Source organism: Neofelis nebulosa, chromosome 7 (assembly GCF_028018385.1).
Source record: "Neofelis nebulosa isolate mNeoNeb1 chromosome 7, mNeoNeb1.pri, whole genome shotgun sequence".
Taxonomy (NCBI): Eukaryota; Metazoa; Chordata; class Mammalia; order Carnivora; family Felidae; genus Neofelis; species Neofelis nebulosa.
Window position 1 is genome coordinate 35786102 of NC_080788.1, and position 70177 is coordinate 35856278.

The 70177-nt window shown below is 55.3% G+C and overlaps 2 long non-coding RNA genes across 2 annotated transcripts; one reads left to right on the top strand and one right to left on the bottom strand.

The window, feature by feature from the left end:
- Positions 1–47161: 47161 nt before the first annotated feature.
- LOC131516328 (uncharacterized) lies at positions 47162–50328 on the bottom strand. The gene is made up of 2 exons (XR_009263987.1): positions 49286–50328; positions 47162–47537 (listed from the first exon to the last, which is right to left on the bottom strand). It is a non-coding gene; the product is annotated as an uncharacterized LOC131516328 (long non-coding RNA).
- Positions 50329–50500: 172 nt separating this feature from the next.
- LOC131516327 (uncharacterized) lies at positions 50501–56110 on the top strand. Its single transcript, XR_009263986.1, has 3 exons — positions 50501–51548; positions 54706–55497; positions 55830–56110. It is a non-coding gene; the product is annotated as an uncharacterized LOC131516327 (long non-coding RNA).
- The last annotated feature ends 14067 nt before the right edge of the window (positions 56111–70177 follow it).

Sequence of the window (70177 nt, forward strand, 5' to 3'; positions counted from 1 at the left end):
GGTACCGGTGCGCGCGCCTCTGGCTGAGCCCTGTCTCTGCTACACTTCCTTTTCCCTGTTGCTTCTCTGTTGGCAGAGGTAGAGAACCGCTTGCCTCCCAAGGCCGGGTTGGGCAGGCCAGTCCCTCCGTGCTCTCTGGAGTTTCTCCGGGGCCTCTTTGGACATTTCCAGTAGGAGACCTTTGGACGACGCTCTGGGCTCTGGCCATCAGCGTTACTCTGCTCCCCGGAATTTTCTCAGCAGGTGACTGCACCGTGCGAATGCCCCTGTGCGAGTTCGTCTGCCTTCATTTGCATACCACTCGGGCCCAGCTGGCCTGCAAGGTCCTTCGGACTCTGCTGGGACTGTGAGTCTATGATTAATCTCCTGAATGCATAATGGACCGTGGAGGCCCTTTTCCCAGGCAGGGATGTCAGGGAACTCCCTGACAACCCCCCCCCCCCCCCCCCCCGGCTCTTCTCTTTAACTGCCGTTGGGTCTGGTTTCATGGGCTGGACAGCTGTCTGAGATTTCCCTCTGTTTGGGGTTGGCAAGACACCCGAGAAGTAATCCCCACCACCTCTCCCCACTCCCCTCAATAGTGCTATTAGTCAGCCACACCTGAGTGTGAATTAGTTTAATCAGATTGCTTTCCCCATTAACATCCCCAAGGGAAGGGGCTTTTGATGGAAGTACAGCGGGTGGCCTAAATTACTCAGGCAGCCTGGGCAGGCTCTGCCTTTCAGAATTTCCCAGCTTTGTATCCTTCCGCACAAGCAGCCCAGTATAATGGGTGAGAAGAGAGCTGCCATTGGCAAGCAGAAGGCCTTGTTTGCGCAGACGAAAGGGAGGGCAACTCTGGGGAGGGCAGGTCTGGGCAACTCCAGGAGGGCCCCGGAAGGCTGGGAACTAAGGGTTCCCCCTCTGGGTCTTTGCTATCTGGGCGAGGCATAGATGGTCATTCCGTTCCTTCTGGTCTGTGCCTACTGCCCAGCTTGCTCTCCAAGCTGCCTTAAGACATCAGGGTCAGAGCCTGGTGATGCAAACACCTGGCCACCAGCAGGGGTCACTGTTTTGGCATTCAAGGCCAAACTAGAGGGTTGCTTTTGGGTTTTAGGGGGAAGCTAGCAGCTAGAAAGTGAAGGGGCTGACCCTTTGTTAGGGTTGGAGGCGTTTGCCTCTGGCCAAGAACTCTTTGGCAGCCAAGCCTGAATTTGGCTTCCAAATCTGAGCCTTCCTAACCGAGGCAAGGGATCCCCTGAGCTCCCCTAGGGTGGAGGGTGCCTGGCCAAGCTCTGCAGCTCCCCAGATGCCCCCGTGCTACAGGCAGATGAACCCAGGGGTGCTGCTCACCTCTGCCACCGTCACATCCCGCAGCACGATGGCCCAGCCGGTGAGCACCTTGAGAAGGCAGCATGAGTGCAGTCAGAAGAGTGGGGGGGCCTGGGGCTGGCTCACTGGGTAACACTGGGCAGCTCCTGGACCTTCTTGAGGTCCTGTCTGTGCAGTGAGGGGTGGATAAGAGGTGCCCTCTCCTTCCCCAAAGCGCAGCCCCACCCAGCTTCCGGGAGTGGCATTTGGGGAGAAGCTTCCAGGGGTCCCAAGGGATGTTTGGGCCCAGGGAGCAGGTTGAATGGGCATCTGCTTGTCCTGCCAGCTTCCTTCATTCCTGGCCGGAATCTTGCCCGGGAGAGAGCCTGTATTTGGCTTTCAGAGGACCCCTGTCCTCTGAAAGAAGAAGTAATACTTAAGTTGCCATCATTAGCACTAGGATTGCTTAAAAGGAAGGACCCCAGGACACACACAGGACATTATGGGAGCCAGAGGGGGCCGGGGAGGGAGGGACAGCTAGAAGACAAATCTCTCCATCCTAATGTCTTTGCAGGTAGCACTTCATGGATATACAGGTTCTTACACAAACCGGATTCTACTGGAGCTCCCAGCAACTTCGTGGTGGGGGACTAGGGAGGGGTTCAAAGCCCCTCTGTGGCGTCACAGATGGTAACCCCGAAGCTCACAGTGACTTGTCCCGATGCACGGAGCCAAGATTTGGCAGATTCAGGCCTCGTGGCTGTAAGACACAGCGGGGCCCAGAGGCCCCAAGTGGACCTGGGGCGAGGTAGGAGAAGTCACGCGCACACACACACACACACACACACTTCTGCAGCCGCCTGGCCGCATCAGGGTCGGCCCTGCCCTGCCAGGGCTTCAGGGCTCTGGGGCCCGGGGCTTTTGGTCAACCCCACTCCCTAGCAAGTCAGGGCCCCTACAAGGTCACCAGCAAGTTGGGACCATGGTAGACACTGACCCTGGTGTCCTGACTGTTCTTTCCATGTGACCCTGGGTTCATCTCTCTCCAGAAAGCTCTGCTAAAGATAACAGCTGCTGCTTTTCTGCTTTTCCCCACCCACACATGCGGAAACTTTCTTTTATACTCCCTCTTGGGCTTGTGCTTGCACTCCCCTCTCTCTGTTCTCTGACTTCCCACTTAACTGCTTGCTTCACCACGTGGACAGGCGTCTGTCCACCCATCCATCCATCTGGGCACTCCTTCACAGGACAGGCGTTGGTGGGCTTCTCCAAGCACCAGGCTCCGTCCAGGACCAGGCATGCCCGGTCCCCGCCCTGTAGAAAAGGGACGGAGGCTTCAGATGGATAATTCCGCCCACATATGATGAGGGTTAGGATCCGTACCATGAGGGCAAAGCACAGGGCACCAGGAGAGAGTAGAGCGAAGTCATAGCCCGGGCTGGGCAAATCAGGGAATCTTCCCGCGGGAGGCGACCCCCTCCTTAAGGCTACCAGCAACTCGAGGTCAGGAACCTCAAGATCTACCCCCTCCCCTGCCCCGGTGTCCTCTTAGCAGAGAGCGCAGCAGAGTCCCCAGGGGTGCTCTGTGAATCCCCGGGAGGCCGAGCGGGGTTGTGGAATGAGCACATCTGTTAGCCGCTGCCGGGGCCGCTGCAACGGACTTGAAACTTACTCTCCTGAGCCTCAGCCTCCTCATCTGTAAACTGACGATGTAAACGGCCCGCCCCAAAGGGTAGAAAGTGGTGACAACTAAACGACGCTGAGAATCGGTATCCCAAGCCTTCCAGCTTTTTCCTTGCTCTGGCTTCTTTCTTTTTCACCGTGTGAGCACCGTGTGTAGACAGACACTGACACGACATGCCCGGTAAGAGGGGGCCGTTGCTGCCGGAAGGAGCCCTGGTTTGGGCCTCAGAAGACCAGGGCTCCAGCAGCTGCGTGGACGGGGACCAGTTCCTTGCTTTGGACTTTATTTTCCTCATCTGTAACACGGGCCTGCCTCGCTCCCACATGGTGGAGGTGCCAGGTGCCAGCGCCTGTCCTGACTGAGCATTGAGACCTCTCCTCCGGTTCTTCTGCCCAGAGAAGAGCGCTGGGCGGCCTCGGTAGGAGGCTGAGGGTCCGGCAGGTGCGCGGGCGGGACGAAGGCCGGGCCAGCCCTCTGTAGGCATCCGGCCTGGCCCCCCAGCCCAGGCCGTTGGCCGCGTGAGGCCCGAGGCTCCTGTGGTGCGGGCTTCAATTGGAATCAGCAAGCAGCGCTTGGATGGAGGGGGTGCTGCCGAGGAGGGAGGGCCCAGCTGGTTTCCAGATGCAGGCATGACTGCCGCACGGGGGGACCCAGGGGGGCTCATTACTGGCTCTGCCTCCACCGCTCCCTGCTCCCGACCCGGGAAGCGCTATCCTTCCTGCGGGGCCATCAAATATTCAGAGCAGAAGATGGGGCACCTGCCAGGCAAGGGGAAGCGGCCCCTCCCGGCCTCCCGGTGAGCCAGCCCTTCAGGAGGCCGATGTGCGTGCCAGCGGGCGGGGGCCCCGGAAACCTATACCCGCCGCCTTTTATCCTGCCCCTGCCCCTCGCTTACCGGGTTCTCTTCTTTTCCCTTCCCATCTCCCTGGCTCTCTCTTTCCCTTCCTTCACTCAGCAGCTTAACGGACCGCCTCCCCCTTACTCTGCCTGGGGTTTAAGGCGCACGCCCAGGGTGGTAGGTCGCGAGAGCCGGTTCTGCTCAAGCGACAATACCCCTGGGGCCCCGGCATAGAAAACAAACCAGAGAGAGCTGCACCATTGCAGCCTTGCCCTCCCGGGCCCGTAGATGGGGGTGGAGGGGCCCCCAGACCATGCGGTTTGAAATCCACAGTTCTGGTCCCTCCCCCTTGTATCATACAAAGGCCTCCACCAGGCCCAGAGTGGAGAGGGGTTCGCCCAAGGTGACTCAGTGGGCTGATGGCAGGGTGGGGACTGGATGTCCAAGCTCTTCTCTTCCTGGATGACTTGAGTCCCTTCCAGGGTGGCCGTAACTTCTCATGGAGAGCCCCCCACCCCCCGGGATTCCGCACAGAGGCTGGAGTCTTTCCCCCTCCATGCTACGCTTGTGCTGGGGCATCTCGTGTGCTCTCCGAAGGTGAGGCGAGGCCAAGGGGATGACAGAGGGTGCAGGTGGCATCCAGGTGAAGTGGCTACTGGGGACAGAGCAGCTGCGACCGGGGAGAAGTCCCTGGAAGGTACGCTGACAGCAAGCAGGGATCTTGGGGGAGGAAGGGGAGGGGCAGGCCAACCTCTTCTCCTTGACCAGAAGGGTTAACAATCGCTTCTCCACCTTTTGGCTAAGATCAAGTGCGGAAGGGCTAACACAAACAATAAAAGATCCCACACAGTGATTTCAAACAATATCTCGGGCACACTCATTATTATCCACTCCATCCCACCACAACTAAGGAGGCAGTTTTATTGTCCTTATTTGCCTGAAAAGGAAACTGAGGTTCGGAGAGGTTAAGTGACGCGCTCGAGGTCATACAGCCAGTGGCAGAGCTGGGATCTAAAACCAGGCTGGCTCCAGAGGCAGGCCCAACTGCCCCCCCCAGAAGAGGCAGGCCCAACTGCCCCCCAGTGGTGACACGGGGCTGTGTGAGATCCCAGAGCAGATGATGTCCCCTCCCCCTGCCCACACCCCCAACCCTAGACATGCGGAGTCCTCATCCTGGTGACTCCAACTGGCCAGTCCAGGGGAGGGGAGGGGATCTTGGCAAAGGGGGTCTGCCTGACATGTAGCACCTGGGCATGCTTTCCGTTGAAGACATCATTGCCCCCCTTCATCTGCTCTCCCCCCCCCACCCCCCAAAACAAGGAATCATTTCTCGCAAGTTCCTGCAAAAAGCTGTTTGTTCGGACCTCAGAAGCCACCCCTGCACAGGCAGAGTGTGTGAAATCCCAGACTCTGATGCACCTTGTCAAGACGTTCGGCCTGATGACTGGTCACAACGGTGTTTAAAGCGGGCTGTGGGTGCCTCCGACGTGCGGGGGATCTCCAAGCATTTATACGCACGCTCCTGGCTTCTCTTCCTTGTACTGGGGGCTGGGACCTCCCTGTCTCCTGACAGAATTGCCCTCTGTGTTTCACTTTTCAAATCCTGGATGTTGCTGGAGCCCAGAGGTACGTTCTGGTGTGAGCCCGAGTGCAAGAGAATTCAAGATATTTTCACCTCTTACTCCTGGCATTGGGGAGGAAAAGGGAGCCCTCTTCTCCCGCAGGCCTGGAAGGGGTGGGCACCAGGTTTTTCCCGCCCGTGTGCCCACCAGAGAGGAGCAGTGAGTCTTTTCCTCCAGACTAGGTTCATTAACCCCAGGACCTTAGCGGTGGGAGAGAGAATTTCCTCATTTCATAAAAATTTAAATGAGGGTGCACAGGCATCCGGGTCCTACCTAGTTAGTTCCTCTCTCCTGCCCGGAGATAGTTAGTTATCTCTCTTCCTGGCAAGAGATAAGGCGCTGGAAGAAAACAGAAGCAGCTTATGTAGGAGGGGGAGCTGATTCGTCATGTTGAGGGACGTGTTACCTTACGGGGACCTCATGTGATTAACCAGCGTTGACTGAACACTGCCCATGTGCCATGGGCTGCATATGGTCCCCTAGAGATGCTGAACAGAGGACACCCTCCTCCCGAGGCCCGTTGGGTGGGTCCATCACTGGGAAGGTGACCAGGCTACAGAGGTGTCGCTGAGCCCAGTGCAAGCCTAGGACCTCAGGACCTCTCGGGGGAGGGGGGGGGGTCACAACTCAGAAAAGGCATGTTTCAGCCTTGAGGAAATTATGAGTCACCTAAGCACTGTGGACAGAAAAATCTCTGCTCTCTCCGGGGCCCGGCAGTGGCAGATTGGCCTAACCGAGGAAGATGCTGCTGGGAGGGGACATTCAGGCCGGCGGATGGCCAGTATTGGGAAGCTCTCAGGGCGAGAGGTGGGACACAGTCATGGAGGGGAAGGGAAGGAGACGTCGCGGGCCTTCTGCTGTATCACTGATTTCTCCCCACAGCCTCGTGAGGCACAGCTGTAGTTACTTCCGTCTTACAGGTGGGAGAAATAAAGCCCAGAGAGGCACGCTGTGCATCCAAAGTCACACAGCCAGTAACGAGACCCGACGCTTGTTGCTGGGCATGGCTGGTCGTACTGGATGTGCTTGCTAATGAAGCCACCAGTTAGCATCATCTCTTAGGGATCAGCATGGGAGAGCCGAGTCACGAGGCAACAATCTCTGGGTGGGCGAAAGCAGCCCCCACTTGGAGCTCCTAGGGAGAAGACCTTGCTGCCGACTTCCGGAGGTCCCTTAAGGCCTTGGCAGTTCAGAATCTCTGAGGCAGAATTTGGGGCTGCATTTCAGACCATAGCACGTCCAACTGTCCCACCTGAGGGGCCCTGCCAGCCTTCCCCCTCCGCACCCTTGGGGGAGCTGGTGCCCGGTGCTTCCCCACCTCTGCTCTGGCCCCAACCCGGACCCGCACGCCCCTGGAGCCCGGATAGATAGACAGCCCCCCATGCCTTCAAGCCAGCCTGTACTGGGCAGGTTAAAATGTTTCCTTTAAATCCACAAAAATGTACGATGAGCTAGACAGAGTATATCAGTTCGTAAGAGGCTTCTCCCCTCATGGAGCTCACAGTCTAGGGTAAGGGTGAGACAAATAACCAGGCAATCACAGTGGGACGAGTTGATGGATGGCAAAGTGAGGGTGCATTGATCCCAGCCTGAGGAATCGGAGAGGGCCTCCCCAGGGAAGAGGTATTTAAATTGAGTCCGAAGGAGGAACAGCCAGAATTACGACCCCCAGTGCCCTGTGGGCAGCAGGGGAACCAGGGCACCCAATGACACTGAGCCACCAGAAGAGCTAGCGGCTGGGATGCCAGCCTGGGGATTTCTATAGCCATTGATGGCTTTGTATCACAAATGTCACATTAAAGCTGGGCAATCCAGAGCTCCGCCCTGGTCTTCTGGAATTGGAGCCTGGAGGGTTGGGGGAGTCCAGGAAGCTGTGTTTTGAAGCAGTGGCTTGTTAGAGGCATCTGGGTGGCTCAGTCGGTTAAGTCCAACTTCAGCTCAGGTGGTGATCTCGCGGTTCGTGGGTTCGAGCCCCGCATCGGGCTCTGTGCTGACAGCTCAGAGCCTGGAGCCTGCTGCTTCCGATTCTGTGTCTCCCTCTCTCTCTGCCCCTCCCCCGCTCATGCTCTGTCTCTCTCTGTCTCTCACAAATGAATAAATGTTAAAAAAGATTTTAAAGCAGTGGATTGTCCACAGTGCCCACTTTGATAACACTGGGTTAGAAGGGGGACATGTTCCCCCTGGACCCAGCCCATGCCTGATACAATGGAAGCACTCAGTCGATAAGAGGCAAAGGAAAGAAAAAATAAAACCAAATAATAAAATAAAATAAATAATAGAATTTAATTAAAACAGAAAATGCATACTTTGTCTTCTTTCACTGTGAGTTTACAACCTCTCTGGAAAGATGAACCCCTCACCCAGCCTGGGAGGCCACAGGGACTCTGTCCCCACGAGGCCCTGTTAAACACGGACTGCCCGGATCAGACAGGCAGGGCTGGGGGAAGTCCTGGGAGGAGGACTGGGACAGAAGTGAGGCAGGGGGACAGGGACAAGTGAGCTCTCCATCACCCCATCAACCCCAGTTCAGCTACCATTTATTGAGTGCCTCCTGCGTGCCAGGCCGTGGGCTAGCTGCTGAGGACAGGAGAGAGAAATTCCTTCCGTGGCCACCTGGGAAGCAACTTCTCCGGAGGGAAGACAGAGACGTTCATAAGGGCCTCCACCTTGGTGTGTTACCGCGAGAGCAGGCATCAGGATGGAGATGTGGAATTAGACAAGCCGGCCTCCGATCTCGGTTCTGTCACGGCCCAGCTGGGGGACCTGGGGTAAGTAGTTACCATCGCTCAGTGTCGGGTCCTCATCTGTAAAACGGGATCATCTTGGAACATGATGTAGAGTTAGTCTAAGGAGGTGGGGAGATGATGCATGTAATGCACTTGGCCCACTTGGAGGGGTCTGGGAATCCCTCCGCAACACTACTTGTATTGATTCTAATGAGCGGAAGAGAAAGTGAGGAACCGGCCAAGGCAGGGATCTGGGGCAGCGCTGCGTAGATGAGTGTTGGGGGATGAAAACGAGTTCACCAGGCGGGTGAGGCTGGAGGGGCTTTGGAGACAGTGGGAACACGATGAGGTACGAAGGCTGCCTGAAGCCCAGGCTAGAGCATCGTCTTCCGGAATGTGGCCAGAGAACCTTGACCTCGGGGGCCGTGGCTCCAGGTGAGCAGAATGGGAAGGGAGTGGGTGATGAAGCCCTGTTGTGTGTGTGTGTGTGTATGTGGGGGGGGGGTAATGTGATATGATGGAGCTGACGGGGATGGCTCCGGGTTCTGATCATGCTCCCACTTCCGATGCTGCCCCTGCTTCAGACATGGCTGATCGATCACAGAACTCTTCCTTGCTGAGCCAGGCTGTGACTCTGGCATCATCAGTGAATGTTCCGGGCAGCCACTACCAGCCGATTGGCTCTCACCTGTAACTTGAAGGCTATTTGCCATCCCCGAGAGAGGACTAGATCCCGGCCGGGCCAGAACCCGCTCACACATCCCTGCCCCTGGCTGGGAGCCTTATGAAGCCTTTCCTGTCTCTGCCACACTGTGGTTTGGGCTGCAGCAGACTGGGAAGCCGTGGCCTTCCCTTCTCTCAGGCCAGCCTCTTCTGGTGCCAGGTCCTGACCGCAGGTCTGGGAGGCAGCTGGGACAGCCCTGCCATTCGAGGTTTGGCTGGCCCCGGCTGTATGCACCCCACCCTCCCCACAGCGAGGGCCGCAGCATCCCTGGCCAGCGTTTGACCGCGTGGGTGGGCAGGTCTCTGTGCTGGACCCCGCTTGCTCTCCACCTGTATGCAGCAGCAGCTGAAGCCCAGGGCCGCCACCCTGGGCCCAGCGACAACGTTCAAAGCTTGCCCGAGATGCCTCCAGTTTGTGCAGAGCCTCACGACGCGTGTGTGAGTGAGGGATGCGGGCAGGGCGGGACTCGGTCCGAGACGGGCCGCCGCAGCAGGGGCCAGGAATAGCCCAGACGACACCACAGGGTACAGGCGTGCTTCACTTACGAAGCCCTGCGTTTGGAGAGGCAGGAGCGAGGAGCACAGGCTTGGTGGCCGGTTGGCCTGGAATCAAAGCCTGGTTCCGCTGCTTACCAGCTCTACCGCGTATCGTCTCTGTGGCTCCATTTTCTCATCTGTAAAGTGGGGATAATAATAGAAATTCTTCATGGGTTGTAAGCATGGACCGAATGACTCGAAGGAGCGCGCCAGCCCTTAGTAACCACGATGTGAAGATTACATAGGGTATATTATGTATTTATAATACATGTGTGTGTGTATATATATATATATATATGTATTATAAATTATAAATATATGTATATATATGTATTATAAATTATAAATATATGTATTATATGTATATATACACACACACACGTATATATAATCCATTATAAGGAAAGAAGGACAGAATGGGTACACAAAGGGCATGTGAATAAGATGGAAGGAACCTGGACATACCTTTACAGGACGGAGAAGCGACAGAAAGGAGTCACGACCATAGTGAAAATGAGTGCCTCCCTCCCAGCTACCAGGGGCTGGGACCTTCCTGCCTGTCCTGCCCCGCCACATTACCCCTGGACAATCCTTGCTTCTCCTCCACTGAAACGGGCCCCCCCTGCACCCCAAAGGCATGGAACCCCTGTGAATTCCCTCCAGGCTACTCCCTCCAGCCCAGTGAGATGGGAAATTAATCTCCCATAATCCTATATTTAATGTACAGGATTCCACTCCCTGGTGAGACAGTGAAATTAATCTGCCACTGATTTTTTGTTTGCCAACCTGGATTTCAGCATTTTCTTTTTTTTTTTTTTAATGTTTATTTATTTTTGAGAGAGTGAGAGAGAGAGCATGAGTGGGGGAGGGCAGAGAGAAAGAGAGAGAGGGAGACACAGAACCCGAAGCAGGCTCCAGGCTCTGAGCTGTCAGCACAGAGCCCGACACAGAGCTTGAACTCAGAAGTTGTGAGATCATGGCCTGTGCCGAAGTCGGTCGCCCAACTGACTGAGCCACCCAGGCGCCCCGAGTTTCAGCATTTTCGGCCCTGTTTTTCCGGTCATCTTCAGTCGAGGGAAACAAAGACCTAATCTCTTCTCCCGCTTTGTTGACTCTTTATCTTCCAAAAAATGAATCGCACTGGAATTGCTGTACTGGTTCAGGAAGGAGGGCGAGAAGGAGGTTCCCTGTCTCTCCCAGAGGGCACGAGTTCCAGGCCGGACACCCCAGCCTCTCCCCAGCTTTCTGGGTGTGAGGGGATTAGGGGCCCCAATGTCTGCTCGCTCAGGGGCTGTGTATCAGTCACACACAGGATGGCTAACAGCGCCACTCGGGGAGAGGGAGGCCCCGAAGCTCGAGCGCCAGGTTCTGACGTGACATGAAGACCTGGGTCTGCTCTGCAGGGGGTGTGTGTGCCCTTGGGTGGGGGCTCAGGACTGGGCCCTGCCTGCCTGTCAGCCTCTGTTCCCAGAGCCTAAGGCTGCAGCCACTCAGCCACTGCCCCTCCCTGAGCTTGGCGGGTTCTGATCTGCTCTCTCGCCTTGGCCTCTGTTGCCCCTGCCTTGAGCTCTCTGTGCCTCCGTGAAAAAGAAATAACACGAACCCCTACCACACGGATGGGAATCGAGAGCTAAATGAGACCCTCACCGGAAGGCTGAAAAGTACGTGACATTCGCAAGTGCCCAATGTACATGGCAGCTAGTATTGTCGGCGACGGACTCAACTGGCCTTGCCTCTTGGATACTTTTCCAAACCCCCAACAGATAATGGCCCTGTCCTCTGGGCCCCCTTGGCACTTTGTTCGCACCTCTGCTCTCTGGCGGGGGGGCGGGGGGGGGGGCCTAGCCTGAGCCTGAGTGCTGACCCTCGCTGCTCGCCGCAGAGCTGGGGACTATCTATGTTTCGCTTTAACTACGGAGTCAAAATAATGGGGGTGATGATCTCATTGGGGTTGTTGGGGATTAAATGAAATAATGCTCATTAAGGGCTCATCACAGGCATGGCCTGGGGCGAGCCGTGAGTAAATGTCTTGATGTGCTGTTATTATTAGTATTGTTATTGATCACGTGCTGTGAAGTCTGGCCTTCCCTAGCAAAAGCTGCCTAAAGGCGGAGACAGTCCTCGGCTTTTCTTAGGACCTGTGGTGCCCGTTCACTGGGCCTGACTCCAGAGAGGGGCCGGGGAGGCCAGGTGGAGGGAGGTGCTGGGTGCTTGCTTGTCTGGAGCGCTGGCCCGTCTCCCCACCCAGAGCTTGTGCCTCTGGGAGCTGCCTCCGGCGCCCTATCTGAGCGAGCACGCCTCCCCAGCCCTGCCCCGCGTCACGGTCACAGATAGACTACCCATCGCCCTGCTGATGGTGATAACCACATCCCGTTCACCTCTGCCCTCCCCAGTGTCACTGTCCTATCAGTCCCAAGCCCCTGTCCTGGAGCGTCAAGAGCTAGGGGAGACCTTGGAAACCATCTAGTCCCCACACTTCCGCGTGAGGAAACTGAGGACCAGAGAGGTTGTCCCTCTGGCCTGAGGCCACACAGCAAGTCAGATGCAGTGCTGGGATTGGATCCAGTCTCTCGACTCCCACTGGAGGGAAGACCCAGCCCTGTGCTACCTGTCATGACCTCACCGGAGCCACTGGCATCACGCTGTGGAAGAACAGGGACACTAGTGTTTGCTAAGTATCTACTGTGTGCCGGGCCCTGTGTAGCCTTTGCGTGTATGGGTTCAGTTGCTTCCCCCATCCCATCTGGAAGAGAGGTAATATGCTCCCCATTTTACAGGTGGAGAGACCGAGGCTAAGAAAGGTGAAGTCACCGGGGTCAAGTCCCAGTAGGGTGAGGACAAAGCCAGAATTCAAACTCAGGCCTCCCTGACTCCAAAGCCCGGGCTCTTTCCGTCCTTCCTGCCGCCTCGCGTGGAGAGACGGATGTAGTCGGGCCCCGGCCCCGGGTGGATGGGCAGGGGACTGCCACCCCCGCCTCTCCGTCCCTCCCTCTGCTGCCCACAGTTACAGTGGGCAGTGTAGTTACAGTGACTGAGGGTTCATGAACAGCCAGGGCTAGGCTGAGCTCGGGGTGGGGTGGGGGGGCTTCTGCGACCTCGGTGCCCCGGCTGGTGGCCCCTGCACCTGGACGGGCAGACTCCTGCCCCTGCCTGCGGGCGGGACGGTGGGTCTGCAGTGGGCTGGGGGTGGGCCGGGACCGGTGGGGCAGCAGAGACCAGGGCTATGCAGCTGCCAGGAGCCTCGGGCTGGTGGTGCCAGGAAAGGGCAGGAAGTGGTTTGTGGGGAGTGGAGACGAGGCCGAGGCTGTGCGATGTGGCTGTGCCTGAGGTTTCTTCTCTGGAAACCTGACTCATGTGGACGAGGACCAGGCTCCCCCTTCCCCAGGGGCCAGTTAGAGCAATTACAGGCCCTGGCCCGCCAGGGAAGAGAGGATATGCTCCGGGGGGGGGGGGGGGGGGGGGGAGCAAATTGGGCCTCAGGAACCCGACGCGTCCCCAGGGGTGAGTGGTTGCACCGCCGGCCGGAGGGCGGAGGGCTTGTGGGAGGATGAGTCCATGCAGGCCAGGGCCAGGCTGAGCAGGGAGAGGAAACCACGCTGTGGGCTCCGCCTTGGTGGGGGGGGCTCCCCCAGGGGTCTGCAGTCCTGGGTCGGAGCCCAGCTCGGTTCTGACTCACCGCATGCACTTGGGCAAGGCCTTCTCTCTCTCCGGGCCTCACTTTCTTTCTTTATCTCTAAGATGAGGTTTCCAGGGCTCTAAGAATTATGACTCTCCCCTGCCCCCACCCAATCAAAGGAGCATACAAACCGCAAGGGAACAAAATAACAACACGGAAAACCACAGCTGGCAAGTCCTAACTGCTGGGGAGTAACTGCTGGGCCCTGCTCTGGGCCCTTTGCATGGTTTCCACAATCCTTCCAACGGCCTTGATGTGCCCACTTCGCAGATTGGGAGACACACGAAAATATCCTTGGGGATCCGTGGGGGGGCACCCTGGCTCACATCCTGCAGGAAAGGGGAAACGTGGCTGCAAACCAAGGGTGCTACTGGGCCCCATCTGCCCCTCTGTCTCCTCCCTGGTGCCCTGGGAGCACTCCTCCCTGCACCGTCACCTCCTTAGCTGTAAGAGTCATGTTAAATGGGCAAGAAATTTCCTACCCTGGTTATTCTGGGGAAAAAGGAACGCTGGACCCTTCTGCGCAGATATCGTTGTTTTCTTGAGCGGTCTCTTACCACCACGCCCTCTCCCACCCCCACCGTCGAATCCCAGGGTGACAGACCCAAAGGGGGCCTCACAGACCAGAGTGAAGCTTGGGGGAGGGGGAGGGCTGTGTGTGCCCAGCTCTGAGAGCGTGGCTGTTGCTTCTGTCAGGTTCACGATCATCTGCGTGTTCCGCACGCAGCTTTATTTTTTTTTTTTAATTAAATTTTTTAACGTTTGTTTATCTTTGAGTGAGAGAGACAGAGCGTGAGCAGGGGAGGGGCAGAGAGGCAGGGAGACATAGAATCTGAAGCAGGCTCCAGGCTCCGAGCTGTCAGCCCAGAGCCCGACTCGGGGCTGGCACTCACGAACCGTGAGATCACCACCTGAGCCGAAGGCGGACCCTCAACCGACGGAGCCACCCAGGCGCGGCCCACATGCAGCTTTATGTGAAGAAAGCGTGGGGACGCCTGGGCGGTTCCGTCGGTTAAGCGTCTGACTCTTGACTTCGGCTCAGGTCGTGATCTCACGGTTTGTGAGTTTGAGCCCCGCGTCGGGCTCTGGGCTGACAGTGTGGATCCAGCCTGCTCCCAAGAGGCCTTCTCTCCCTCTCCCTCTCCCTCTGCCCCTCCCTTGCTTGCTCACTCTCTCTTTCTCTCTCTCAAAATAAATAAAATTAAGGAAAAGAAAGCATTGTCCGGCACGAAATAAATTCAAGTATCCTTGAGAGAGTTCAACCCTCCCATTTAATGAACAGTGACACTGAGGGAAATGACTTGCCTCGCAGATGATGGCAGAGAGAAGGGGAGACACAGAACCCGAAGCAGGCTCTAGGCTCTGAGCTGTCAGCACAGAGCCCGATGCGGGGCTCGAACTCACGAACCGCGAGATCGTGACCTGAGCCGAAGTCGGACGCCCAACCGATGGAGCCACCCAGAGCCCCTGGTGACCATCAGTCTGCTCCCTGTTTCTATGGGTTTGATGTTTCCAGATTCCACGTGTAAGTGAGATCACGTGGTGTTTGCCCTTCTCTGTCTGACTCATTTCACTTTGCATAATGCCCTCGAGGTCCGTCCAAGTTGTTGCCGGATTTCCTTCTTTTTTATGGCCAAGTAATACTCCATTATGTACCTAGACCACGTTTTCTTTATCCACCCATCCACTGATGAACACCAGCTTGCATTTGCCTCTTGGAGAACATTGAGCGATTCTGGCCAGAAATGGCAGAGCTCAGCGATGAGAAAATGCCAGCCAAAGATTTAGCAAGAGTGTCTGCATAACGTAGGTGCTCACAACTGCTAACGAGGCCTGAAAGGGCTGTTTGCCTGCTCCGAGTCACCTACCCATTATCTGACTCATGGAGAAGAATCCGAGGAGGAAGACGTGTCTCAGTCAGGAGGGAAGGCCAGCATTTCCGTCTGGGGGTGGGAACCAGGGTATTCGTCCCTTTCCTCTGACCTCTCGCAGCACGGACCTGACTATCGTGGGGCGCGCTGGTTTAGGGTGCAAAGACCCCTGATTCCAGACCAGTGGTCCGGGGTCCTCACTTTCATGTGTCCCCAGCCTCCCTCGGGCCTCAGTTTCCTCCTCTGTGAAAGGGAGAGGTGGGACCAGAGGGTACCCCTCACTTGGGCAGCTTTCAAGCAATCCTGAGGCCCAGGCGTGACCCAGGTCGGCTGAACTTCTGTGGGTGCCATTTGAGCCTCTGTGGTTTTGGTCATGGTGCCGAGTGAAGGGTGGGAGCCACCGGATGGCTCTGGGGTCCCCAGTGGACGGAACGTAGCAGAGCTGTATGGGGGAGGGGGGCCAATCAACTGCCATGAGCAGGGCTTTGCATATCCTCTTAGCATGTGTGTGGGTGAGTAACAGCCCTGACTGAGCATCTGTCTCAGCCGGGAGCTGTCTCCCAGCATGGGGGGCTGTTCCTCTCCTACCATTAACAGGTGACAGGCGGCGGGCTCCTGGGTGCTTGCAGAGAGGAGGCTATGTGGGGATTTGTCTCCAGGGCCGAGAACCCCGGAAACCTCATTCTTTTCTCCACGGGGAAGCTGGGCCACACTGATTTGAACGCTGCTGGCAGGGAGCTCCCAGCTCTTGAGGCAAACTCTTCCCTTTGGGTGGGAGTCGGGCCATCCAAAGACTTGGGGACTCCTCTCTGGACGGGGATCCCGGCGAGCAGTTTGGGCTGGGGATACAGTAGTTGCCCATCGAGGGAGGGCCGGCATCCAAGGTCAGACTCCCAGGATCCACTTTGGGTTGTGCTACCTCAGGGCCTCAGTGATCCCATCTGTAAAATGGGCCGCAAAGCCACAGCCAATGTGGTGCTAGGGAGCTGCTGTGGGGATTGATAAAGAGACCTTTGGAGAGAGGGCCAGTCAGCACCAGGATTTAAAGCTTCGGGGAGAAAGACAGGAGGGGACTAAAAGCTGAGGGGGCAAGGGTCCGGTGATGGTGATGTGGAGTAGGAAGGGCTGAACTCAGAAGCCTTCCTACAAGAGAACAAAGCGTCACCACACAGACTCACCCATGGGGTTCAGATGTATATAGGTGAATATTTTTCAGCAGCGGACCCCTTCTTAAAAAACACGAATTTCACAAGGAGCTCTGTTTACACAATAAGTATAATGGCATCTGTGGCTGACATGAGGGACAGGTTCCTGGAGTTGCCCCCTGGAGAGGTCCCGCCCTCGCCACCCTCAGGGTGACCGGATTTGGGGGTAAGTTTGAAAACCACTGACCTGGGAAGACCGGCTTTCCCCGTCTCCCTCTGAGATTCAGCTCAGGGGAAATTAGTATAGAATTCCCCCGGGAGAACAGGGTTGGGGGTGGGGCTGTTGGACATCAGGAAGCATTTGCCGGCAGCAGAGGGGTGGTAGGGCTGTGTTTTGGGGGGCTGGTATCTTCAGCCTTCGGCCCGAGGGGTGAACAAGGGCCCAGAAGCCTCCTGCTTCTAGGGGACGGCCAGCGGGAGGCCTTTCCTGTTCTGGTTCTCAGGCCCATGTGGAAGGGGGAGGCTTTTCTCAGGAAGGCTGGCCACTGGCCACTTGGCTGGGTACCCCCCTCCCCCCCGCCGCCTCCCGGGTGGGGAGGGCTGGGGAGGTTGAGGTGGGAAAGAAAAAACAGCAAAGTGGCTTCCTTCCTCTTCCCTTTGTTAATCTGACTGCTACAGATGAGCAGGGACAAGGCAGTCGGAAGACAGGGGGTGAGGAAAACAGGCAGAGGGAGGAGGAAAGGAACAGAAGTCCAAGGTAGGGGTGGAAACCCAGGTGTGAGTGTCTGAGGAGGCAGAGCTGGGAGGAACATAGTTAGAATACAGCCGGAGAGGGGCGCCTGGGTGGCTCAGTCGGTTGAGCGTCTGACTTCCGGCTCAGGTCATGATCTCACGGTTCGTGGGTTCGAGCCCCGCATCGGGCTCTGTGCTGATGGCTCAGAGCCTGGAGCCTGCTTCGGATTCTATGTCTCTCTCTCTCTCTCTCTCTCTGCTCCTCCGCCACTCATACTCTGACACACTCTCTCTCTCAAAAATAAATACACATTAAAAAAAAAAAAATTTAGAATTCGGCCAGAGACCACCGCTACCCCCTACCCCCCTGCCCTGCTTGCAACCCGCATGCAAATCATATAGTACGCATACCTGCTGGCCCTCCCTACTCAGCAGCTTCCCCTTCAGCCTATTCCCCCACATGCTTGTCAAAATAATCCCTGAGGAAAGAAACACACCAGCACCTCGCTCCCCTGCTCAGAGCCTGCAGGGGCTCCCCTCTCCCTGCCTGGGTCTCCTGCTTCATGCCTCAGGTGCCGGGCTGGTCCCGGAGCCCCCTAAACCAGCTGCCATCCTCTCCCATCCCAGAGTGGCGGCTAGTCTAGGATTGCCAGATAAAATACAGGACACCCAATTAAATTAGAATTTCAGATCAACAGTGAAGGCTTTTTTAGTGTAAGTGTGTCCCAAATAGGGCACTCATTGTTTTTTTTTTTTTTTTAATTTTTTTAACGTTTATTTATTTTTGAGACAGAGAGAGACACAGCATGAACGGCAGAGGGTCAGAGAGAGAGGGAGACACAGAATCGGAAGCAGGCTCCAGGCTCTGAGCCGTCAGCACAGAGCCCGACGCGGGGCTTGAACTCACAAGCTGTGAGATCATGACCTGAGCCAAAGTCGGACACTTAACCGACTGAGCCACTCAGGCACCCCAATGCATTTATTTTACTATGCTTATGTTATTTTAAATAAATCCACTTTTTATTTAAAGTGGGGTGTCCTAGAGGCCAGGTTTTCCTATTGCTTTCTCGCCTTTAGTGACCCGGGGAGTGGAGATGTTAGGAAAATTAGAGAGGACAGCCTCTTAAGTCAGAAAATCTGGGTTCAGGTATAAGGTCTGCCATTGATTCCCTAACTGACTGGACTTGGGAATTTCTTTCACTGCTCTGGCCTCAGTTTATTTATCTGTAGAAAGGGCTAAAACTCTATTTGCCTGTCAGGTGGCCTGGGATATACGATTCATGAGCACACCCCAAGAGCTAGCCGCGTGAGGTTCCAAAGCCACTTGGCCTGGAAGGCTGAGAGGTACGGCCCAACGCTTAAGCTCTGTGCAGGTGAGAACTTGGCCTGGTCTATGGCACCCCGTAAGTGTCAAACCTCTTGACCTCTTCTGCTCTGCATGGCTGGCCATGCAGTTCAAGGTTATGGTCACCAGGGGTCAGGCTTGCACGTTGATGGCTAAGTTCTGCCTTATGTGCTGCTCCGGGGGGGGGCCTCCGGCGTGTGAGCTAGAGGGCCACATGTTCCATGTGGCTCCTGGGCTGGGGAGTCTGTGACCTGTAGATCTGGAAGGTGAACTGCTGTCTTCTCCTGTATTTACATTCTGCTTGGTACCTCCTGGAGGGCTCCTCACCTCTTTGGCCCTCACCGGGAGACCCCATGGAGGAAGCTAGTTCACGGGGCTGGAGTCTGGAGAGAATTCTGGGCAGGGAATTTGGAGAGCGTTTGGGTCCTTGCTCTAAGTCTGCCTCTTATTAGCGCCTTTGTGGATTATATAGCCTCCTGAGCCCCGGGTTTCTTCAGTAGAATGAGGTAACAATGCCTCTCTTGCAGCGATGTGTCAAGATCTGGAGAGCTGAGGTGTGGCTATGGGGCAGGGGTGGTGTCTCTAGGCCAGCGCAGCCCGTGTCTGGAATGGCTTATGTTGAAGGTGGAGACATAATAGAAAGACAGGAAGAGAATCCAGTACAAGGACCGTCAGGAGGCGCCACCGGACCCTTTGCCAAGTCCTGGAAGCAAGTGACGAGCTCCGAGGAGGGAGGGGGTGCTGTAAACCCACAAGAGGACAGTTCACTGGCTTGATCCTTCATAGCCAGGGGAACAAACTCAGGTCTCATCGGGCAGGTGGCTCAGCTGGGCTTTGCGGCCTTTGGAAACGGGCGCTAGATCAGGCACCCAGTGCAGGTGCGCCGAGATGAGCCAGGCCACAGCCTGCGGGCTGTTGGGCCTCTGGGATTTCGGGTTCCATTCAGTGGTATTTCCTGAGCACCTGCTCTGGCTGCGGGAGCTTATGCTCTAGAAGTAGACGCAGATGCTTCCCGCGCAGCAAGATGGCTCCCATCTTTGGTCCAGGCACCAGCCCCAGCCCCCAGAGAAGGCTTTCCCCGCTCATGATCGCCCAGCCTCCTCCAAGAACCCCCCCACAACCACCTTTATATTGCAGAGGGTGGAAGATGCATGGCCCGGGGGTCCCTGGCAGAGTTGGCGTCCTTGAACTGCACCCACCCTTGCCTATGAATAGTCTAGCCCTCCTCCTGGCCCCAGCCCTGCTACATCTCAGCAGGTGGCCAGCCATGCGCCCCGGGGCTGTTCTCTGGCCCGGGTTCTCTGGTGTGGCTGGTGGTTCCCGAAAGCCGAAAGCCCGAGTCCTCTCCCTCGTGCCTGTTCTCAGGGCGGGTCCCCATGGCCCTGATGGATTGCCCTCTCACCCCCATTGGGTTGCTGCGGTTTCCTCATCAGCAGAAATGACTCCTCACCTACAGTTGTGTCAGTCTTTCCACAGATGGAGTGAGTCACGTTGCAAGATGTGGTCACAGGCGGCGCCCTGTGCTCCAGTTAGGGGCCAGCTGTGCCAGGCCGGGCTGGGGTTTGGGGCTGACCGTGGTCTGACTTGGACTTGGGCGAGGGAAGCAGAGGCCACCGGGGGAGCGCCAGCGGTGGCGGGGGCGGGGGACCGGTGAGAGAGGTCACGGGGCTCGTCCACACAGGCAGGGCAGGGGACTGAAGCAAGGGTCCGGTGACTGTGGCCGCGACCACACTGGGGAACCATACGGCTTACTCACCCCTGGCCCGACCACGACACCCAGAGGAAGAAGGATGAGGGGACCGAGCAGGTGCCCCCTCTAACGCGCTGCAGTGGCGTGGGGGGAGCCAGGGACATGAGCCTGTTTGTTTCTTCCTCTTCCTCTAGTTGGAACTCCCTGGCCTGCTTCCCCTTCAGCTGACATGCAGTGGCCATGGGCTCAGGGCTCCCAGCCTCAAGACCCATTTCTTCTTCTCTCTGCTTTACAAGCCCGGCCTATAACTGCTCTCAGGTCGGGACTGTCTCCAGGAAGAGGTGAAGACTCCAACTAGCTGGGTTTTTATTCTTCTTCTCAGAGGCAAGAAGGGGAAACCTTTCCCCCTCCCCGGGCAGCAAGAGCCATTCTGCCCATTTCTCAGGTGGAGAGGGTGAGGTCCCGAGGGAACGTGGCCAACACCTTGCATCCCTCCTGCCTTTCTGAATCCCACGGCACAGCTTGGCGTGGGGTCAGGGTCCCCACTGCGTCAGAGTCCCAGGCTCTGTTGGCATCTGCCAGCCAGGCGAGGGCAGGAGTGAGGGCCAGTGTCTTCTCTGCCGGGGGGAGGGTAAATGCAGCGGCTCCGAGGGGGCCCGGCGAGGGCCCTGGCATAGGACTGGGGTTTCAACCCCACCAGCGACAAGAAGAGAAACGGGCCATGGTGTTTGGAGGTGGCCCCGGAACAGAGCAGCCCCAAACCTGGGGCCGACACAGGCAAGACCATTCCTGGAGCGTCCCTAGATGCGTGTGGCTTTGCCTGAGTGACGAACTTGTGCAATCCCCTGAAATCTGGGGGGGAGGGGCGGTTGTTACTGCAGCATGATCCTACCTGTCCTGACTATACAAATGCCAAGCCGAGGAGATTGGCCTTGATCCTACAGGCCTGGGAAATGAATAGAGTCTTAGAGGGGCAGCTCCCGCAGAGGTTAAGGAGGTGATCTGTCTTGCCTCTGGCTTGTCTTTTTTTTTCACCACTGAGTACACCCGGGGCCTAGAACAGTGCCTGGCACATGGTCAGGGCTCATTAAGAAGTTGTCTTCTCCCCGTCTGCCTCCGGTTTCCCTCCTTCCCAGCGTATTCTTCCTGCAAACTCCCTCCGCCGTGCCTTCATTTTGTGCTGAATCCCAGACACTGTGCTTTGCACGCGTTGTTCTGCTTTTCGGTTCGCCTTAACAGAGAGGTACTGATCCCATTTTACAGAGGAAGAGTGTGAGCCCTAGAATCTTTCCCCTTTCCGCCCCCGGGTACCCCTCCTTTATTTTATTCAGGGGCGCCTGGGTGGCGCAGTCGGTTAAGCGTCCGACTTCAGCCAGGTCACGATCTCGCGGTCCGTGAGTTCGAGCCCCGCGTCAGGCTCTGGGCTGATGGCTCGGAGACTGGAGCCTGTTTCCGATTCTGTGTCTCCCTCTCTCTCTGTGCCCCTCCCCCGTTCATGCTCTGTCTCTCTCTGCCCCAAAAATAAATAAAAAACGTTGAAAAAAAAAATATTTTATTCATCTGCATTGAGTACCCACTGGGGGCCAGTGGGCAGTGCTGGAGAGAAAGGTGGGAAGCATCTAAATATGAAGAGTCATGGCTCCTGCCTGGTGGGGGTCACTTATCAGAAGAGTGGATAGATGCCATTCACCGTGGTTCTTCACGAGAAATAGGCACAGGAACATAAAATGAGTAAGGAAGGGGCCCCTGGGTGGCTCGGTCGCTTGAGCGTCCGACTTCGGCTCAGGTCACGATCTCGCGGTTCACGAGTTCGAGCCCCGCGTCGGGCTCTGTGCTGACAGCTCGGAGCCTGGAGCCCGCTTCCGATTCTGTGTCTCCCTCTCTCTCCCTGCCCCTCCCCTGCTCATGCTCTGTCTCTCTCTCTCTCTCTCAAAACTAAAAGAAAGAAAAACCTTTAAAAACATTAAGAAAAATAAATAAAACGAGTAAGAAAGACTGCTGAGAGGCCAGGCAGGAAGAACAGGGGGGCCTAACCTGTGACATTGCAAAACACTTAGAAGGCTGCAGACAGCAAGGACGTTTTTTTTTTTTTTTTTTTTTTTTAAATTTTTTTTTTTTTTCAACGTTTTTTATTTATTTTTGGGACAGAGAGAGACAAAGCATGAACGGGGCAGGGGCAGAGAGAGAGGGAGACACAGAATTGGAAACAGGCTCCAGGCTCCGAGCCATCAGCCCAGAGCCCGACGCGGGGCTCGAACTCACGGACCGCGAGATCGTGACCTGGCTGAAGTCAGACGCTTAACCGATTGCGCCACCCAGGCGCCCCAAGGACGTTTTATCTTCAAAGCCAACTGTGCTGAATTGGTGGCGGCCGCTTGGAGCACTGCGCTAAGAAGGATGTTGAGGCTGCATCTGGTTTTCTAGCAAAGAATGCTGTGAGCCGTGGGTGACGTCTTCCCTAGATCTGGGACCCAGGGGTGACAGCCAGCACGGCCTGTATCTTCCAGCTTCGCTTCGGAACCAAGGAGCAATGGGAAGATTTGGAGGACAGTGGCCCGGAGAGCACATTAGACAGAGATTATCCATACCTCGCCGGACGCCATAGAACAAATACACGAAGACGTGTGATATGAACTCAGGTCTTTCTGACAACGAAGCCCGCGTTCCTAAAACGTCCCCACCTTCTGACAGGACGATTGCTTTGCAAGCCCACGTCGATGCGGAAGTTCCCTGTTAGTTTCTGTCAATGCTCTTGCTTCTCGCTGCCTCTTGTTTTCACCTCTTCCTCACCCTTGTCGCCTCCTCCTACCTTGTGCACATCCTCGCTATCTCATGCCTACACCTCTCCCCTGTCACCTGCCCGAGCAGGGACTCCCAGCCCGAGGGCTGTGGCTTGCCGGTGTGCCAGGAACCCTTGTCAGCTGGGACGTCAAGCCTCAATCAGTGAGGAAAGCTTCTTCGTTAATTCATTTTTTTTTTTGGAGGCTGCCACTAACAGGAGGGTGTCTGCAGACAGGACACTGAGCGGAGTGAGGGACACTGTGGCCGAACATTGGGAGAATACCAAAGAAAGATGGCGGGGAGGCTCAGTTCCTCATGATGACTCCGGGCTCAGGCTGAGAGGGCGGCCACCCCCTCGAGCCTGGCCAGTCCCACGCCAGAAGGAAAACGAGCTGTGGTGTATCTCGCACCTGTCCGGGCTAGAAGTGACTTCCGCTGGTTCTGCTCACAGTGCATTGGCTGGAATTAGTCACACGGCCTCGCCAACCGGCAGGCGTCTGGCAGAAAGGCGGGGGAGGTAGAACAACGTGCAAAGCGGCCCCGCTGAGGTCCCCAGTATACCTCCCGCCTGGCAGAGAGCCTAGACGGGAACACATTTTTGATGAAATAGTTTCCAGCCCAACCAGTGTCCCCAGAGTAGCGCTTGCCAAGGCACCGAGGACCTTTGTATCGCTACCAGCAGTGGATGCTTTTCAGTCCTTGTCTCCCTTGACCTTGTGTGTAACACCTCGCTTTCCTTCTTTTTTTTTTTTTCATTTTTTTTAACGTTTATTTTTATTTTTGAGACAGAGAGAGACAGAGCATGAATGGGGGAGGGGCAGAGAGAGAGGGAGACACAGAATCGGAAGCGGGCTCCAGGCTCTGAGCCGTCAGCCCAGAGCCCGATGCGGGGCTCGAACTCACGGACCGCGAGATCGTGACCTGAGCTGAAGTCGGATGCTTAACCAACTGAGCCACCCAGGCGCCCCTCGCTTTCCTTCTTAATATAGGTCTCTTGGCTTCAGGACGCAAGGCTGGTCTGATTTTCTTCCCCCCACCTTGGGTCACCGCTTCCCTCCTCCTTTGCAACTTTCTCCACCTTCCTCCACCTGGCCTTCCATTTTGGAGTTTCCCAGGGCAGGGACCTCCCTTCTCCTCACTCAACTTTGTTCTCAGCAGCCTTCATCCGCCCCCTGGGCTTGGATGTCTCCTCAGCTTTCACTGGATTCATCTTCCTTCTGAGCTTCGTGACCCTATGTCCCACTGTCTACTTGGCGTCTTCTTGAGAATCTTCACCGTTACCTGAAATTTAATATGCTGAAAACCAAAGGGTCTTCCTCCCTCCACCCCTGGTCCCTAAGGCTGGCCCTCCCCCCGGGGCTCCTCAGCTCACTAGATGGCAAGCCATCCACCTGCTTACACAGGCCAGTGTTATCCTTGGCCCTTCCCTCTCTCTCCCACACCATTTCATTTTAACCCCCTCACTCAGCCCTGCCAATTTACTTCTTCGACATCTCTCCACTCCATCCACCCTCTCTCTCCCGCTCCATCACTAGTCCGTGTGGCCTCCGTGTCCCATCTGGTTGCTGTGAGGTCCCTTGGTGACCTCCGTGCCCATCGAACCCCACCCAGATGTTCTTCATGCTGCAATCGGAGGGATCCTTTCAAGATGCAAATTTGATCACCCATTCCCTCTCCCCATTCAATAGCCCCGCCATTGCTCTTGGGATAAGGATGAAATCCTGGTCTCTGCTTGCTTCTCATCCCATCTCACTCCTGGCACAGCGCCTAGCACATAGTAGGCACTTGGTAAGTATTTTTTTGATTGAGCCAACATATGGTATAAGAGAAATCGGCTATCGGTTCTGTGGTGTCAGTTAGATCATTTTTACTATTAAGAGGCAGCTGAGGTAGCCCGGTATGGCTTTCCCTGAATACTGAGGCTGGTTCAGGATCCTTTGGAAGGACCAACGGGCACTCATAGGGGGCCACTGTTGGATTCCGGGCAGTTGGTGCCGGGGCCTGGGGGGTGATGGGGTGATCCTCTCACGTAGCCTCTGTCCAGGATCGGAACCCAGGCACTCTGAGCTGAGAACCAAGCTCCTCGTGTTTACGCTGTTCTGCCCACTCCCTGCACTTGGCACAGAGGAGGTGACAACGTGGTGGTCTGTGGATGGAACCCAGCAGAAGCAGGGGGGAAGGCTGCTAGCTGGGGAGTGAGTCAGCCCTCTCCCTGTGGTCTGAGGCTGTCATCAGGAACCGCGACAGTCATTTCTTTCTTTGTGGCTTTGAGGTCTGGGGGCAGAGGGTGTGGGCTCCTGAGACCCCTTGGGCTGCCATGGAGACCTCAGTGTGTTGGGACCCAGGGGATACAGGAGGGACTCTGGGGAGTCCCTGGGGGAGCTGTTCCCCCCTCCCCACTGGCTGTGGACATCTAGGACAGTGAGGGCTTCAAGTGTGCAGATGGTCGAATTTCGTCTTAACTCCCAAGGAGGCTCCTGCCCCCGTTCTCCAGCTTACAGATTAGGAAACTGAAGCATGGAGAATTTAAGGGACCAGCCCAAGTCCCCGTGGATGTTCAGTGACACCGCCGGACTTGGTGCCAGGTCTGCCTGGTACATGAAGCCGCCCTCTCTCCCCTGTCCCATGCCAGCCCCTCTGGGGGCAGCTCTGCCTCTCCTCTGAGGGGCCAAGAGGAAGAGGAAGTGAGGGGCGGAGCGGGGAGCTGGGTCCTGGCAGGAAGGGGATTTGCCCCAAGGGTTCAGATGAGGGAACTGAGGACAGGGGTTTCTCACTGAGGGGTGAGGGGTTGTGCAGGACGGAGGGACCCGTGAGACAGGCTGAGGCACCCCAAGACTAGCTGGGGTGGGAGCTGGGCTGGAGGGGTGGGGGGCAGTGTTGTGGGGACCTGCTGAGAACCGGACCCTGGAGGAGACGCTGTGGTCATGGAGGATGTGGGGACCGCTGGTGGCACACCCCTGCCCGTCTCCACTGCTGGCTCCTCTCCTGCGGGCCTCCCCTGGACTGAGCCCCAGTGGGACAAGCAGGCAAAGGAGGTCGGGGAGGATGCTGTCCTAGGGGCCAGTCCCCTGGGGATGCAGACTAGCTACCAGGAGAGGGCTGTGGGGCTGCAGGGGTGAAGACGCAGGGCCCAGAGGCTGGGGGGCGGTGAGTCAATGTGCACAGTGTCTCCCTTTGTCCCTGCCCACCCCAAATGCAGGGAACAGTCAGCCAGCCTGCCTTCTCCCCCAAACATGGCAGTGCTTGTCCCCAGGGCCTCCTTCTGGCCCTTCCCATGTCTGCTTCTTGGCGGGGGTGGGGGGGCTTTCCCAAGACTGGGGTAAAAATCCGGCATCACCTGGGGGTGACTGTCCCCCGGGGATCGACTGTCCCCGGCTGAGGCTGGCTCCTTAGCTCCTTTCTCTCTCTCTTTCTCTCTCTCCCTCCTTCCCTCCACCTCCACTCCTACCTGAGGTTGACAGCCGGCAAGTAGGCCCCCCTGGGGTCTCTCTGGCTGGGGGTCCTCCTCCCACCTGACTGGGGCTGTCTACAGGGCCCACAGGGCTGAGCGACGGACTAGCCAGGCCTGGAAGCCATCTTGAATGCAGCCTCCCCATGGCAGACACTCCCCAGGGCTCAGGGAGGGCCATCCTCGGGCAGCAGCTCCCGGAAGTGAAACCACCTGCTCAGCACTTGGGGGGAAGGGGCTGGAGGGCTGGGCCTGGCGGGCTGAGCAGCCGGGAGGAGGGAGAGGCCTTCTGGCCCCCGGGGAGAGCCTGGCCTCCTCTGTCCCGGAGGCAGTTAACCGCCTCTCGGGACACTCCCTCCGCCTCCCCCCAAGGCTGCTCCTCTGTGAAGGCATTAAATATTTATGAATCAGCGCATTTCCGATGTTTTCTGAGCAATACGTGCGTGATGTGGGTTTTGGTGAGCAAGGCCCCCGCCAGGACCGGCTGGCCTGTGAATCCCACTTGTCACCTCCCCCCCTTCCCACACCACGCGCCATAACCTGGGGGTGGAGAGAGGCCCAGTCTGAGTGGTGATAAAGTGGTGGGGTGGGAGGGACCCCAGGAGGGGGGGCAGGGCCATCATGGGGCTGGGGAGGGGTCTGGGAAAGACTTCAACAGCCCCAACCAAGGAGCCTCGGGGTAAGCGAATCCTAGCCCCGAATCAGCTTCTCAAGCGGATGCTTTCGTGGGTACCGAGGGCGCTCTACGGGGCAGAGAGGCCCGTAGCTGCGTGCCAGACCTCGCCCGGGCTGCTGTGCTGAGGTCCTGGGGGTGTCACCACGGGCTGGCTGAGGGGGACAGGGTCCTGGAGGTTTCCTCCTGCCTCCCTCCTCACGATGGAGGAAGCAATATAAAGAGCAGGCCTGGCTTCTTCCTCTGCTATTTCCACTCAGCAGAAAGTGAGCGACGGCCCCTGAAACCCCCACTTCCTCATTCGCAGAATGGAGGTCGGACACGGTGGCAGAGATTCTCATGCTCTGAGGTGGTATTGGGCCGAGCGCCCCAGGGATCCCCGGACGCGGCCCTTCCTTCCCCATGAGCTCCCCGAGGGCTTTTTGTGGCAAAAGAGCAGACGTTACAGAGCTGCAAGCAGGGTGCCCGCGCACGCTGCGGGGCTTGGGACGCCCCTGCCCCTTACCCTACACTGGGGCCCGGATCTCAGTCTTGCTGTGTCCCGTAAGGGGGTGGGAACAGTTGAGGGAGGGCCAGATGGGGGTAGGGGGAGGGCGCCTGTCCCCAGACTTAGTGCCCAGGCCAGCCAGAGTCCTTCTGGGCCAGGACAGAGGGTCTGGCCCAGCTGACGCTGGAAGGGGTTGGAGGGAGAGAAGTCCCACCCCCGTGCAGCTGGCACCGCTGAGCATCTCCCTTGGCCCTGGGCTCTTCCAGGCTTGGGGGGGAGGGGTAAGGAAGGAGGTGGGGGTGGGGTGAGAAGGGATCAGGCAACTGGAGCTCCACTTGACCGCCAATCACCAGACGGCCAAGGCAGGACCAGGAGAGGCCCGCTTGGCGGAGGAGACGCCATCTTGGCGGAGGAAACCTCCAGGGCAAAGGCAGGGAAGCAGAAACACCTGCATCTTCTTCAATACTAGTATAATCTGGTCAAGTGGATTTCAAAGCCACCTTGAGGGGAACACAAGGGACTGCTCAGAAGAGTGACTCACAGCGATGTGAAGAGGGGGAGGAGGGAAAGGAGGTGCCGGTTTTGCAGTCAGCACAGGCTGCCCTCAGCTCTGGCCCGGCTCTTCCCAGACCCGCAGAGGGGTGGAGAGGGGACCGCGCACAGCACCGAGAGCCACAGGACCCGAGGCCATGCATTTGCTGCCAGTGCGACAGGACATTCTGCCCTTTTAGGGTTACTTCCACGTCTATAAACTTTGTCCATCATGAGGTTGCCTTAATTAGCCGATAGGTCCTTAGGAACGTCACTGCGATGAGGTGACGTGCTTGGTTCAGCTTGACCCTCAAGCAGGAGCCACCTCTGTCCCCCACCTGCCCACTCCTGCCCCTCTGATCTATCATTCAGAAAACAACCAAGGGACCCTTTAAAAAAACAGAGCTGATTATGCGGCTGGTTAAAACCCATCAAGGGCTGCCCCATAGGATAACGACCCCCCAACTATTTCTTGGTTGGCCTTCAAGGCCCCTGGGACAAGTTCTTTACCCTGGTGACCCCTCCCTCTGTGTCCTGAAGGTCGTGGAAGGTCAGCCCCCCACGCTGCCGGTCTTAGGGTCTCTGTGCCTGCCATTCCTTGGGCCAGCAACGCTTTGCCCACTTAATTCCTACCCATCCCTCAGGCCTCTCCAGCCAAACCAGGCCCTCTGCTTCGTGCTGAGACCACCCTGTGCTTCCTGAGCATTCGAACACAATCGCAGTGAGCCGGTCACTCGTCTGGTTCACCTTGCCTCTCTGGCTCCCCAGTCTGACTGGCAGCCTGGAGGGAGGGGGTCAGGGGTGGGGGTGAGGGCCCTATGGGTGTCGATCACCCTGTAGGCCCACATACCTCACTTGGTGGACCCAAAACGTTAGATATTATGGGATGGTGAGCCTGGGAACCCGCAGAGTCTTGCAGTCAGGCACATCCGGGTTCAACCCCCACCTCTTCCACTCCCTCCACGGGACCCTTGAATCTGAATTACAGACTGAGAAGCCTTTATTTCCTCATCTGTAAATGGAGGCCATGGCTGTTTTCCCAATAAAGCCATGGAGAGGACGAAGCAGGCCAGCCTCGGGGGTGGGGGTGGGGGGTTCCCGGCCACGGTCCGTGGTCACCTAGCACTTGGCCCCCTCCCCCTCGGGGCCTCGCTCGGAGCAGGGCACTGGGGGTACCCGGTTCCAGTCTTCCTGATGGAACCGTGAACCTGCTGAGGGGCCATGTCGCCGGGATGCCTTCCCTTCTGCACGGGGACCCCCTCTGGCTGCCCCCTGGGAGCAGCGCAGCTGGAGGGGGGAGGTGTGTGGTTTCGTTCTCGGGGTTTATAACCAAGAAGGCAAAAAGAGGAAAAATGAAACCACCCGGAAAGCGGCAGGGGCCCGTGTTGTCGGCAGCCCGGCGTTGTTTTGCTCGCTGGGCCCGGTCGGCCTCGACTGCCTATTTAGTTTTAAAGTGACTGACTCGTGAGTCAGCCGGTTGGGTCGGTGGCAGGACGCAACCCACTGTCAAGGAAATAGCCGATGAGCGACCCACCGTGGGTGCCGTGCCAGCGCCCCACTCACGACTCCTGAAAATCTCTTGTTTTCTCGGCCAGCGCGAGCCAACTGGAGCCGCGGTCCCCCGCGCGGCTCTCCAGGACCCAGTGCCAAGAGCATCTGAGAGCCGGCAACGATTGCCTCACGGTCGCTGCGCACGGCCAGTACGTGTTTGCTGTAATTATACAGTGTCTGAAGGAGAAGCACAAAAGACTTGTTGATTTTGGCCGGGGTCCGGCCCGCGAGGCGGAGGCTGACCTGGGCCCCTGGCAGAGGGTGGGAGGGGCCGGCCGGCCGACCCGGTGAGGACGTGACTGGCTGGAGCAAGCCTTGAACCCGGGCCATCGCGGCCACAGCCGCCGCCTCTGCCTGGCGCTCCCGCCAGCTGACTTGAGCCGCTCTCTTTGGAGACTAACCCGAGGAGAACAAAACGAGGAACGGCAGTTCCTATAAAAAGCAGCTCGCTCCTTCCTCCAGCCAAGTCCCCGAACGATAATCATCTCTGAAGTTGGCTGCCCCTCCCTCCCGAGTCACTGAACGTGTTCATTGTCTCCCGCGTGTCTCTGCAGGGAAGCGTCTCGGCTTTGGACGGGGGCCCCTCCTTGGTGGCCAGGGAGCTGTTGCCATCAGAGCCCCACTTCCTGCCTCCCCCAGACTGGCCGAGCTGGACCTTCAAGAGGTCGGCCGGAATGTGCTGGAAAGGGGACCCCGGCCGCGGTTTGGGTGCTGCCGCTGACGTTTTCCAGGACGTGGACAAACTCCTTACCCTTTGGGGGTGGAGGGGGGGTGGGGCTTCAGTTTCTTCATCTGATGTTTGAGGGGTGGGCTAAGCCGTGGTTTCCATACTCACCCGTTTTTAATTTCTTAAAATTTGGGGCAACACTTCTTTCCAAGGAAATTTTACTTGGAACCTCAATACGGAAAGCAGGTGGGGGCGGGGTGGGATGGGGTGGGGAGGCTCACATTCCGCAGCCCCAGCCACTCCGCATTCCCAACCCAACCCCCTCCTGGAGATCCCCTGGAGCCCCCCGGGGGAACCCTGGGGTACCGTGGAGCACAGTTTGAAAACCACGGGCTTTGCTCTCAAAGGTCTCTTCCAGCCTTTGGGCTCGGAGAGGAATCCATCTATTTGTTGAGGTGAAAATCCCCGGAGTTGCCTTTGGCTGTCTCCGGCGAACCTGACTCAGTCCTGGGATGAGGGATAAATTCAGCAAGAACACGACAGCCCATAGTAACAACAACAACAACAACAAAAACGATTTTGCTCCCACTGAAGTTTCTTGAGCAACTGGCAGGCCGCCACCAATGTACTTAGGCGGAAAATCACCAGAAAAAAATGATATAATCTGACAGATTTTTCACAGGCTTAAATATTCATGAATTAAAGGAATTGGCAGAATTTTCTACATTATTAGCTTTCATCATGGCTGCAGGAGCAGTTGGATACTGGCTGCTCTTCAAGATCCATTAATCTCGTCCATCATAAGAGCAGCCATTTTAAAATTAGCTATTTTTACTGAGTGATGGTGTACTGGGGAGATGGGGAGATTGAAATGCTATTCCAGTGGAAAGGTCCATCCCTCCTCACTTTCAAATCAGCAGGGGAAGCCGAACAGAATCTCCACAGGCAGGGGTCAGGGAGAGGATCACGCAGGGGCCCTTCTGGAAGGTTCCTTCACATGGGGCAGGGAGCGTTCTGCCTGCCGAGCCCCAAACTCTGGGAGGTTAAGACAACTTTCTGGGAGGCCAAGACCAAGAGACCCAAATAGGGGCTTCTGAGTAAGGAAGACGTTTAGACCTAATAGCACAGTCTTTCTAGCAGATGGCACTGGGGGTGCAGGACGGCATAAGAGCCAAGTAATAACATTCATTATTTATGGAGTGCCTGCTCTGAGCTGGGCACTATGTTATGCATGTGTCTTCTTATTCTAGCATCAAAGACATTGGAAGGTAGCTATTTGTGTGTGTGTGTGTGTGTGTGTGTGTGTATAACAGTTGAGGAAATGAGGTCACAGGGGTTAAGTCAGTTGTCCAAGGTCTCTCACGGCCAGTAAACAGCAGGGCCATGATTCAGATCCAGGTCTGTCCCCGAAGGCCCTGAGAACACACTGTGTTCATCGCTGGCCTATGACACTTTGAAGAAACATTCTCTCCAGCATATCCAGAATCTTCTAGGAGGAAGCTGGTTCTTCCAAGCATAGAGCAAAGTTGCGGGTCAGGTCTTCCCTCCAGTAACTTGAGACCCAGTTTCATTTCAACTTCCCTTGCTCCTTTGCCTCCCTCCCTCCACCCTTGTTTCCATCTTCTCCTCCTTCCCCCCCACCTCCTTCCACCCCTCTCTGCTTTAAAATGCAGGTTTTATTATTATTCAGGTACAGCGAGGCCATCAGATGAGCAGAGGATTGCCAGTGAAGACAGAGTTTATTATTTCCAGTCCCAAGGACTGGTGTTCATTGCATGTCGTGCCGGGCCCCCTGGGGAAGTCCTGGGGTCAGTCTGGAGGCAGAGGGAGTGAGAGGAAAGCAGGGCAAGTGTCTTTATAGTGGTTTCTGTGGGAGGGGACAGGTGGGGCAGGGCGAGCAGGTTCAGGATTAGCTAGTCTAAATTTCAGTAGGCTCTGGGGCATAGGGACTGTCCCTGGTTGTCTTGTACCTGTCCCTGGGATGATTAGGGAAGGTGGGTAGTGGCCTGGAGTAGGAGAGTCTGATAAAGGAGGTAGTTGGGAGGGGCCTGGGTTTTGGATTGGTTGGTTTGCATCTGAAAGGCATACTCACAGGCAAGTTGTTTACTATCTCTAGGAATTGACTACCTTTGGGAGGGGCAGTGTCTCCTTGGTCAGCAAAGTCCCAGATATCAAAGCATCAGAAATAGCAAAAATAAAAAGGTATGATTAATATACTCACTTCCATCCATCTATGCATATATGCATGTATGCAACCTTGCATCTATCCACTCATCCATCCACCCATCCATCCGTCCATCCAGCCTTCCATCCATTCATCCACCCATCCACCCATCCATCCACCCATCCATCCATCCTTCCATCCATCTGCCATCCATCCACCCACCCATCCTTCCATCCATCCACCCATCCATCCACCCATGCATCTATCCATCCATGTATTTATTGGGCTCCTCCTATGCTGGGGCTGCGCTAGGTCCCGGGTTCCTCGGGAGGCCTTCCTCTGGTTCACTTCAGGATGAAAGTGAAAGTCACATGCTCACCAGGGCCTCCTCCTTACCTATCTGCTCTCATCCTAAAGACAGAGTTCTTGGGAGCTGGACCAGGATTTCTGCAGGTCATACTCTACACTCACGTCTCCCTCTTGCCTACAAGCCGGCACTCAAGGAATTGCCAAGGGGTGTTCTCATTAGGCGATCTCTAAAATATGTAACAACCCAGAGACGGAGAAGCCGAGCAGGCAGAGGCAGACTGAGCAGCCTGACTGGCCAGATGGGATGCGTTTGGGTGAATTTCACCTGCCTGGGTGAGACCAGCCCATCAGTGCTGCCCAGAGTGTTGGGGGGAGGACAGTGCTCCTTGCGTGCCAACTTGGGACCAGCAATCTTTCGGGGTCCCAGAATGTTCTTCGTGGTTGAGGAGGGATAACCATCTGCAGACAGATTGAGTGGGGGAGCTGGTGTTTGGGTAGCAGTTCTCACGTTTATCATCAACAATAATGATGATTAGTCATCATAATAATTAATAACTATTTAGACTTGCATGGTGCTTATTTGTAGAGTATTTACTCCATGCCAAGTGCTTTATAACAGCTTATAATTGTAGCCAAAGTTTACTTAGCTCTGCTGGGGGCTCATCACTGCTGAGCTTGGGACTGTCCGGGCATTACCTTGTTTCGTCCACACATCATGCCTAAGGGAAGGCTATAATCTCCCTTTTACAAGTGAGGGATGAGGTTCAGGCTCAGAGAGGTTAAGTAACCCGCCCAGGGCCACACAGTGAGGAAGTGGAAGAGGCAAGTCTCAAAATTCTGTGTCTGGCTCCCACCCCTGGCTTCTCCGATGCCCAGCCTGACCCTCAGGCCTACGGATCCCAGGCCCCAGGGGATCAGAGAGCGAGGTCAGGGCCTGGGGTGATAGGCACAGGTGCTCAGGCAGTGGCGAGTTCTCTGACCAGCTCCTGGGCCCTGGGTGGGGAGCAGAGCCGATGTCTTGAGCCTGACCCTGCCCGTGTCTGTGTCCCAGGCCAGGCGGAAGCGGGGAAGCACTGAAGGGATGAGATTCCTCACTGCAAGCTCCTGGGAAATTCTGCTTCAAGTTCTAGAGCATATAGCCTGACGTGAGTCCACAGCCCCGGCACTAACACCGTAGCCCCAACAAAGCCACCACGACGAACAGCCATCTCCCTAAGCTTGGCTCTGGCATATTTGGACCTCCCAACTGGATCCAGAGCTAGCGTCAAGATTCCTCAGCCAAGCCCCTCTACCCCCACTGCTTTCATGGCCGGTGCTGATGTCATCCCGCATAGATGATACACGCAAAAACGCACACAGGAAATCCTGGGGTGAGCTGTGTGAACACGGGGAAAACCCACGGGGCCGGTGTTTACTGTATACTCAGCACTGCTGGGGAATCAGCTGGTGACCCAGGCGATAGGGACGCCAGCGGTTTTCCTGCACCCCCAGAATGTTCGATTCCACAGGGAGGCTTCCCTAGAAGTCTCTCCTTGCGACGTGATTTCCTGCCTCCGTTAAACCAGGAAGGGGGGCAGGTGGTGCGGGCCAGTGGCCAAGGGAGTGGGGACTGGGTCCTCCCTTGGGCAGCAAACCTCAGGAAGAGATTAGGACAGAGGAGCTGAGGGAGGGTGGCCATGCAGGAAGGAGCCCTCCACCCAGTAGGGGCTCGCCGAGCACCTGTCCTTGGACACACCCCTGGGCCTGTGCTATGGGAAAGTGTTACCCCCTCTGCCCTTGAATACCCTCTGCATCTGCCTGTGGCCTCTGGGGTTGAGCCCAGACTCCATGAGGGGGTGTGGAGGGGACCAGAGACTGGCCTTGTCTGTATGACTGGGTCTAGGAGAACCCCAGCCCCATGTGTACCTTACAGCCTAGCCCCACCCCATCACCCGTGTCCCCCGCCCTCTGTGCTGCGACATACACTGGGCCTCTGCCAGGAGTGCTTTTCCTCTGTCTGTCTGTCCTCCAGGGCCCAGTCTTACTCCTGCCGGGCCTGGTGAGTAGGCGCCTCTCCCGTCCTCCCTGGCCCTGTCTACACGCCTCTGCATTTGCGTGTGTCACGTGAATTCCTGTACATGTGTTCGTCCCCCTGCTGTGAAGGCAGGACCATCCCTGAGTCGTTTGTGACAAGGTCAGACAGGGACCACGCGGGACCAGATTTGATGCAGAGAAGGGCCTGATCTCCCCCCGCCCCACTGGCCCGATAACCCCCGAGTCCTGCTCCCAGAGCAGACGCGACCTGCAGGGTGAGTGGGTTTGGCGGGGGATGCTGAGCAGCAGGCCCCTGAGAGCTGGGGCCTTCTAGAACCAAATGGACTTTGGGGAAGAGGTGCTCACGGGGAGCGACCCCCCAGAGATGGAGAGATACAGATGCCTTGGCTCCCCTGTCTTATTGGGTTGGAGCTCCCCACGGGGGTGGGGGGTGTGGGGAAGGCAGGTGGAGAAGGTTCCTGTGCCCATCACCCTCCTGTGGCCTAGGGCCTTCATCCCGTGCCTCACTTCCAAGAACCAGCACCCACGGGCCTTCATGAGGCACCCACCGGCCGGTGACCCTGAGCCAGAGGCTTCTCCTTCTGAGTGATGCTCACTTTGGGTTGGTGTCGAGAGGGGCTGGGCAGAGCCTACGGAAGAGTCCAGGCGCCCCCACCCCTCGGTGCTGCAGGGGGGACTCGAGGAGAGACTGCAGACGGCGTATGCATGGGTGTGCGTGGGAGGGCGGGGTCAGTCCCCGGGACCGTGTGGGTCCTACTCCAGCTGGAGGCTGGCTCACTGGGGCTCGCCCAGGCCAGCCCCGGCCTGCTGGGGTCCCTGGTTGTCTCTTTTCCCCCCTCACTCTCTCTCTGCCTCGGTCACTCTGTGTGTGTGTGTGTGTTTCTCTCTCTATCTCTGTCTCTGACTTTTTTTTATCAACCAGGAGCCGTTCCCCACTCCTGTCTAAAGCGGTTCTTTGCCTCCTATTCCGGGATGTTTCCCAGCTGAGCTCTGCGTCTCTGTAACCGCCGACTCCAACGCTCTGGGGACGCAGGAAGATACCGCAGTCAACTGGACGAGCTCTTGGGCTTTTCAATTCATCAACAGAGGCTAAGGGCCTGCTGCTGCCGGGGAGGGACCCACTTCAGGAAGGCAGCAGAGGCAGGCCCAGTGGCCGCTTTTCTTCTGGAAGAACACGCGGTGCTTTTTGCGCCCCAATGCCACCGCCCTCGTGACAGCTCTGTGACCTGGGGGAGAAAGACAGTGGTGCTGCTGGCCGTGGGGAGTGGGGAGCAAAGCGTCTAATGCTCGGTTTCTTCATCTGTAAGATGGGGGTAATAATACCTAAGTAGCTGTGTTTTGGTGAGGTTTAAACAAGTCAATATGCTGTCCAGGGCACAGCATGAATTTCATGAATGTCAAATACTAGCATCGTATTGGTATGATTGTTATCTCTGGGGTCATTGTTTTACCTTCCAGCGGGGCGGGGTGGGGGGTGTGAGTTCACCTCCCTGAGCCCGTTTTCTCCTTTGTAAAACACGACTCTAATACCCGCCATCCCCGGGGGCTGGGGGGAAATTCTGTGTAAAGCACCTTGCCCAGTGCCCACCTCTCTGTCGCTGCAAAGTTAGCCACCCTTCTCTTCCCCTCCCCCCCCTTCCTCCTTCCACGTAAAACTGAGGCCCCAGGGAGGTGGCTATGGAGGCTGGCATAGCAACCCAGTGGCAAGTCTAGAAATAAAACCAGAGGTGGGGACTTGCCTTTTCTCTCGGTCCTTTGGCAGACAACGCCTGGCTTTGCAGCTCCTTCGGCATCGTGGACGCAGGTTCTAAACCTGTTTGTCCCCAGAGGTTGGGCCCTCTCTTCATCTGTCACCCGTCTGTGCGGATTGTCCCCATTACGTGGAGAACAGTGCATCCTAGGTCTAAAGCACGGGGACGCTTGTGGCTTTGTGGACTTCTTCCGGCTAGATTAGGGTGCCGTCGCTGAAGACTTTAGTGAGCTGCAAAAGAAAGGGAGGGGACAGAAACGGGAAATATTCTTTCTGAGCTCAATTAATTCCTGTCTTCAGGCAGGACCGTACCAGGGGACTGACTCATCCCAGATGGTTGGGTGTCTCTTGGAGCTCATCTCAATGCCTCCCGCACACTTTCCTTCAGAGCCCCTGCTCCTTTTTTTCCCCCTGTGGGGTCTGGATCATCATCGAACAATAACCCAGATGCAGAACTTCTCAGGTCCGAAACTTGCACCCTTCTGCCTTCTCTTAGCCGCCGCGGGAGAGGACGGCAGGCCTGGGTCCCCGGGGCCACCCTTCTGCCCAAGATCCTGTTAGAGCTCTGCATCTTTGCACACGAGGCCTGTAGGTGGCAGCACCTCCCGAACCCAGGAGGGCGAACAGAGCTGGAGAGAGGAGGTTGAGGAGGGGGAGGCCTGACTCTGAAGCACCTGGGGGTTAAAGGTGGGGCCAGGGATCGGGAATCAATCGGGTGAGCGGTCTGGATGGCTGCTCAAGACAGGGTCAGCATTAGAGCTACGGACGGATGACAGTGTGAGAGCTGGCTCTAGGGCCAGACTGCCTGGTTCGAATCCCTGCTCCGTCATTTACTAACTGTGTGGCTGCACCCAAATTACTTTCCCTCCCTGGGCCTGAACTGTTCCATCTGTAAAATGGGAATCATAACAGTACCCGTATCAAGAGATTGCTTCAAGATTAAATTAGAAGTTACTTGTCACGGTAAGTACTCATTAGAGATTAAGTCTGTGCTAAATGTCCCCTGGGTCAAACAGTGAATTGTACTGTAGAAAAATACTACGGCTGCAATGCCTTCACCATCTAGTCTGGGAGTGGGAGACAGTGCATCAGCAGGAACATGTCCAGAACCCAGGGTCACAGCCTGGGGTAGGGGACAGACTCCAGGCCACAGGCTGGGGTCCTCAGAAAGCTGGCCTGTGCACCTGGATGCTGTCTAGTTCCTTCCTTTCCACCCCTGCAGGGGTGAATCCTCAGGCACTGGGGTCCTGGGGCTGCAGGGCTGGGCAGGGGCTCCCGATTAAGTGGGAAGGGAGGGGACAGGGAGAAAAGCAGCTGAGGACAGCCTGCCCTCCACATTAGCCCATCTCCTTTCAAAGGCTCCAGTCCCCAGAATAACTGAGGCTTTGGTTCCCTCAGCTGCTGTCTGCTTGTTTTCCAAAGAGCTGCCTCGGTGCCCCTCGGGGTCACTGACAGATTTTCAGAGCGACAATTATGAAGCCCAAAGATGCTTCTGGCAGTGAGCATGACTCTCGCTCTCTCCGCACACCAGTGCGCCCTAGGCCTTGGGAGGGGGCCGGTTTTGTCACAGCCCAGCCTTCTCGGGCTTTCCGGCGGGGTCTCGGGGATCCCGGCAAGTAAGGAGGCCCTTTAGGTAGAAAAGTCTGCTGGCCTCGGGGGTCCGCAGCCCCCACCCTGTCTTCCTGTTCTTCTCCCCTTCTTGCCTGCCCGTTTTGTACTGGCTTTGAACTTGAATGCCTTAACAATGCATTCATTAAGGAGATAGCGCTGTTTATCAAGAAGGCTTTGGTCTTTGCCTGCAGAATCAGAGGCCCCAGCCTGCCCATGAGAGTTTCAAAGGCTACAGATTCTGGCTGGCTCCCATTCAACGACCGAATCCCCTTTGCAACCTCTTCTCGAGGTGGCACTGGCTTCTCTAACCACTGACGATGGAGAGCTCGGTATTTTGGAGGCCACCAGGGACCTCGTGTATAGACAGCTCAGACTACTCCCCCGGGCCCCCGAACAGGAGGACGCTCTGTTATCCTGCCCCGTAATCTAACCTCAGTCCTTAGAACCACCCTGGGGGGCGGATCTGGTCACTCACATTTCACAGCTGGAAAGATTGGAGGCTGAGTACCTGCCCTCAGGTTCCAGGGGCCGGGCCCCATTTGTGACCGGGCGCGGGCTTGCTAAGGAAGGATGCTGCACCTGAAGGGGCTTCTGGCACTTTGATGTTGGGCTGGTGCACGACACTTCAGCGCCACTGCTCAGGCGTGGGTGCTGGTCTCGTGTCTGTGCGTCTGTCTCCGTGGTGTCAGGAAACTGTCTTCCTGTTTATCTGTTGCCAGGGCCTCGCCCTCTGGGAGGGAGACTGAGGTCTTGAGGTCTCTTTTTGACTCTTTGCTGCACGATCACTCGCTGGTGTCCCAGGATCGGCAGACTCCTGTCACCCAGAGCCACTTCCCCTCCTGGGGGTGTTGAGGAGCCGTGAGCGCCTCCCCACCCCCACCCCGCCGTGCTCCTCACCCCGTAACCTCGTGCAGTTGACTCTCTCCCTTCTTTTTTTTTTTTTTTTAATTTTTTTAAGCTTATTCATTTTTGACAGAGAGAGAGAGAGAGAGCGTGAACAGGGGAGGGGCAGAGAGAGAGAGGGAGACACAGAATCCGAAGCAGCAGGCTCCAGGCTCTGAGCTGTCAGCACTAGAGCCCGACGCGGGGCTCGAACCCACGAACCTCGAGATCATGACCTGAGCCGAAGTCGGGCGCTCAACCAACCGAGCCACCCAGGCGCCGCCGACTCTCTCCCGTCTTTGGACACAGCCACTGCTCCTGGCATCTGCCTTCGCAGTGACCTTGCCCTGAGGCTGAAAGGTACCCAAGTTTCTCTTTCTATCTCAACCCTTGTGGGCTCGGAATATTTGAACGGGGAGTAGTGGCATCGTATGCGCGTGGAAGTGAGCCCCAGTGTCACCGTTCTCTGGTCGTGTGACCTGGGGCAGGTCAACCGCTCTCTCTGAGCCTCAATTTCCTCAAGGCCAAAGTGAAGGTGACAAATAAAAAGAAAGAGAATCACAATCAGTTCACACTCCCCTTTTACTCTGTGTGTGTCAGGCATAATTCTAAGTGCTTCGTATAAATTATGCAACCATTGTAACTAGGGTATGCAATCATCGGTGTATTTCAGTCTCCACGTACTCGGGCGAGTAAACTGAGATCACGTAGGCAGTTCACGTCCAGCAGTGCTAGGATCCAGGAGGAGTTAGCTCCACAGTCCTGGCCATTTACGTCTCAGAAAGGCACACGGATAGTCCCATCAATAATGTCTACTTCACCGGGTAGGAAACAAATGGTGATGATATCTGTATGAGCCAAGCTCCGTGCTGGGCCCTGAGCTCATTTAGGCTCACCTACCTTGTCCTCTCCCGGCTCGTCTATCTTTTTCCTTCTAGACCCCCCCCCAGGTGAGCACACGCTGTGGCTACAGCAACGAAGCCAGTAGGCTGCGTCCGGGAAAGGCCGGCAGAGTAAGCATGGGCCAGTGGTCTCTCACTTCCCTCTGCCTCTGGGACAGCCGGCACCATAGCAAACAAGCAGATGTGGGTGGCGTCCCCCGTAGCTGACATATCCCTCTGACTGTTTCCCAAGGCGGGAGAGGAGGAGGGTGTAAACCCATTGGCAGCTGTCAGTAGGCCTGGGGTTCCTCCCCATCTGCTCTGGGGAGGCTGTCGGCTTATGCTTGCACCCATTTCCTCATAGGCGGCCCTGAGGGTCAGAGGTCATGCGGCATGGCATCTGGGCCAACAGACAGCTGATAAGGAACAGACCCATCCACTGGGATCCACTGCGGGGGGGACTTCCCATTAAGTCACGCACCAATGTAGATAGCCAAGGCCTTAAGTAGAATTCACACTTTCTTGATCTCTTTCTCTTGGTTTCTCCAATCCCCAGCCAGCTCAACCCCAAGGGGCAGCCAGTTCCATTTCCCCACAGACAGATGAAACCGTGCTGGAACCCTGGGGGAAGTTTCAAGAACCAGTTTGACCACAAAACCGAGAAGCTGGTCTGTTAGGCCCTATCTGGGCAGAGCGGTCATGGTAGCTGTCAGATGAGGATCCAAATTAGTCACGGGAGGAACAGGAGCCCGTCTGGGGGTGGAAACAAGCCTCAGCGGGCTCTGCTCCAGGACCCGGGATCCGGCTGGGGCAGGAGCAGAGGCTGTGTTGCAATTTCACTGCAAATCAACTGGGTCATCTCTTGTGGGTGGCAGCGTGCAGAACTGCCAACCCTCGTGTTTTTTTGGGTTTTTTTTGTTTTTGTTTTTTTTTTTTTCATAGATACCGGAGATGGTATCGTCTCACCCAACTGCCTGTAGCATCGGGCCGTGACACGATGCCGGAGGGAAGATGTATGATAGGTGTTTTTGGCCGAACCAGTGGCTCCAGACGCATGGGGTAGAGGGGGACAGGGTGGAGTCAATGGTTGGACAAGTTGGGAGCCGATGCTGGAGGAACCATGGGTACCCCCCTCCAGGTCAGAGTGGGACCCTGGGTCTGTTTGCAGGAGAGGAGGGAAACATTCACCACGTCTCCAACTGGGACTATTGCTGGCTATCTATGACACAGTAGCCAACCCGTTGGCCTGGGGCCACCCTCAGCCCCTTGAATACTCAGTGCCTTGGCAGGCCGTGAGGTGTGGTGGGAAGAACGTTGGCTTTGGGGTCTAACCAGCTTGAAATTAGATCTGAACGCTGCCTGAGACACTGGCTGACCTTGGTTATGCCACTCAATATCTCTGGACCCCATTTTCCTCATCTTTTTTTTACTAGAAGAGTGACGACTTCTCAGCAGGGTGGTTATGCAAAGCAATAAGGATAATGTGGGTGGAGGGATGGTATACCGTAGGGAATTAATAAAGCTGTGGCACATTTCTCCTCCTCTTACAACACACACCATCCTTCAGCGACTTCTGGGTTTATCTTCTTCATCTGGGTCTTTTGGCTGAAAGGCCTCAGGGCTGGCTGCCTCTGCCTAGATCAGGGATCAACAAACTTTTTTTCTGCCAAGGGCCATAAAGTAAATATTTTAGGCTTTGGGAGCCATAAGGTATCTCTCACAACTACTCATCTTTACAGTCACGGTGCAGAAATAGCCATAGATGATATGTAAATGAACGAGTATGGCGGTGTTCCAATAAAACTTTATTGACAAAAACAGGCAGTGGGCCAGATTTGTCCCCCGGGCTGTAGTTTGCCAACCTCTGGCCTAAAGTTTTAAGTCCAAACATACCTGCTTATCCCTCAAGGGACTTGCCCAGGTTGGTTTCACATGGTCCAACCAGTCAGGTTTGCCATTGTTCTCTTTAATGTTTCCCAACCCTATCAAACAAAATTTCCTTTTGTTCTCTCTCTCTCTCTCTTTTTTAATGTTTATTTGTTTTTGAGAGACAGAGAGACAGAGTGTGAGCGGGGGAGGGCAGAGAGAGAGAGAGGGAGACACAGAATCCGAAGGAGGTTCCAGGCTCTGAGCTGTCAGCACAGAGCCCGACGTGGGGTTCGAACTCACAAACTGCGAGATCACGACCTGAGCGGAAGTCGGACTCTCAACCGACGGAGCCACCCAGGCGCCCCTCCTTTTGTTCTTTGCTCACGAAGCCTCCGGTCTTGCCTCCATGCTTTGGCTCAGACTCTTCCTCCTGCTTGGAAGAACATCCCATTTCTTCTCTGCACTTCAACCTCCCAGGTTGTCCTGTAAAGCAAAGGGCTCAGATCAAGGTCTCTGGAATCAACACTGGACGAACATCCTTCAAGATCCTTCAGGGCCGGGCTCAGGTCAGCTGTCCACAGGAATTATTACCTTTGCAGGAATCCCGCGGCCGTTCCACTGAGGCCAGAGTGGCCCTCCTGTGGACCCTGGGTTGCGCTGGTGTGCCTGTTTTGGTGATAATGCCTTGCGGCTCAGTCCCCAGCTTTCCAACCGCAAACTCACAGCAACAACTTGAACTTCCATCCTGCCAGGTATCTCTGGGACTTCTAGTCAATATGGATCCTGAAAAGTCTCCCGCGTCACCTCTGCAAATATTATTTTTCTCTCATTCTCTTTATTCGTTCCTTCTGGTGCTTCAGTTGGTTGTATCTTAACCTCTCTGTCGTATCGTCCTTGTCTTTCATCCACTCTGTCACATCTTCCTGGTTTCTTTCTTTCGGGCTCTTCTGATTAGTTGGAGTCATTTCTTCCAATCTCTCTTCCATTTCATTAATTCTTTCTTTATCTGTGTCTCACACACCCACCGACTTTTAAAGTTAATTTTTCATTTTCAGTCATTCTATTTGAGTCTTTATAAACATCTCCCTATCATTTTTGGTAGTTTCTTATTCCTTGATCATCTTTTTTTTTTTTTCTTCCATTCCATCTTTCAAGTCTTTAAACAGTCCGTACATAGTTCTTTGGTGACCTAGCTCATCCTTCTCATATCTGAAACCGTTTGAGGATCTCAATCAGTGCTTTTCAAGCGGGAGCAATTTTTCCCTCCGGGGACATTTGGAAATGTCTGGAGACATTTCTCGCTGTCAAAACTAAACTGTGTGTATGTGTGCGTGTGCGTGCTCACACGCGCATGCAACCGGCATCCAGCGAGTAGAGGTCAGGCCTGCCAAGACATGCACGGACGGCCCCCACAGTAAAGAATCACCTGGCAAGATGTCAGTGGCTCTGAGGTTGAGAAACCGTGTTTGAAATCTGTTGCTCGTTGTCTCTGATGACTCTTGCTCAGGGTGACTCATTGCTTTGAGTGTGTGTGTGTGTGTGTGTGTGTGTGTGTGTTTGGAGTTTCTCTTTGGCAAATCCGACTGAGAACGCACTTCCCTCCTGGGGGGGGGGTTGCATTTGCTTCTTCCGGCCACCAGGGGGCACTGCCAACCTGGGACCACTTGACTTTTCCAGCGTCGGGGTGGGGGGGGGGGGGGGGGAGTCCCTCATCACCCACCCCCGGCAGCACAGATTCAAACCCCAGACTCCCGCGAGAACTGGCACCGTGAAGTTTTGTGCGTTAGCCCTGGATGGCTCGGAGCTGACGTTCGCCTGCTGACTTGGGATTGCCCCGCATCAACTGATTAATGAGGATCTGAGCCTGGACACGAAAGAGCGCTTCCGCTCAGTCCAGTGGGCAGGGCGTGTGCATGCACGTGACTGAGCCATCGCATTTTGTCCTATATCGTTTCCTAGGCGTGAGCAGAAAATGGGTAAATGCGAAAGCTGGGGCAGGCGCGATAGATTTCCTAACCTTGGTACCGTTGTGCCAAACGTGGAAATTATTTAGCATGGCCAAGGCTGGCCTCAGGGGCGCCAGCACCCCGGTAACTCGGTTGTGTCCACTGTGCCCTTAACTATGCGAAGAGAGACGGATACGAAGACGCAGGGGGTGCGGGTACAACATGCTGACGTTGCACTGGCAGAAATGGCTTTGCAAAAGTGGAGACTTGGTTAGGGATGATCTTGCGAGATGGCACCTTATCCACAGTTTCGAAATCCAGGAAGCTCTCAAACACGAAAAATTGATTTTGACAGTTCAGCACAGACTCATTTAGCAGCAGAATCTGACTTAAGCCGACCTGTGGCCATGCAATCTTTATATTTGGTGTGAACGTTCGTGCATTTTGCTGCAGAAATGCCGTGTTTGACTAGAAGGTGCCATTCCAGACTCTGCCAGGAGTACTGGGAAGCAGACAGATTTTGTACACCAGCACCTGCTAAAATTATAAATCTTTAAAAAAATTTTTTTAAATGCTTATTTATTTTTGAGTGAAAGAGAGAGAGAGAGAGAGACAGAGGACAAGTCGGGGAGGGGCCGAGAGAGGGAGAGACACAGAATCGGAAGCGGGCTCCAGGCTCCGAGCTGTCAGCACAGAGCCCGACGCGGGGCTCGAATCCACGAACCGTGAGATCATGACCTGAGCCGAAGTCGGACGCCCAACTGACTGAGCCACCTAGGCGCCCCGATCATAAATCTTGCAATTTTTCAAAACACATCTGGCTCCCAGGGTTCTGGGTAAGAGATTGTCAGCCCACATTATTAAGTTTCAAAGAAAGGATTCCCCTTCCCCACACCCTTACACCCACCACACATGTAAGAACACGTGCGAACACTCACCATCCAACTATCAAGGATTTAATTTTCTTTTTTTTTTTTTTTCAACGTTTTTTATTTATTTTTGGACAGAGAGAGACAGAGCATGAACGGGGGAGGGGCAGAGAGAGAGGGAGACACAGAATCGGAAACAGGCTCCAGGCTCCGAGCCATCAGCCCAGAGCCCGACGCGGGGCTCGAACTCACGGACCGCGAGATCGTGACCTGGCTGAAGTCGGACGCTTAACCGACTGCGCCACCCAGGCGCCCCAAGGATTTAATTTTCTAATGCGATACGAGGAAGACCTTAATCCTCACCCAAATCAGAAAAGGTGGGAATTGTTATCCCATTTCCCAGATAAAGAAGGTGAGACTCAGAGAACCTATGGGACCAGTTCATGTCATACGGCTAGCAGGGAGTGAGGTTCAAAAGGACAGTTGCCTCATTTATTTTTCTTTTTTAAAGTTTATTCATTTATTTTTGAGAGAGAGAGCCACCTGGAGAGGAGCAGAAAGAGACAGGGGGGCAGAGGATCTGAAGCAGGCTCCGAGCTGACAGCAGAAAGCCCCCGATGCGGGGCTTGAACTCGCAAACTGTGAGAACACGGCCTGAGCTCAAGTCGGACGCTCAACCAACTGAGTCACCTAGGTGCCCCCGAATTTGCCTCATTTATCCAGGACTCTGGGCTCCCATCTACACCCTTAACATAAATTCTGCAGGAAAGAGGAAACAGCAGTATGTATGCGTCTACACACATCTACAAACACAGGAAGAATATACCAGAAATTAGCGGAGGGGGATGGGAACAGGGCGGAGAGCATTAGCGTAGGAGTAAAACTTCTCCAAATACGACTTTTAATATGGTTATGTGTTTTTAACTATGGACATGATTTATATGTTCAAAAAAATAAATCAAAGTAAATAAAAAATAAGAAAAAAGAAACCCCCCAGGTCATGCACACACAAACACAACTGAACATAACTGCAAATTAATTTGGGGACCTAACAGCGCAGACAGTGAATTCAAATAACCTGAGAAAAAAAATACCCTGGCCATATACCTGCGGTGGCATATATTCTAAGGACAAATGAAACTACAAAGAAACCTCAAGCTTTGCTCAATAGGCTTATTGTTACTATGTATATTGTAAAATAAAGCAAGTAAATGCATACATTAATGCTATTAGAGACGAGGATTTTCTGTGTAAGAGAAAAGAGACTCGCATATTAAAGGAACAACAAGAAAGAGTTCAGAAGAACCACCCAGAGCGTTCCATTTGCACTGACGATACTATGAACTGATTTTATTTTTCCTGCCTCTGTCCGTTGAAAGAATCTACAATCAGGACCCCCGTGAGGAGTGAAACTGAACTCCCCCGTGTCCGGATCCTGCTTTCTAAGACCGTTCCCACCAACGAAACCTTCCTGAAGAGATGGCTGAGCTGAGGGATCAGATCTGGATCTGGATCTGATCCAGATCTGAGGGAAGGAAAGGACGAGTAAGTCTGGAACATTCTTATTGTTCTATGAGGCAAGGACGTGCCTGGTGGGGCCATGTCAAAAAGATGTAGAGGCAGACTTGAAGGGACCCCTCTAGCTAACCTTGGAACTGCTGATGGAAATGACGCCTATGATTAATTAAACAGGTAGACGGAGAGGTAGAGAGAGAAGAGAGAGAATGGGGACCTCTTCTTCACAGGAGGATACCTGCTGAGCAATGTACGTAGAAGGAATGATAAAGTTAGAAAGCCGCCATTTGCAACCCCCAGTGTAATTCTTGATCCCGGCAGGGCTCATCCAGGGGAGCGAAAACCAGGGAGCGAAGGGTGTTGGGGAACAGGATATCTGTGCAGGTACGAAGCATCTCCCCCTAGAAAAAGGGAGACCGTGCACCATTACATTAGAGATACGGCGATCAGAAGTTTATCCAGTTGACCAAACTTAGCATCGCAGGCCTCCTGATGTAAGGTGACGTGTGGAACACATCACCTACGGAGCGTTCTTGCCAAAGACTTCAGCCTTTGGCCCCAACCACCTGTGCCCAGAGGGACAGGTTGAACGACAACGAGGTAGAACAGTCAGGCAAATCCTTTCTAAAAGACTCTTCAAAAGGCCAGCGTTAGGGGGCGGGGGGAAGCCAAGGCCATTTTAGCGTGAGAGAGGCCTGATGCCCACGTGCCACGTGAGACCCTTCTGGAAACAAACCAAACAGCCAACAAACAACATCGATGGGAGACGTGTTTGGGGTAGTTGGCCCTGAGGCGGGGGCAATGGATTTGTCACTGCGTAGAACGTCCTCAGAGCAGAGGCGAACGGGACAATGGAGGAGAGAAGTGCCGTGTGCTCCGTAACTGGCCTTCAAACATCTCAGCAGGAACAAATGTTTACAGAGCAGGATAAAGCAAGCATGTCAATATATTAAAATTGTCCAACGAGGCCAGTCCTAGGGTGAGGCCAGGGGGTGCCCTATGCACAACACTGAGGCAGGCGGCACTCTCAGGGTCCACCCTGCACCTGCCCACCCTGGAAGCACCTGCCCGCTGCTCCTGTGGGCACCAAAAGCAGCTTACCAGCCTCGCCCCCGTCCTGGCCCTGCTGCGGAATCGGGGGAGCGGGAAAATGGGTGCTCAGATGTCAGAAAGCAGATTCGAGGTTATCAGGGGATTGGAGCCTCGAGGAGGCATAAATGGGGAGTGATTATTTAATAGGTACGGGGTGTTTTCATAGGGCGCTGAAAATGTTTTTGGTTTAATTTTTTTTAACATTTATGTATTTTTGAGAGAGAAAGAGAAAGAGCAAGAGCGAGAGAGACAGGGTGCGAGCAGGGGAGGGGCAGAGAGAGAGGGGGACACGGAATCCGAAGCAGGCTCCAGGCTCCGAGCTGTCAGCACGGAGCCCGACGCGGGGCCCGAACTCACGGACCGTGAGATGGTGACCTGAGCCGAAGTCGGACGCTTAACCGACTGAGCCACCCAGGCGCCCCTGAAAAGTCTTCAAAGTAGAGCGAGCTGGTGGTCGCACCACGTGGTGAGTGCACTGAATAGCAGTGACTTGTACGCTCAAATGGTTAATTACATGTGACGTGCATTTCCTCAAAAACTTCAACCGCAGCAAAACGTTGAGGAAGCAGTGGTCAGAATACAGGGATACAACTCATACCTGTGCAAAAGAAATTAAAGTTGTACATGCACGCATCCGAAGGGAGATTTCTTGGAGTGCCGGCAAGGGGTAAGGTGGCACAAGCAGGGACGGGGTCAGGTGATGTGGGCCACCGTTGGCTGTCACCCGGCCATGGTGCATTCAGCGCCCCCTCTTGAACCTGAGTTGCCACTACCCAGGAGGCTCCAGGTTTGCCCAGGCCCCGCTGCGGCTCTGAGCCTTTGCTCTCCACCGGGAAACCGGGCCACGGGCAGGGTGGCTCCCCTCCCTCCCCCCTGCGCACCCGGGCCCAGGTGGGAAAGTTGCAAGGAAATGTCCTGGGAACACACTAGCACCTTTCCTGACCTGAGCCCAGGGGCAGGGTTCCTCGTGGGTGACCCAGGGGTGCCAACGGTCGCGGAGGTGATGTTGATCTGGCTGGGAGGTGCGGTTGATGAAGCAGCTTCTGAGGGACTCTGGCTCTCCCGGGGCCGGGGGATCGCTTTGTGTGTGACTCGAACGTAAAGGAGGAGAGTCTTGCGCTTGTGTTTGGGGGGTGGGATCAAACCAACAGCACCACCAACATTTACTGAGCACTTACTACATGCCAGTGACTGGGTTAAACCGGGCATGTGCCCTCCCCATGCAGTCCTCCTGATGGCCCTCTGATGTGGCGGCTGTTACGGGTCCCCACCGCCAAAAGGAGGGGAGAGTCAGGCAGGTTGGGCTAGCTGCCCAAGGCAAACCCAACTGGTGAGTGTCGGGGCCAGGATTCAAACCCACCATGTCTGATCTCGGGGCCTGAGCGCTACCTGGTCGAGACCCCAAGTCCTCCCAGGCAGTGAAGGGGCAGCAAGGTTCACTGTTGAACACCTATCCTGTGCTGCCCCCACTAAGCTCAGAATCCAGGAGTGCTCGCTGAACGAGTGCGAACGACCCCAGGCAGCAGGCGTATCTGTGCTCGTGACCATTTTACAGGGGAGGACACTGAGGCTCAGAGAAGCAACGTTGCCCGCACATCACACGGCCAGGAAGCGAGCGAGGCAGGATTCGAGCAGGCTCTACCCGAGGCCGCGCGGCTTGACCCCTTGCTTCCTGAAGGTGGGAGTGCCTATAAGCGTCTTGATTTGGGGCCTCCCCTTCCATCTGCTTCTCTGAGGAGCGGTTTAGCCTCGTGAGAAGACAGGAGAGGGCTGTTTCTGCCTAGGGACACACACGGGGCCGCGACGTGTCCCGTGCAGGCAGCGGGGGCGGAAGCCTGGCAGCGTCGGCAGCGTGAGTCTCCTTGGCGGACGGGACAGGGACATCGGGACGCCCGGCTGCCGTGGCGTCTCCTCTCTGGAGGAGCGGTGGCCTGGCTTTGATGCCCCACGGAGGATGAAGGGGTTGGAAGTTTCCAGAAGGGGGGGACACCCGCAGCAGTCCGGCTGCCCGCAGCAAAGAGCATAAATAGTCCTCCGAGGACTCCGGGGGAAGGACACGGCGGGGAACAGAGTTCCCTGGACAGCTGGAACTCGAGCTTTCCCTTCTCTGGGCATCTCCACCACACAGGGTAGGGCCAGGATGGGGTGGGGAGACAGGAAGCCCCAGCCTTGTTGTTTCTGAGTGTCTCTTGCGGGCATGGGTTTGGCCCCGTCTCTCAAGGAGCCCTAGGGTGGGGGCCGCCTCGCCTGTGTGCTCTGTGGGAGATCCAGTGACAGAACCCCCCCACCCCCCCCCCCCCCCCGCCCGCCCCAGGCCTCCAGATACCTCCGGCCACTCCAACTCACCAGGTGTGAACCACTCACTTCCTCCACCACTCAGACAGAGCAAAACTGGCTGAGTCTGGTTTAAACGAGTTCCTGTCAGCCTCTGCGCACCTCCTTGCCTTGCCCGCCCGCTCTAGGCATGGCTGGTGCCCGTTCTTGGTGGCTGCTGGAGGCGAAACCCTTTTCTGGGGCCGGGTACCGCCCTCACCCGGTCGTGGGAGCGGTGCTCAGGGTTCCCGGTCCCGGGCTGGAGGGAGTTCTCTGAGGGAGGGAACACAGCAGTAGGGCGGGCTGGGGCTTGCCGAGGGGACGCATCTGTCACCTTCTGATGGATTTCTAAGGGGAACGCTGGGTTCCTGTGACCCCCCTCTAGGCTTTGGGGTCCAAACCTCTTCACAGGGATCGAGCGCTTACTTGGGATCCAAGGTGTGAGAGTCTGAGAGTGGAGGGGAGGGCCTTGAATGGGGCCTCTGGCATGTGAGGGAATATAGAAGGCTTTCTGGAAGACGGGAGGGGAGGAGGAGGGGCAGATCCTAGGACTGGGGGCCCAGATTCAAAGGAGGCACCCTCCCCCGCCTGGATGTGCCCCTCATCCTTCCCATGCATGCGTTCCATGCCTCCATGACATGCCTGCCATATTCCAGACTCTGACTGGAACTTTGGGAGCAGGAGGTAAATTAAGGCAGGGTCCCTTCCCTCACAGCCTGGAAGGGAGACAGCCAGGAAAACAAATGGTTTTGACGGACACGTGTGCAAAGTAAGTGACTGTACTACCGGGGGGTCTGGGGTGAGTTCTGCTCTGGGGCCAAGGGAAGGTTTCACAGAAGAGAAGGTATCTGAACTGGTTCCTGAAAGATCTGCCAGGCAAGAAGGAAAGGGAAAAGCCTTATGGGCAGAGGAGCTGGCAAGTGCAAAGGCCCTGGGGCATCAGAGTGGGTATGTAGTGTGCCGGGCAACAGTCTGGTAGTTCAGCCATGTCAATGGGGCAGGTAGAGGGATGATGCTGAAAAGGTAGGCAGGCCCAGGGTGTGCCAGTGTTGAAGGTCACGTTAAAGAAGGAAGACAGGGTCCCACAGCCACGGAATAATGATGGGTCCCTGTCAGAGGGACCGTCTACTGTGTGAATGTGTCCGAACCACCCGGTCTAGACTCCAGTCAGGTTCTCCCTCCCAGCCATCCCCGCCCTGTGCTGCTTACTGTGGTGTCCTGTGCCCAGGCCAGGACTGTGTCCCCACGGTGATGGAGGGGGTCAGGGAGCGGTTGCTGGAATAGCCTAGAGCTGTCCCTCATGACAGGCAGCCCGCAGCCCTAGACACGTGGGGCAGAGCCCCGTCGCAGAGCAGGCCCGGCTCGTCGGGAGGGGCCGGACCTCTGCTCATCTCTGTTCTCGTCACGCCCCCACCCCAGCCCTGAACGAGTGAGTTCTTCCACGGGGATTCGTTGTCTGCGCTCAGACACCGCCCCACGTGCCCTGCGCTCCGTGGCCCGAGCGGGAGGCCTGCCCTCTGTCCCTGCCCTCCATTGTCCCCGCACCCAAGCACCTTGTCGTCTCCCGCTGTGTGCTGTCCCCTCTCATTACAAAACCTGCAGAAATTCTCTGAATCGGCTCACCAGTCATCGTGCTCCCCCCAAGCGCCTACATGAGCCTCTGGGCCCGAACCACAAGGCGACCACAGCGCATCAGCGGCTTCTGCTCTGAGCCCCGCCGGGGGCCCCTGCCCCTCCGCTGCCCCAGCCCGCCCTGGGCTCACCACACTTCCTTTTCTCTAAATCTTAAAAACTAAAGTGGTGCAGAGCAAGGCCTGGGGGTGACAGGCGAGAGCCACGGAGGCGGGCCCGGCAAGGGGGGGCTGAATCGGCCGGTTCTCGCCACGGTGTTCCTTTTGGCTTCCAGCAAGTACCCTCAGCCAAGGGGCCTCTCGGGAGAGCAGGGAGCGGGGTGTGTGCGCGCGCGCGTGTGTGTGGAACGCGTGCCCTCCACAGAGAGACAGGAACCCAGTACAACACAGAGACGAACTTATGTGGGAGACACAGTGGGGCCGTTAGTCTCGAGCTTCCTTGCCTTCCTCCTCTGACTTCCCCCTCCTAGCGACGGTCACGAGGACGGCTTTGAGTAACTGCGCAGGAAATGTTGGTGGAGCAGATAATGTAATCAGCACCCGACGGCCCACTCCTTAGAGGTACCCTGGGCTCAGCAAGCGTGTTAGGGATTCAGGGACCCCCTCTCCCTCTCTTGCCCCCGGGGTGTGACCAGCGATGCCTGTACCTGCGCGTTGGAGGCCAGGTGAGCACCGGCCTCGTGGGGCCCACACTTGAGCACAGGAAGTGAACGACACGGGGGTCGTGAGCACCCACAGCTCCTGGGGTGGCTCTTCCCTACCCGCCCTGATCCAGCCAGGACTGCTGGGCCCCCCCACTCAGGGTTGCAGATCCTCAGCAAGCTCCTTGCAGCTCAGGCGAGGGGGATCTCAGTCTCCAGGAGCAGGTGGGGGAGGGAGGGGGTGTACTGTCTTCCGCCACTTCGCCTTTTGAAACCCGAGTGCTGTTCCTTCAGTTTGGATCGCTCAGATTTTAAGGGAAATGAACAGCACCCAAGGAGTGTCTGCGGATCGCCTAGCTGAGCTATAGTAACAACAGTGACCGTATGGCTCCCTACAGTTCGCAAATCACTTTCGCCTCCGGGATCGTACAGGAGTCCCGTCGACCCTGTGCGGCAGGGAAGCCCATGCCTGTCTTGCAGACAAGAGATGAGGTGACCTGTGTAGGGCCACACGGTATACACAGGCGGGAAGCGCGTCTGGCGGAGAGAAGGAGGGGGGCGAGGGGCTGGAGGGTGGCATCGTGACGGGGGAGTGTGGGCTGAGGACAGCCACGGCCAGCACGAGCAGGGGTCTGCTTCTTAACTATCCTATGTGTCCCCAGAGGACCCAATAAAGTGAAATCCCTCTCCTTACCCATCTGCCCTCATCCTGGAGGCAGAGTGCCCAGAGCTGGACCAGGAAATTCTTTTCCTCTTTTTTTTTTTTTTTTTTCAAAGGTTTACTTATTTATTTTGAGAGAGACAGAGCTAGCGCACAAGCAGGGGAAGGGGCAGAGAGAGGGGGAGGGAGGGAATCCCAAGCAGGCTCTGCACCGTCAGCACGGAGCCCGACGTGGGGCTCGCACTCGTGACCCATGAGATCACGACCTGAGCCAAAATCGTGAGTCGGACGCATAACCCACTGAGCCACCCAGGTGCCCCTGGAAATTCCTGACTCACTTAGGGTGAAAGCAATTTCTGAGAAAATGGCATTTTTCCTCCCAAGCCCAACACAAAACACGTGGGGTTCGGGGATACCCCGCTTCTCTTAACAATTTGGTCTTAGCGACTCTACTCTGGCCGGCAGTAATTGGTGACGATGTCCCCAGCACATGACCTAATGACAGCTCCTATAAAATGGACATACATGTTGACTTCACACCGTAAGCACAAAAGGGGGGGGGGGTCCCTGTTTGCCTTGAAACCTAAAGATAGACAACAAAATGGCCACCTCTACTGTATCATACATTCAGTCTAAACTCTCATCTTCTCTTTAATAAGCATTAATGAAACTTTTATCTAGGAAACCTTTTAAAAAATTCGTGTTGCAGTTTGGAAGTGTAATTAGGCAGGGTAACATCCGAGGGGGGAAAGAAAAACCTACGAAAAAAATTGAAACAAGCATTACCCCCTCCTTTTTTAAAGACATATTCCTGCAGCAAATGGGATCTTTCTGTTCCCTTCCGCTTGCCTTTGGAGGCGGCGTCCGGGGCAGTCGTGGGAGAAGCAGGCCCCGACCTGTACCAGGCTGTGACCTTGGGTAGGGACCACCGCTGCCACCTTCTTTTTTCCAGGGAACCCGGGCTGCCCAGAGGGACAGTAACCGGCCCCAGGCCCCGTAGTCCTCAAAGTGGCCTCTGCAAAGTTCAGTCCTTCCAGGTCTGTTGGACGGATGGGGAAGCCGAGATGTTCTAAGCGAGAGGGGCGGCCTCTGGAGTCCTGAGTCTTCTCCTCCCTGGACGAGAGGAAAGGGAGCCTGGCCTCTCCAGAGTGCTCTCTCTATACGAGGGGGAGAGTGTGCCTGTGACGGGGCTCTTGGGACGGAGTGCAGGTTGTGCGTGTGGAGTTCTTAACACGGGAGGGGCTTCACGAATGCCAGCCAGGGCCACTGCTACGACGTAGGGCTGGGAGCCCCAGGTCAGCCTGACTCTCCAGCCATCAGAGAACCAAGCGACTACATTCCTGCTTTCTGGGTTACGCGCTGTGTTTCCTGGGGCCGGTCACTTTCCTTGGGCCTCGGTTTCCATCACGATAGGGGAGAGATGTTACCTTACACGGTGGTTGTTCGAGACTCGGTGGGCCGAAAGAAGTAAAAACGTTCACTCCACGATTAGAGGTAGCATGCAGAGGCAGGGCTGTTTGGTACCACCCTGCTTCCGGAAGCTAAAGGAAGAAAGCCCTGGCAGGTGACAGGGGTCTCTGGGTTCCTTCCCCCCGGCCACACAGGCATTAGCTGATGGTCCTGGTTTCTAGCTGTTAGGCCCATCCCAGTTTCGGCTTTCATCACACCTGCCCTTGAGAAAGTCAAGTAATTCAACCTGCACAGAAACCTAGGCTCCCTCAGAGTTTTCTGGAGCTGCTCTGAAGATAAGCAGGGTGGAGCCTGGTTCGTGTTTGCCCGGGAGAGTCTTCTAGGGCCATTAAAACGGTAGACTCTATGTTCTTGCTTCTCAGTGAGGAAGGGGCCTTCATCCGGGTCTCCGGGAGAACTCCCTCCCACACTTTCTTTCCGCTCCTTCCTTCCTTCTCATTCTTTTCCAGATCTTATACGCAAAATGCCAAAGACAGCCCATCTCCCATCATTTTCTTCCCTGCCCTTTGTGTCTCTGAATCCTTAAATCACATGCCACACCAGCCGGTTTAGCATAAGAAATTAGATTAATTTTCATGCTCCGACTCCAGATGTAAATGCCTTTATTAATAATTTAAGGCACATTTATTTATGCAGTTTGATATTTTTCAGGTTCAGGGAAGCAATTAAGTTTTGCTCAAGTTGTGGATCAGCAGACAGCATGTTCCTCGCCCTCTGCCCCTCCAGAGCAGATGGGGTGGGGGGGGCGACAGGCACGCAGGCAGGGCCCGGCTGGCGGCTCCCTCCTCACCCCTCCCACCGGCCCCCTGCCGCTGGGAGGCCCTGGCTTTTGAAATTGAAGAGAACAGGGGCGCCTGGGTAGTAGCTCAGTCGGTTGAGCATCCAACTTCGGTTCAGGTCACGATCTCGCAGTTTGTGAGTTCGAGCCCCGCGTCGGGCTCCGTGCTGACAGCTCAGAGCCTGGAGCCTGCTTGGGATTCTGTGTCTCCCTCTCTCTCTGCCCTTCCCCCCGCTCATGCTCTGTCTCTCTCTCTCTCTCTTTTTCAAAAGTAAGCATAAAAAAAAATTGAAGAGAACACAACTATTTGCACACATCTATTTGCTTGGGCGCGTCCCCAGAAAGGCCAGTTCCTTCCTCAGAATTGCCCTGGGTTATCACGCTTGAAGACCTTTAGAGGTCCCAGCTGCTAAAAGTTCCTGCAACTAGTTCCTGGGGTGACTGTCAGCATGGAGAAGCCATTTTTCACTTCTATCTCCATAAGCAACGTCTCATCTGTGAAGGCCTGGGGGAGGAGAGCTTGACCCCTTCAGCACTGGTGAGTGTGGATGAGCTGCCCACCTCTGTTCACCTTCATTTCCTTACCTGAACAATGCGCAAACGGCATATGCCTTCGTGGGGCCACTGTGGAGACCGGGCCCCCTCCTCGGGCCTCTGCCTGGGCTTTACCCCCAGGCCCGGCCTTCTCATCCTCCGGCCTCAGCTCCGCCCCATGCTTTGGAATAAAAATACTTTCCATTCACGTATTGCTTGGTACCGCGTGCCTCGTGTCATTTGATTGTCAGTAACTATTTCGTTGTATTTTTTTTTGAAGGTTTATGTATTTGTTTTTGAGAAGCAGAGAGAGAGAGAGAGAGAGACAGAGAGAGAGCAGGGAAGAGGCAGAGAGAGAGGGAGAGAGAATCCCAAGCAGGCACCATGCGGTCAGCGCAGAGCCCGACATGGGGCTCGAACTCAAGAACCGTGAGATGGTGACCTGAGCCGAAACCAAGAGTCAGGTGCTTCACCGACCGAGCCAGCCAGGTGCCCCTGTCAGTAACAGTGTTTTTAAACAGAGAAGGAAGGTGAGTCCCCAGGAGACGTAACTTCCGGGAGACAGATTAGGGTGCGGAAGAGATCTCAGTATCCCTGGCCATCCATCCCGAGCCCTGGGTGCCGGGGACTGTGTGAGATACTGTGGGTGGGGGCGGGGCACGCCCTGAGGACCGGGGCCCGTCTCCAGCCCCTCGGGCTCTAGGGGGACAAAGAGCAGCTGTACCCCCAGAGCCCTGCTCTGCTCAGCTAGAAATAGACCCAGAGTTGAGGATGGAGCCTGGCTGGGAGGTCTCGGGCGCATGTCACCGATCTGGGCCTTGGATTCCAACATCAGATCTTCCCCACCCACGTGCTGCCACAGGATGGAGCCCGGCACCTCCCTTGACTTCGCTCTCCCCCAGCCTCCCCTGCCATGCATCACCCACGCTTGCGGATCTCACCTCCGGATTTCGTATCTCTGGGATGTGCCCCCTACTCTCCCCCTCACTGGTACCCCTCCTCTAAAGCATCGTCATCGCCTGTGGGCACCTGGGCCGGCCTCCAGACAGGTCTTGCTGCTACCTGCCTGCTGGGCAAGCTTTAAAAACATAAAGCTTCCTCCACTCACACCGTCACATTTAAGAGCCCCAGGCTCCTCACTGCCTCAGGATCAAGGCCAAAGGCCCTTTTTTTTTTTTTTTTTTTTTGTAATAAATGTGTGTTCATTAAAAAAAAAATTTTTTTTTTTTGCATTTATTTATTTTTGAGAGACAGAGACGGCATGAGCAGGGGAGGGGCAGACAGAAAGGGAGACACGGAATCCGAAGCAGGCTCCAGGCTCTGAGCTGTCAGCGCGGAGCCCGACGCGGGGCTCGAGCTCACGAACCGCGAGCGAGATCATGACCTGAAGCGAAGTCAGACGCTCCACTGACTGAGCCACCCAGGCGTCCCCCAAATGCTTGATCACATCCATAGCTCTCCGCACGGTGTGGCAGCCACCCACAATATTGGCACCCTTATTTCTGCTGCAAAGCCATATCAGCTCAGCCACAGTACCCTTTCCCTGGCTTCTAGAACTTCCCGTGCACCTTCCTACTGATCGTTCCTTCTGCTCTGTCCTCTCCTCCCCACCCCTCCACCCTGTTTAACCCCAGATCACTGTTCCTGCCTCAGCGACCCCCAGAAAATAATAACTTTTCCCCCTTATCTCATGTTCTCCTGTCACCCCTTCCTAGGCTTTCACAGTCCCCATGGTGGCGTGTGATCTTCTAATTACATGTGGATTAAATTCGAGGGCCCCTTCCAGCTAGAAGGTTCCGGTCTGAGACCACTTTAGCAAGCGGTCTGCCCCGTGAACCGAACAGATAGCATCCCCTGAACGCCTTCTCGAGGGATTGCGCTATCTGCTGGGCTCGTCTCTGGAACTCCTGGGTTGTCTGTGCCCCCAGCCATTGCTGCAGCCGTGTGCAGGGGCTGGGAGTGGCGGGGGAGGGGAGGGGAAGCTGGGCTGTCCCAGGTTAGGGGGCTGGGGGCTGGGGTAATATGGGGGGGGGGGGGAGGCCGCAGTCTCATATCTTGCCTGGAAGGCAGTGGACTTTGGAAACAGCACTGGGCGGGAAGTCCGGAGAGCTGGGTTCTGGTGCAGTCCGCACGGGCTCCCGTGTCTCGGAGCAAGTTCTGGGAGCCTCAGTTTTGTCTTCTGTGCCCGGAGATGATCTCTGTCATTCACAGTGAGGACGTAAGTCTAACGCAACGTCACACTCCAAGGGCCTGGCCCGAGCCTCTTCCTGCATGGTCTTCCTGGTCCCTGCCCCTGTTCCTCCCATCATCGTTCCCCAAGGTCGCGTGAGGGCAGAGATGCGGTGCAGGATGGCTGAGGGACAGCCTGGACAGGCTCACTTCGCTTCCCCGTAGCCTTCGCAGCACTTAGCGCCCGCTGTCGGGGGCTATCTTATTTATTTGTTCGTGTACTTGCCTCCCAAAAGAAGAATATAGACCGCGGGGGCACCTGGGTGGCTCAGTCGGTTAAGCGTCCGACTTCGGTTCAGGTCATGATCTCGCGGTTCGTGGGTTCGAGCCCCGCATCGGGCTCTGTGCCGACAGCTGGGAGCCTGGAGCCGGCTTCAGATTCCGTGTCTCCTTCTCTCTCTGTCCCTCTCCCACTCATGCTCTGTCTCTCTCAAAAATAAAATAAAATAAACATGAAAAGAATATAGACCATGGGATCTGGGAGCTCACCACCTCTGTCTCTCCAGCCCCAAGAAGAGTCCCTGACTTTCCACAGGCTCTCCGTGGACAGGTTTTGAAAATGGAAATGGAGGGAGAAGCAGCCAGGACCCCTGGACAAGTGGAGGGTGGGGGATAAGGAAGGGAGGGGGGTGTGACCCAGGGCTGTCCCCGGGGCTGAGAAGGGACCCAAGGTCATGCCTGAGATGGGCCAGATGCTCACTGGGGAGAAGGAAGGGGGTCAGCAGAGTCTGGGAGAAGAGATGACCCATGGCGGGACCCCATGCGGCTGGGGTCCGTTCTGGACAGCAGTGACCGGGGTGCAGGATCTGATGGAAACAGGCTTTGCCACGCAGCTGGCTCGGATTTCGGTTCCGGCCAATACCCCCTGGGTGACTTTGGATAAGTTAGCCAACCTCTTTGAGCCCGTGCCCTGTGGAGGACAGGAAAACTGAACTTGGGGCGGTTCGCCTGGGGCCATTGTCTCCCTTCTTTCTAGAAGGGCCCTCTGAGGGAAGAGCCACACGCAGGTATGGGTGGGTGGAGCCTCTAACCTCTGGTTGCCTATTTCTACTTTGCTAACACTGGGGCTATAGTCCAGTGGGTCCTTGTGGCAATTTTTTACGGACCTCAAGCCCATATTGGGAGGAAAGAAGGGAGTGGGGGCCCTTTTTCTATGGGGGCTCAAAGTGGGTGGGAGTGAAGCCTGGGCAGAGAGGCCGGTGGAGGGGCACGGAGAAGGCCAGAGGGCGGCAGAGTGGGACTTCCAGCTCTCGTGCCTTGAGCTGAGTCTCTAGTGGGGCTGTGGCCCCAGGTGGGGGCTGGCCCAGAGCCTGGGTCCCCAGCTGGCTTTCCCCTGGGGCTTTGATCACATCATCCTGCCCACCCCCACCTGCCCCGGACCTCACGCGAATGGGAGCTCAATGCTTCCCAGACTCAGCTGCCCCATGTGGGAACCACCAGGCCTCAGTGCCCCCAGTCGGGGTCGGAGGGGCAGAGCCCGCCGTTTACAAGTAAAAATTGGAACGGCAGCAAGTGTGTGGGTCGTACCTTCTTCCTTGTTTTCTTCCGAGTGTGGTGCTCAGCACCTTTGAACTGTGATCCCTAAGGCTCTCTGTCCTGGGAGACAGAGTGACTTGGGACAAGACATGCCACCTCACTGAGCCTCATCTGAGAATTGGGGGCCTCGTGGAGTTCTGTTAGAAAGAAAGGAGGTAAATTATAAAGTGTCTCGTGGGCAAAAAATGCAGGAAAAGAAATTTCTCTGCCCCCCCCACCCCCACGTTCTCCCCAGATCCCTAAAAGCTGTGGGGTGGGGTGCAGGGTCCCTCTTGTTTTGGGCTCCCGTCTGTTGCAGGCTGGCTCTGCAGGGCCCGGGCTCCCCCTGAGCCCTCTCCCTGCCTCGCTGGCCCTAAAGAGTGGCGGCCAAGGTGTTGACGTGCCTCTGACATCCTCCCACTCAAGGAAGCCACTGGCTGAGGGTGGGTGGCCCAGGACCTGTGCTTAGCTCCCCTCTCTTCTCGTCACTCAGCTGGCTCCCATAGGCAGGCACCTCTTCCAGCCAACTGGGTGGGCTCCAGGGAGAAGTCTGTCCCCACTGGCAGGAAAGAGACAGGTTCGCACAGGGGCAGCTCCAGGCTGGGGTGCTGGGGGGGCAGGGCTCAAACGTGCCCAGAGACATAAAGTGACAAAGCTAAATGGGGTGGGAAGGCTATCCCTGAACTCATAGAGCTGAGGCGCTTCATTGTCTGTATGGGGAAACTGAGGCCCAGGGAGAGAAGGTCTTGTCTACAAGAGTTCAGGGCAAAGGACCAGAACTTGGATTTATTTCAACGGACATGATTCAGAATGACCTGAAAACCTGGTGCTGTGGCGGGGAACACCCCTGAGCAAGACTCAGCCCCTGCCTCTCGGCCGGAGGGACGCTGTCCTCGATCTCCTGAGTCTCGGTGACCATGACTGTCACCCAGTCATGGCTGTCAGTTCTCTGAGGACCTCCGGCCTGCCACCGTGCCCTGCACAGCCCTTGCATAGACCCGGGCCTGTAGCAGGCCCCAGCTGAGTCTGGGGTTTCAGGATCCCGCAGGAGGGAGCGCTGCCCAGGCTTGCCTCTTGCTCTCCTCTGTGACTTGCGATCTCCTTTGAAAAGCACAGACAGCGCTTTAGGGAACTGGATGGACCCCTCTGACCCGCCCTAAGCTGAGGATCAATGCTACTTGGGCCGGTTTAGCAATCCACCCTGCATTTTCCAACAGGCGAACTGCCTGGCTCAGTTTTTGAGTCACTTAAGTCTCTTCATTGTATGAGATTTAGAGATTTGGGGAACCCCGGGGCTATTTTATGTCTCCTTTGTTCCTGTTAAACCCTGTTCCCTCTCCAGCAGGTGGGGCCAATTTCTCTAGGAACAGCGCAGGGAACCCTCCAGAAGTTCCAGGCCGCGCCCAGGGCTGGGAAGGACGCAAGTCAATTCCTGGATTGCCCTGTCTGCTTAGGTGGCATTTCCAGAAGCTGATTCTCTAGCGGTGAGCTCCTTCCTGCTTTGAGCAGAGCGCCGTGCCTGGTGCTCTCGGCAGGGGGTGGGGGTGGGGGTGGGGTAAGACCGACATCACTGAATTGATTTGGAGGTGGAAGAGAAGGATCCCTACCCGAACTGGTGTGGGCTGGTAAATGTTTAACAGCCAGATTTCCCCCGGGGTAGGGGGTGGGGAGATAAAATACCCTATCGTAGCATTTGCCAATGCCTGTGGCATAAATATGTCCTCCATGGCCCTTGTCAAGGTCCCAGTGTGACCTGATTGGAAGAGATGCACAGGATCAGTCTTGAGAGGAAGTGGAATAGGGCTTCAATGTACCGTCCAAGCTAAGCACTTGGAGAGGCAGTTGGTACAACGTCCTAAGATAGAAGAATAAATACAAATCTATGGGCCCTGGACAGGGTGAGCCGTACCTTCTGACTGAGCTTCCTGGGGAGGCTTAAAGGAGCAGTTGTGTTCGGTTTGGGCCTGGAGGCAGGATAGGACCTTCTCTGGGCGAGCAGTGGATGGGAGGCCCTCCGGCCGCAGGGAACAGCCTGAGCCATGGAAGCACCCACACAGCCAGCCTGTTTGAGGACCGGTGTCCCGTGGAACAACCATGGACACCCGATCACAGGCAGCTTTATAAACTCTGCTGAAGAGTTTGTCCCTTGTCTTGTCAACAGGGGTGTGTCGTCAGCGGGCGAATGACACAGTAAGATTTGTTTTGTTGTGTTTCTTTTGAATCCCGAATTTATTATTTTTGTCCCTAAAAAGTGACGTGTGTATGTTCATTACAAAAAAAAAAAAAAAATCAAGCTGTGCATTAAAGTACGAAAGCCATTTTGAAGATTAGGTAAACATCTTTCTAATGTCTCCATACATAATGCAGACAAAAGGTTAGACAGGTATGGTAGAAATTACACGAAATAAATGGAAGGGAAAGTAAAGGAAAAAAGAGAGAGACACAGGAATTAACTGGTTTCTCTTCTTACATTGGATACATCAGGACTGTGTGTGATATTTGGAGCTGTGGCAGCCATCTTGCAACCATGAGGGAAGCTAGCTCAGGGCAGTAGACACCCAGAAACTGACAGAGTGGGAAGATAGAATATGAGTTTTGATGAGATAGGGTAGCTGCTGTCCTTTACATATAGATCATCACGTGACAACTTTGGTTTTCACGCGGGTATGGTTTCCCCGTCTACCTCGATTCTGAACTCCCAAGGCTCAAAACTGGGTCATAATGAAACAAGTCAGTGTTGTGTAGTGGTTAAGAGCTGGGGCTTTGTTTTTATTTCCCTAACGTAGCATCTTCACACAATAGACATTGTTGCTTCAAGGAAATTTATTTTCTGGGGGGCCGGGGGCGGGAACGACTTTAAAGAAACCTGGATTTGAGTTGAGCTCCTCCTGGGGTAATCACTTAATCTCTTAGTGCCTCAACGGTCTCATCTCTGAAACAGGAATAATAAGCCTCCTGGCAGGAAGGTTTCGAGCATTGCAGTAGATAACATAGGTGCAGTTTCAACCACAACGCCCAAGATGGGAGGCGCTCAGGCGATGATCGTGAGGTCTACAAATGGATCTGAGAAAATACTAACCATGCCACCGGGTGGGGGGAACATTGTACTTCCGTTTCTTCAGCCCTCTCAGCACAGACCGAGCTGACTCTGAACTTTGACCCAGGCCGAGTGATTTTGAGCAAGTTTCTTTACTTCTCTGAGTGTCAGTTTCCTTAGCTGTAAAATGGATACATCAAGTGGAGGCTTAAGGGTGGATGTCCAGACACTAATTTCCTTCTGCGTTGTCACGCGCGCGTGCACACACACACACACACACACGCACCCCTTTCTTAGCCCCAGACTCTTTCAGGAGGAATTTTATGAGTGTCCACCTTTGAGGAAGCTGGCACCGTGTCTGTCTGCAAGGCCAGCCATGCACAGTCATGGGGTCTTTGTCTTACTCTGGATTCCTTTCCCAAATGTAAGATCTTCAACCAACAGGCATTGTGGCTTAAAGGAAAATTACTTTCTGGGGAACAAGTGCTTAACACGTAACTATGCATTAGATACACATCTAGTAAATCAGCTAGTAAATGAGGAGGCTTGTGCGGCCCCGAATTTGAAGGGGCACGTTTCCGCCTACGGGACAGCTCTCTGGGCTGTCAGAGGGGGTGGAGGCGAGAGGTGGAAGGAGAAACCATGTTCTTCCTTTCCGTCTGCCATGGGGCGGGAGGGGCCTGCTGGACAGGCTCTGGCTGGGACACGGGGACAGGAAGCCAGAAGCGGGCTGGGCTGCCCGGGCTGTCCGGCTGCGTCCGGGTGGGGAGTGAGGACACTTCCCTGTCTCTCCGTTCACGTCCCGGCCCCACCGTCGTGGATTCAGCCTTCTCCCTCGTGTCCCAGTTCCGTTCTTTCTTCCTCTCTCCTGCTCTGTGTAGCATCACTAGACGTGTGTCCCTGAAATGTCACTTTCCTCCTGTCATGCCCCTGCTCGAAGACCGCCCCCCCTACTCCACCCTTGGTGTCTTGCATTGCCAACCTGGCTTTCCAGGGGGAAGGACAATGCCCCCCCAGCTGCAGCCGACAGCTGGGTCTCCATGCCGTAAAACCATGCCCAGCGCTAGGCCACATGGCTGGCGGGAGTCACATTTTTTTTTTAATGCTTATTTACGTATGTTTTTCTTGAGAGAGAGAGAGAGAGAGAGTGTGTGTGTGTGTGTGTGTGTGTGAGCCGGGGAGGGGCAGAGAGAGAATCCCAAGCATGCTCTGCCTTGTCAGCGTAGAGCCTGTCGCGGGGCTCGAACTCCCCAACCTTGAGAGAATGACCTGAGCCGAACTCAAAGAGCTGGACGCTTAACTGACTGGGCCACCCAGGCACCCCTGGAGTCACACCTTTTTAAAGGCTGAGTCTCCACAGGGCTCAGTCCTAAAGCCGTTCTCCCTGACCCAGCTTGCACTCCTCTTACCAACCTGTCCTTTCTCTTCCTGATTCTTCCTTCCAGTTTACCTTCCTTGGCTTCTTGGGCCAGATTGTCAGCTATACTTAACCGTCTTTGACCTGACTCTCCTCCTAGCAGGAGGCTTGGATTGCCCTTCTGGCCAGACATTCATTCTTTTACGGAGACTTACTGGGGCACGTGCTGGCGACGCCATGGGGGCATGAACGGTGTCTGTGATCTGGAAGAAGAGGGAGGGCATTCCACACTTCCCTGAGAACTCACTTCCTGCGCGCGCGCGCGCGTGTGTGTGTGTGTGTGTGTGTGTGTGTGTGTTTGCAGAAGGGAGTGGTGTTGGGGGGGCGGATAGTTGCAGAGAAGAATAAAACGTTGTCCTTGAACTCTGGCAGCTAGCCAGAGGCCAGTCAATGGAATTTTATCCTTAATTGATTTATCAGATTAGCTTTAATGGAACCCGGAGGAAGCAGGAGCAAGGCAAGAAGTGATTACAACAGAAGAGACCACGCTCAAGGATTCCTTTTGATCTTCAAACAACCCTGAGAGGGAGGGGGTTGTCCCCATTTCCTAGCCTGGGAAGCAGGCTCAGAGAGGCCTGCTGACTTTCCTGAGGTCACCCAGCTGGCGGGGTCGGGGGCAGCTGCCTTCCAAAAACTCTGCAGACCTGATGGGCGTCCCCTGCTCACTGCTGAGGCTGCCCTGACTCCAGGGCAGTGGTCACCTCACTTCCTGAGCAACCTTCTGAAGACCGTTGAACTTGCGGTCCACGGGGCAGGCGAAAGCCCCTCGAGTGCCCTGGGCACCGTTTTCCACCCACCACCTCATCCTCCTGGCTTCCCTACCTTGGCCCCCGGGGCATGATGGGGGGGGGGGCGGCCAAGCTGTCATCTGAGAGCACTCCTATGGCACCGCGTGGGAAAGGGACACTGATTTACGATCGGAAAGGTAAAGGAAGATGCCGGGAAGAAGCAGGGTGGTAGGGGTGGGTGGGCAATCAGGGATAGCACCGGAAAGAATAAAAAGAATCCCTGAGCCTTAAAAAAGAGCCTGCCCTCTGATTGCCGGCAGGCGTGGGCTGGCGCTCTCTCCTGTAAGACTGAAACGGAACCATGGATGAGGAGAAAGCATCTGGGGGCTTGGGTGTGCCTTGTAGGACCGCGTTAAATTACAAACGTATTTATGGACCCTGCTGGTTAACAGGCTGGGCACGTGAGGAGGGGCTGTACCCGGGGAGCAGCGTCCCTCTGCCGCCACCGTGTCACCTCTGAGTCTTGGCAAATCTTATAATTGGCCCGACGGGTTATGATTTGAAACCGGGGGAGCCAATTAGCAGGCGTCTCCTCTGACCTCCGGTTTGGGGTGGTGGGAGACGAGGCAGTGACTTGAGACACAGAGAAGGGGAAAAAAAAAATTCAAAACTAAAAATAAAAATAGAGACTATCAAGAGCGAAGACCTAAATCTTTTTGGCTCCCTGATTAATAACCCTGTCATGCCGATCACAAACCCTAAACAGCAATGCTCGTTGCAGCTGAATTTTTTATACTTTTTATTAATCTTTAATGATAGCTTGGTCACCTAGTCTCTTTTATCTTGTCAGATAAATGTATGGTTAACAGGATAATGAGATTTCTAAAGCCCCATGCCAGCTCCCAGCTCTCCAGTGCTTGCGGTGACCTCTGACCCCTGGCAGACAGCGGCACCAGGGTGCTGGTAATTGGTAGGTGTGCTGGGAAGGTATTGGAGGCTGACGGATGGTTTAAACTTTGATTTGTGGTCAGCGAGGTCACCGAGCTCTGGAGGACCAGCCCGGTGTTATTACCAGCTGCCTCTGATGGGGATATAATTAGATTTAGCTATTGCTTTATTAATAAGTAATTGCTTCCCCCATCGCTGTGGGTGGGCAAATGTATTCCTTGGATAATTTGAGGACACTCCTCTGGCTTTATTAATAAGAATATATCACGCGTATTGGCCAGAGGCAGACACCCATTCGGTTTTCTGGACTTTGGAGGGACTGGATCATTTTTACCCATTTGCAGCGAGTAAGTTAGCTGTGCCTCATGAAATCTGTCCTCGCCTCAGTGACCTCGAACTCTCTGTTGTCATAGGGAAACTCTGTTTTGACCCGTTTCCTGTGATGTAAGAGCAAGAAATAGTAAATAGTTTCATGCAGCTGTCCATCCAGCCACTGAATTATCCATCCATCCATCCATCCATCCATCCACCCATTATCCTATCATCAACTCAACCATGTAAGTACTCGTTAAATGCTAGTTACAGCCTTAGGTGCAGGGAGGAAAGGGTTCACAGAGAGGTAAAAACCTAATCACTGCCTTAAGAGATTCGCAAGCAGACAAGTGACTGAAAGTCAAGGAAGGGTATAAGCTAAGAGCCACAAGCAAAGTGTTAACACAATGCTAGAGCGTGCCTGGAAAGCCCGAGCATTGGCCCGGACGCATCAAAAGTGTTCACATTTTGGAAACAGTTACTGACATTACTTCTGTGCTTTCAGAGAAGGGCTGGGGCACGGGAAGGAGGTAGACTTGAAAGGCGGGCCGAGGATTTTCTTTAAATATTTAAAAATTTTGAGAGTTTCTCCCGTGAATCCCTAGCATAGAAAATTAGGAAGGAGGAAGGGGGGAAACGAGAGAGACACAGAACACAAGAGAAACAGAATTGAAGAAAGATCACTCCCTGGTACTAGTCTCTGAGTAACTCATTCAACAACTCTCTCTCGAGTGGCTACTGTGTAGAAGTCATGTCCTAGCCATTCACCCAAAGATAACCGCCATATAAAGATTCCATCTCTAACGTTCAGCGCCCCAGTACCGCGTAAGTCGTTCTATTCTGAAATACTGCAAGCTTGGCTTTTTTTTTTTTTTTTTTTGTAAATCTGAAATTTGCTATGCTGGGTGCTCTCCTCCATGTGGTGACTTAGGGATTCAGCTCCCCGTATATACATATATTTTTTTAAATTTTTTAACGTTTATTTATTTTTGAGACAGAGAGAGACAGAGCACGAGTGGGGGAGGAACAGAGACAGAGGGACACAGAATCCGAAGCAGCTCCTATTATCTTCACGTGCGCCTAGAGGCTTCAACGACGCCCTCAAATTTCTAGTTGAACAAAGGAGCGTTCTTTTAAAAAGTGACTGGGATCACATCTCGACTGCATTTCACCCGATCCGAGGCACGGCATTATGTTAGGTTCCATGGAAAGGAAAAAGCATTTGCTACTCTATGCCGTGATGTGCTCTTGGGTGTAAGATGCATTCTGATTTCCAAAATGTCAACAGGTGAGGGGTGCCTGGGTGGCTCAGTCGGTTAAGTGGCCGACTTCAGCTCAGGTCACGATCTCACAGTCCGTGAGTTCGAGCCCCGCATCGGGCTCTGGGCTGATGGCTCAGAGTCTGGAGCCTGCTTTGGATTCTGTGTCTCCCTCTCTCTCTGCCCCTCCCCCGTTCATGCTCTGTCTCTCTCTGTCTCAAAAATAAATAAAACGTTAAAAAAAAAATGTCAACAGGTGAAAAAAACGTGTTTTGCGATTGATAAAATGTACCACTTTCGACCTTCCCCAGTATATTGTTTTTATTTCTCATGTCTCAGGCTCCCTGGGAGGGTGAACATATTGTCTTATGTCTACTGGCCCTTTGCCCTCGAGACCCCGTTAGGCTTGGATCTACTTCCCACAGCCTTAGGTGGCACTTCCTCCAAGGACAGTGATGGCGTGGAGACAGGCCTGATTCCTTGCCTTTGCCTGGATAGGCCCTGCCATGTCTCTCGCTTTAGAGGTAGAGTCTCTCTTCTCCCCCCTCCCCCATTCTTCCTCCAGGGACACACGCATTCCCCTAGGGCTTGGCCCCCTCTGTAAGAACCACTTGTCGTCACTAGGAGACCCTCAAGAGCAGTGGACAGGAAAATGCCACCAGGACGGACTCAGGCCAGACCAAAGAAGCCCAGTCCTGGACTTAGTGGTCTCCCAGACAGACAGGCCATTTGTTGTACCACCGAGGCAAGGTCCAATGTGGGTCTTGCCATCTGATGGCTCTACAGGTATTTCACTCCTTTTCACTTGGCTTACATTACTCTACTCAGCTTTGCTAACCGAGCCTAGTAGCCTTCCAGGGCCTCAGTTCCCTCCACATCTTCCTTGGGATCTTCTGCATCCAGCCTGCCAGTGAGCAAGGCAGACATAAAAAGGGTGGCTTGTGGAGGTTGCAAAGGCCAAGCCTGAAAGTGGTAAATCTTACCTCTACCACATTCCATTGGCCAGCAGTAGTCCCATGGGCCCGCCTGGATGCAAGGACAATGCCCAGGAAGAACATGAACTCGTGTGAGCGAACATTTACTGTTAGCTCTTTCTCGCCAAAAAAAGGTCCTCAACTGGAAGGTGCAATGATGATTCGAACTCAGAATAACGTTCTCTTCCTTATTGCGCCACAGGCCTATGGTCTGCCGTGGGGACAAAATAAAATCACCAACCAGCCAACAAAACAACATAACACAAAGAGAAACACGCGCGCGCGCGCACACACACACACACACACACACGCGCGCGGGACATAACTGAGATCCCACAGGTACCCTTGCTTTCTCCCGCCTTAGAGGTTTAGACTGCCCTGAAGAGGCGGGGGAGTCTACAGAAGGGGACCAAGGATTCATCTGGAAGCCACAGGTCCTGGGTTCAAATCTCATCTTCCCCATCATTAGCTTATGATTTTAAGCAAGCCGCTTCCCCTCTCTGAACTTTGGGATTCTTCTCAGGGGTAACACTATAGAAATAGCCGTGGAGTTTTCTGATCCTATGTTGGGGTACCAACAAATGCCAGAGTGTGTATGGAGGCCACAGGACAAGAGTTTTGAAGTCAGGACCAAACTAGAAGACTGGATTTTATAGGACCATGTAGTTGCCTGTTGTTGCCATGACAAATCACCACGAATTCGGTGGTTTAAAGCAACACACATTTATGCTTACAGTTCTGGAGGTCAGAAGTTAGAAATGAGTCTTATGGAGCTAAAATCCAGGTGTCAGAATATCCGGGTCCTCGTGGGGTCCAGAGGAGAATCTGTTCCTTGCCTCTTCCAGCCAGGCGGCCACACTCCTTGGCTCATGGCTGCATTTCCTCAACCTCTGTTTTTGTCATCACATTGCCTTCCTCTCTTCCGTGGTCAGATCTCCCTCTGATGAGAGCACTTTGTGATTACCTTTAGGGCCCACCTGGGGGTAATCCAAGATAATCTCCCCGTCTCACCATCATTAATTTAATCAAATCTGCAAGATCCCGTTTGCCGTATAAAATACATTCACAGATTCTGAAGATTTGGATGTGGGTATCTTCGGGAATCATTGTTCAACCTACTCCCAAGACAGACTGAGTCATTCAGAGGGAAGTTAGGTGCTTTTCTGGAATGGAGTGCCAGGGGTCGGGAGCCCAGCACAACCACTATTCTGGCCTCAGCCTTGAAGTCTTTGAGAGGAGACGCCGCAGAGAGTCCCAGGGAGTCGCCAAGACTGCTCTTGACTTTCTGCTCTGCCCGTCACCGACTGTGTGGACTTGGACAAGTCTGTTGACTTTCCCGAGACTGTCTCCTTATTTTTAATTTTTTTCATGCTTATTTATTTTTGAGAGAGAGACAGAGAGACAAAGAGTGAGTGGGGGAGGGGCAGAGAGAGAGGGAGGCACAGAATCTGAAGCAGCAGGCTCCAGGCTCTGAGCTGTCAGCACAGAGCCCGACGCGGGGCTCGAACCCACGAACCGCGAGATGGTGACCTGAGCTGAAGTCGGACGCTTAACCGACTGAGCCGCCCAGGCGGCCCTGTTGCCGTATGTCTAAACCGGGGAAAGGTATATCTGATTGCCATGGCTCCTGTAAAGACAAGCGATAACTCGTGAGAAGCTTTTGGCATAATGCTCAGCATGTAGCAGGGCCCAGAGTCTACAGGTGTTACCCTAACCCCCCTACCCGATGGCAGGTGTATTAGTCTGCCCGGGCTGCTATAACGAGGTGTCACAGACCAGGTGGCAGAAAACAACGACATTTATTTCTCATGGCTCTGGGAACTGGCGGTCCAAGATGAAAGTGTCAACAGATTCAGTTCATGTCGAGAGCTGTCTTTCCAGCTTGCAGACAATTCCCTTTTTGTTGTGATCTCACGTGGGAGACAGAGAGAGAAAGAGAGCGTGTGCGCACTCTGGTGTCTCTTCCTCTTCTTATAAGGACGCTAAGCCCATCATGGGTCTCCACGCTCATGACCTCGGCATAATTACCTCCCAAATGCCTCACCTGTAACCATCACGTCGGGAGTTAGGGTCCCGCATGTGAACTTGGTGGGGGACACATTCAGTCCGTGCTAACAGGCGAAGGAGAGCATCAGTAGAGGAGATACTGGCCTCTGGAGAGAGTGGAGATCCCGACGGGGTACCCACGTCAGCAGGGGATGGAAGCAGGTCACAGCCAGCGGCAAGGACAGCTGGCTTTCCCGGAGTGTCTGTGACAGAACGGAGCCGTGGAAACGGAACGTGTGAATGGGAGGTGTTTTTGGAAAAAAGCAGCGGCCCTGGAGAACCTGAACGAGGGGACCCGCCGGGATTCCCTCCTCTTGGTGTATTCCTTCCGCCATCGAGACCCTTCGGAGGCTGGGACTAGACCTCCAGCACAGCGGGTAAGAGCAGGCTCTGGAGCCGGTCCGCGTGCCGTGAATCCTGGCTCTACCCCCTGCAGGGTCTGTGACCCCGGTGGAGCCATTTGGCTTTTTGGTGTTTTGGTTTCCCCGCGTGTGGACTCGGGGGAATAATTACAGCCCCTACGGGACGGGCTGTGAGGACTCCTGAGTTAACACAGCCAGGGGAGAGGACATCTGGGGGCCCTGAGACCGCCCCCCTCCCCATCAGAGGCTCCGGGCCCCCCTTTCCTCCACCCGCACCAACCTCAGAAGAGGCTATGGGTCGGATGCAAGTCTCCGTCTAAACCACCCGACTTCCAGGTCAGTTGATTATCAAAACACAGTACAAATGTTGTTTTTATGCTCAA